This window comes from Macaca mulatta, chromosome 10, assembly GCF_049350105.2.
Source record: "Macaca mulatta isolate MMU2019108-1 chromosome 10, T2T-MMU8v2.0, whole genome shotgun sequence".
Classification (NCBI taxonomy): Eukaryota; Metazoa; Chordata; class Mammalia; order Primates; family Cercopithecidae; genus Macaca; species Macaca mulatta.
The window spans coordinates 88,517,273-88,577,145 of NC_133415.1; the positions used below are offsets into that span (position 1 = coordinate 88,517,273).

At 42.4% G+C, this 59,873-nt stretch overlaps 1 protein-coding gene, 1 long non-coding RNA gene, 1 other non-coding gene and 1 pseudogene across 39 annotated transcripts; 3 read left to right on the forward strand and 1 right to left on the reverse strand.

The window, feature by feature from the left end:
• Window positions 1-2,056: 2,056 nt before the first annotated feature.
• Window positions 2,057-42,821, reverse strand: RBM39 (RNA binding motif protein 39). Of its 37 annotated transcripts, none has more exons than XM_077951747.1 (18): window positions 42,484-42,821; window positions 41,475-41,538; window positions 39,658-39,707; window positions 33,935-34,006; window positions 31,396-31,590; window positions 28,962-29,027; window positions 28,812-28,862; window positions 25,328-25,445; window positions 24,233-24,385; window positions 21,441-21,578; window positions 16,654-16,719; window positions 13,042-13,246; window positions 11,565-11,642; window positions 7,860-7,910; window positions 5,820-5,901; window positions 3,683-3,788; window positions 3,124-3,202; window positions 2,057-3,036 (listed from the first exon to the last, which is right to left on the reverse strand). In XM_077951747.1, the coding sequence occupies exons 8-18, from the start codon at window positions 25,388-25,390 to the stop codon at window positions 2,936-2,938; spliced, it is 1,122 nt and encodes a 373-aa protein (XP_077807873.1). In that variant the 5' UTR covers window positions 25,391-25,445; window positions 28,812-28,862; window positions 28,962-29,027; window positions 31,396-31,590; window positions 33,935-34,006; window positions 39,658-39,707; window positions 41,475-41,538; window positions 42,484-42,821; the 3' UTR covers window positions 2,057-2,935. The 37 variants fall into 37 exon arrangements, with proteins under 37 accessions (XP_077807873.1, XP_028684210.1, XP_077807854.1 ...); XM_028828377.2 differs by having other exon boundaries at window positions 28,812-28,865; XM_077951728.1 differs by having other exon boundaries at window positions 7,860-7,892; window positions 28,812-28,865; window positions 31,396-31,587; window positions 33,931-34,006.
• On the forward strand, window positions 15,981-22,932 carry LOC144332153 (uncharacterized). Its single transcript, XR_013399927.1, has 2 exons — window positions 15,981-16,237; window positions 21,879-22,932. It is a non-coding gene; the product is annotated as an uncharacterized LOC144332153 (long non-coding RNA).
• On the forward strand, window positions 16,383-16,482 carry LOC114670710 (small nucleolar RNA U13). Its single transcript, XR_003720404.1, has one exon. It is a non-coding gene; the product is annotated as a small nucleolar RNA U13 (small nucleolar RNA).
• Window positions 42,822-53,721: 10,900 nt separating the features above from the next.
• LOC703963 (ribosome production factor 2 homolog) lies at window positions 53,722-55,384 on the forward strand (annotated as a pseudogene).
• The last annotated feature ends 4,489 nt before the right edge of the window (window positions 55,385-59,873 follow it).

Here is a 59,873-nt window from a genome sequence, read left to right on the forward strand (position 1 = left end):
GTCTCCCAGTGTTGGGATTACAGGCCTAAGGCACCATGTCCGGCTCGAGGTTGTTCTTTAGATATACTTAGTGGCTTTATCAGAAAAAGCAAAACAATTTTTCCACTGTGAAAAAAATTAGAAACACCAGCCACTTCTGTAGCTTCTCAGCTGGCTAAATTCCAGATGATTTTCTAACCAGTCATCAACCATCTCTATAGCTTGCCATCCACAAAACTTTAACTAGAGTTTGATGATAAAAAGCTTCTGTAGTGAGGCAACTGTCCATCTCACCTGCCTAGGCCACGCAGACCTTGGAGTTACTAACTTGCATTGCCCATTAAGCATTTCTTAAACAGAACTTTCAAAAATGGTAGTCATTGTTATTATAAAGATAAAACTAAATGAACACTTCGGAATACTGACAGGCAGGAGGAAATTAAGGACATTACCAGATTAGCTACAGATTTTCAAACCAGTGGGATGCTGACTCAGGAACTGACTGGACATCAAGTTTCACCCAAAATGACCTGTTTTCCATGCACAACACTATTCAAGTTACTACACTCCAACCACATTTCCTCTGAACGTTAAACACCAAATTTCATTCTGTGGTAGTGACTAAATTTTGGCACAGATGAGATTAACCACTAAAGGCCATGTTTGCTGGTCCGGTTCTCTAGAAAGCAATGACACAGCAGATTTGTTTCCTGTCAAGACTTGGTTCAAGGAAAAAATTGATAGCAGGGGATACTTTGGAAAAAGAGCACACTGACAGAATGTCTCTGCCCCAAAGAACACTGCGGTCTAGTATTGAGAAATTTTCAATGAGGCCATGCACGGTGGCTCATGCCTGTAATCCCAGCACTTTGGGAGGCCAGGACAGGTGGATCACTTGAGATCAGTTTGAGACCAGCCTGGCTAACATGGCAAAAACCGTCTCTGCTAAAAATACAAAAATTAGCTGGGCACAATGGTGCACACCTGTCCCAGCTATTCAGGCGACTGAGGCAGGAGAATTGCTTGAACCTGGGAGATGGAGCCGAGATCACATCACTGCACTCCAACCTGGGCCAAAGAGGAAGACTCCATCTCAAAAAGAAATTGAACTTTGGGAGTTTCTATTCAAATTAAATCACCAAAACAATGGAATGTCAAACAAAATGACTCGTATGAAATTCTGGGCCGGGCGCGGTGGCTCAAGCCTGTAATCCCAGCACTTTGGGAGGCCGAGGCGGGCGGATCACAAGGTCAGGAGATCGAGACCACAGTGAAACCCCGTCTCTACTAAAAATACAAAAAATTAGCCGGGCGCGGTGGCGGGCGCCTGTAGTCCCAGCTACTCAGGAGGCTGAGGCAGGAGAATGGCGGGAACCCGGGAGGCGGAGCTTGCAGTGAGCAGAGATCGCGCCACTGCACTCCAGCCTGGGCAACAGCGTGATGAAAAAAAAAAAAAAAAAAAAAAATTCTGATGCTCCCCCAAACTCAAGCTCTTTAAATAAACTTAAGTCTGTAAAACTTGTGCTTCAATGCCAACAACAAAAAAAAAAGTTGAACAAATGAGGTAAGGAAATCAGTATTTGAAGGTAAATTAGGAGCAGCATTGCCTACTCATAAGATTTACCAGGATACAAACAGTTGAAGAGAATTGAGTATAAATGGTGATGGCTTACTTTCCACCTAGTATGAAAGCTGAAAACCCCTTAATGCAGTAATATATGCAGATATTATCAATTTGGGAAACCAGTTTGAAGTTAAGCCATTTTGTTAAGTATGTATTGTAAATGGTGAAACTTTTCTTCACAAATATGCCCAATGCAGGAGACCAAGAATGCCCAGGTTTTAAGGCCCGGCTGTTGGCTTTTCTTTTTTGTAAACCCCTCAGTTTTGATACATTCTTCTAAAATACACAGGGCTAGACTATAATGGCATAAAGGAATTCATGGGGGGCAACGTGAGGGCAAGTTTCCGCAGACTTGGCACATTTTCCCAAATGGCAAGTAATGAATTGCAACTAAAAGAACCTAATACTCTATTCTCAAATTTCTGTAACTTTAAAACATTCGAAAAATGAAGATTTCTTGTGGCCTTTTTAAGAGACTTTTATTTGAGTGGTTCTTACAAAGATTGTTGCAATATGAAAGTCATTTGTTTGATAGAAATATCAAGCTGTCTTGTCAAACACACTGAAGTAACCCAAAAATATATTTCAGAGCTCACAGAGCTTAAAAAGAGCAAAGATTATATGCAACCAGACAAAACCTATTTCTGCATTTCCTATTTCTTTCTCAGACTGCTTTGCTTACCAGACTCTCACTAAACATCTTCAGGAAATGCAGGGATCATTTTGTTTGGAATTTTAAGACACACCAGAACACATAGTATTTACAAAGAAACTTTTACAGATACATTAATTGAAAAGATACCATCAAGAAATATTGTAATTTTGAAATCTCCCTTTCTTGGCAATTAATCAGAATGCAAAATGAGATGCTACCAAACAGCCCTTTAGCTGTCTTGTATTTCCATACACTAGATGTGTATTTCAGAAACCTGCTCAACCATCAGCCAAATATCAACATTAGTGAAATGTGAAATGTAACTGCTGTGTAAAAAGTTAGGCTTCTGAAACAGTAAAAACATTACATCCCTGGTCTGCCTTTTTACAGAAAGCACATTTGTTCTCCTAGAGCTATTCCTATAGTTCATTAATTTTCTACATGAACATTTTAAAAGGCAGAACAAGAGAACAGTTTTGTATACAGTGGGATTTACTATTTAGGGAGAATGAGCACACTGCATTCCTGTTAACATTTTTATTTTTTCAAGGTAACAGGAAATTGTATACAAATGACAGTAGATCCTTGCCTCTTTATTTTTATCTAAATAAAAGATAACTCAAGATGAATTCTCAAGAAAGAAAAAAAGCTATATACATAAGGGACTATATCTTCCTTCATCGTCTACTTGGAACCAGTAGTTGTGTTGCTGTCATAGAATCAGGAAACAGGTTGTGGTAAGTTGGAAGAGGTACATACGCTGCTGTTATCATTTTACCTATTGAAAGAAACAGACATGTTGGGTTTAACGTCTTCATTTTAGAGTCCTAATAACAATGAATAAAAAAAATAAATTCAAACTCACCAGCAAACCACCTGCCATGCAATGCATTGACAGCAGCAATAGCTGCAGCAATTGATGGGCACTTCACATACACATTGCCCTAAAACACAGAAAAAAATGAAAAAAAGGTAAAGATGTTGCTGTATACAAAATAGACCCAAGTTAAATTTATTCAAGTTGCCTGCAGAAACTTAGTGCTCTATAACCACAAAATGGTTTACCATAATTGTTCCACTGGCTAGTAAGTATACGCAGAATTTCATTGAAAAATGACTTATGCTCCCAAACTTGCCCTGTTTTATCTTTTCTCTATGATTTATATGCAGCCTAAGAATGAATCAAGATGCCAAGATTTCACAGCAAGCTTTGAGAGCATTACTAGAAACTCCTCTCATACCCTGATCAAACTGTTACTGATTTTCTTTTATTTTGGAGGGTTTATTTAGCCACTATATTAAAGCTACTTTCAGGTACACACATACAAAAACTATAATGGAAGACAGTGACCATAGCATGCACCACATGTGTGAAGATTAAGTAGAGACAAACAACCTAACATCATTTATAAAGATGAAAATACCTGAGCTGAATTTTTGTCAACATAAATATGAATAACTCCTCCATGTTTATTACATTCTTCAATCACATCATCCTTAATCTCTGTATCCCATCCAACTTCTTCTTCTCTGTAAGAAAGTATTAAGGACTCTTAAATACTATTGAAACAAACTGTATATATTTACAAATGTATCAAAAAAATTAAATATTCTATGAATTAAAAAAATACTTTGGAAAAAAAGCACACTGACAGAATGTCTCTTTCCCAAAGAATACTGCAGTCTGGTATTGAAAAATAAATTTTCAATGAGGCCGGGCATGGTGACTCATGCCTGTAATCCCAGCACTTTGGGAGGCCAAGGTGGGCAGATCACCAGAGGTCAGGAGTTTGAGACCAGCCTGGCCATCATGGAGAAATCCAGTCTCTACTGAAAATACAAAAATTAGCCAGGAGTGGTAGCAGGTGCCTGTAATCCCTGCTATTCTGGAGGCTGAGGCAGGATAATCACTTGAGCCCAGGAGGCAGAGGTTGCAGTGAGCCAATATCAAATCCCTGCACTCCAGCCTAGGTGACTCCGTCTCAAAAAACAAAAAAAGTTAAAAGGTATAGGGCTCTGGGGAAAATCAAAGCCAAATAAGATAGAAAACATTGATCACAACCTAATTTTATGACTCCGCATAACCTGCAAGTGACTTTTAAATAGTTAAATGGGCCAGGCACAGCAGCTCATGCCTGTAATTCCAGCACTTTGGGAGGCTGAGGCTGGCACATCACTTGAGGTCAGGAGTTCAAGACCAGCCTGGCCAACATGGCAAAACCCTATCTCTACTATAAAGATATAAAAATCAGCCAGGCATCATGACACATGCCTGTAATCCCAGCACTTTCGGAGGCTGAAGCGAGCAGATCACTTAAGGTCAGGAGTTCGAGACCAGCCTGGCCGACATGGGAAAACCCTGTCTCTACTGAAAACACAAAAGTAGTTGGGCGTGGTGGTGTGCACCTGTAATCCCAGCTACTTGGAAGGCATGAGAATTGCTTGAACCTGGGAGATGGAGGTTGCATTGAGCTGAGATAAAGCCAGTGGCGCCACTGCACTCCAACCTGGAGTGAGACTATGGCTCCAACAAAAAAAGTTACTACTTCAATGCTATCAAACGATACTTACTACAAAAGTTTATCACCATTTTACAGATAAATTTGGTACTGGGAAAACAAAAGAATTCAAGACTCTTTGAATGAAACAGTCATACAACTGTCATTATATGAAATGTAACTTATCTGTGTTTTTTTTTTTTTTTTGAGACGGAGTCTCGCTCTGTCACCCAGGCTGGAGTGCAGTGGCCGGATCTCAGCTCACTGCAAGCTCCGCCTCCCGGGTTCACGCCATTCTCCGGCCTCAGCCTCCCGAGTAGCTGGGACTACAGGCGCCCGCCACCTCGCCCGGCTAGTTTTTTTTGTATTTCTTAATAGAGACGGGGTTTCACCGTGTTAGCCAGGATGGTCTCGATCTCCTGACCTCGTGATCCGCCCGTCTCGGCCTCCCAAAGTGCTGGGATTACAGGCTTGAGCCACCGGAAATGTAACTTATCGAAATCGAAACAAATCTACATTTTGATTGGATGTACTATAATATAAATACGATATTTAAAACCAATGAGAAGAGTTATATCCTAATCACTAGCTAGGCATAGTTTCCACGCCTGTCTGAAAAATTATTTTAAAAGGATCAAAACTATGCAGTTTCAAATGAAATATGGAAATACCAGGCCGGGCGCAGTGACTCCCGCCTGTAATCCCAGCACTTTGGGAGACAGAGGTGGGCGGATCACATCAGGTTGGGAGTTTGAGACTGGTCTGACCAACATGGTGAAACCCCGTCTCTACTAAAACTACAAAATTAGCCGGGTGTCGTGGCGCATGCCTGTAATCCCAGCCACTCGGGAGGCTGAGGCAGGAGAACTGCTTGAACCCGGGAGGCGGAGGTTGCAGTAAGCCAAGATCGTGCCATTGCACTCCTGCCTGGGCAACAAGAGCGAAACTACATCTTAAAAAAAAAAAAAAAAAGAGAGAGAGAGAAATATATGGAAAATATCTTTTCAAAACAACTCTATTAACACTTTGATAGGAAATATCAAGAATAAAGTCCATTACTTACGTTTGAGGGTTAAACATGTTAGAGAGTTGAAAACATTGTGTTGCAAGTGGCTGAACAGAGGCAGCTGCAGCTAAAGCTGAAGCTAAAAAAAGAGAGAGAAAAATTAGTTTCATGGAAAATGCATGAAAGTATCCCTCATAAATACTTAAAGGAAACCAAAAACCCACCCCAAGCATGTAACTAGGATGTCACTGGAGTATTTTACTTTATTTAATACTGCTACTAAAGTATGTATCAGTAGCTTTTAGGTGCCAGAAAACTGAGGTAACCTAATACTTGAAACAGACATTCAGAATCCTATTTTTAACAGGGAAATTAAACTTTACGTGTTATCAAAATCAATTCGATTAGACAAAATCTCAATACCCGAATAAGAAGGGATAAAACAAAATCCTTGTGAAATGCCAAATAAATCTATATCCTTTCCTATCTCTCAGCTTTCTGCCCATGAAGTTTTTTAAATCTACAAACTGTAATTATAAAAGAATTAAAAGACATATAAAAATCATCCAAGTGTTTAAAGACAATGTCCTAGAAAAATAAATCCTATTATAACAATCCTATTAAGAAAAATAAATCTTATTAATGTTTTAAAAATGATGCTTTAGCACAATAAAAGAACACTGAAAAGAGCAGCATATATGTGTAATATCCACTACTACCAAAACATACTGGGGTTTGAAGTTTAAAGAGCATTTTCCAAGACAGTTGCTCCAATGCTTTCATGTGATTTACAAAAATATTACCAGTAGCTGTTACAGAACTCACCGTAATCATATTATCTGACCAAATTTCATTCCAAAACATAATAACAACAAAGCTAAGGATAAAACAGTGCATTAGAAATTACGGTAATTAAAATAAACGATCACTTAAAGTATCAGAACTATTACACCGAGAAATTAGGGCTGTGCATAAAATATATCATAAAATGATGACTTTCTGGTAGCATTACAAGTACTTTAGCTTCTCTGTAACATACAAGTATTTTTTTCTTTTATAAAGTTTTATTTTAAACAAAATTTTAATGTAACATCAAATTCTACTGGAAAAGTTAGATTCGAGAGTGTATTATAACTATGCAAAAATGAAAATCACTGAATAGCTTACAGAATATATGGAAGTATCCTTGAAAAAACTAGAAAGTCTAAACACAACTGAGGAAGGCTTGATTCTTCCAGTTTCTCAAGTTTAGTATGATTATATACCATGAATACTAAAAAATATTAAGAAAATGTACTATACAAATATTCACGTTCAACCTAGATCAATGCAGAACACAGTAAATCTGGGAAAATCTTTTTAAAATCTCTTAACAAAACAGCACTGAGTAGAAGCATCTTGTTTGTGAAAAAATTTAATTATTGTCTATGATGGAACATGACATATCTTTCTCATAATCATTTCCCTAAACATTAAGCATACTCCTACAAAAGATACAGAACTTACATTAACAGCAAAATGCTCATGTCAAGCAACAGAGATTTAGTGATAACTAAAAAAAAGAAATCATAGCCTACTTAATGAATGGTTTCTCTGAAATATGCTTGCAATTTAAGTTTGGATAAACCTCTTATTGCTTGGTACTGGCTTAAATAAATCACTGAGTACTATGTCTTAAGCAAAAAAAGGTGAGTTTTACAGCATGATTCGTAATTTTATACTGAGACAACTTCCAGATTCCACGTTCTAAAATACTTGCCTACTCGTTAACAAGAAAATACTTTATTTCCTGACTTCTATATGCAACTTATCAACACTCAGAACACAGGCATAAAACAAAAACAAAGCTGAAAATTTTAAGCAAACTAAAGCAAAAAAAAAAAAAATGTTATTTTGATTTTTTTTTAAGTCCATTAATTTGGGTTAGGTCTTCTGAAATATAGACAGATTACTATGAATATACCACTATGTGCCATTGTGTCAAAATTCAGTCCAAATTACTGGTATAAAAATATGACAATAAATACAGAAAACTGTCTTACTACATTTAATTCTATTTCAAAGACAAAAATAAAAAATAGAAACACTTCAACTCACCTTCAGTCTGCTGGGAAAGTCTTGTTTGCAAATCTATAACAAAAGAGAATTCTACAGCTCAGTGCAGGAACAATGAAGAGCCTCAACTAACAGGGTAAATGTCAGGAAAGCATTAATAAAAGAGGACTACAACAGCAGGGTTTATTGAAATGTACTTAGTAAAACCTGGCAGCAAAACCTCCTTCCCCATTCCTCATTGACAAGGCTTTGGGGCCTTTTTTTTCCCCCTATTATCCTGGGAAACTTACTTTTCCCTCTCTCTTCCTAGACTAAACTACTCTTCCATATCTCAAGTGAATTCCACTACACTACTATACAGCTGGGAATAATGGGAAATGGGGAAAGGGAAGCACACCGGTCAGAAAATGACTGAAAAACCCTGATCTTGAGAATTCAATTCCAAGTACTTGGGAAATACAAGTATTTATATTTTTAGAGGCCATAGTACTTAACACTTTAAAAGGATATTGTAAAATTGTAAATAGTGCACATAAAAAAGCTGTAACAGTTTCAATTATTTCCCAATTTAGGAAGAACATCACCATTGGGAAACATACCATTCCAAAAGTATGTATATATTATTTTTTAAGGACTTTTCAAAGATTTAACTTGTCAAATCTAGCCCATAATGGGTCAACTTTATTAACGATTTCCTGGCCTAGTGTAAAAATTTAGCAAGGCAGGCATAAAAATTTCTGGAGTTTTCTTACAAGCTATGAAGTTTAGGAAAATCAATCAGTATTAAAAATAAGAGGGATGTGACCAATATATTTTCTCATATAATCGTTAAGATTGTTAAGATTTCTACAGTGGATGCCATCTTAAAGCTGCTACAGAGTGCAACAGTGGCAAGTCTGAAGATTAAGTCTGCCACGGTGCTATAATGCTCTCCTGAAGTTCTTTTGATAGAAATATGTAACATCAAAATTCTGATTCAGTAACCTAATTTTCAATAAAATCTGATTCAATTTCAACACTTTATTACCACATATACGGGTTTCTTGCTGGGGAGAGAAAACGATCATAAAACATGGGCAAAAAAGTACCGGGATGTGCAGCCCAAGTTGTATCAGGATAAAATACCTGGGTCCCAGGTGCTCAAAATTGGCATCTCAGGGAGCTGAAGAAATGTAACTGGTGTATACTGAAGGAACTTGAAGACATGACCATGTGAACAGTGTCAGTAAACTTTAAATAATAACACAATTTGTCTTTTTTTTCCTAAAATGGGAAAAAATGTATAGATATCAGAAATCCATGCTATTTTGTCTATCAACCCAATCTTAATTTCAAAAATGATTTGTCATATCATTTGGACAAAGTAAAAAATAAAGCATGGGTTTCATAAAGATAAAGACTCTAACCTATCTTAGAAAGGGCCTATCAAACTGGCAGAATAAAATAATGTGGATATAGTGATGATCCACCCCTGGTTTCACCCAATAGCTTTAAAAGACTTAGGGGACAAGGGCCTCAAACACAGTGAACACTCAACAATTTTATTTCAACAGGTTATATGTAGTATTTTAATGACCACCATCTGGAGAAAAACATCCAGTTACACAGATATTCACCTAAAACATGAGTGTTATTTAATGCAGAAGAAATTTATAGTAAGTCTAAAAAAACAGAATGATCTTTAAAATCATCTCTACCACCAGCACTAAAAAAGAGAATATAACAAGATACATAGACAAAGGGTAGGGACTATTATCAGGAATCCATATGGAGTTTTAGGATTTTAGCTGCCTACATTCAAACAATCTTAATATAAACTACATGGTAAGAAAGAACCCGAGAGGCACAGTCATACATAATAAAAGAAATAATGGCTGACGATAGAACTGGTATTTAACAGAGGATAATCTTCAGTTAATTGAAGATATTCAGAGCAAATGAAGGTATCTGATACAGCATCCAGGGTGTAACAGTAATTGTCTATAAATGACCCCTTTTTTGTCACTGTATCAATTCCCTGAAGGCTGGAACAAATCTTTCACCACCCTTTAGTGGAATACCTAGAACAGGAACTAAAAATTTTCTGAATTGTCAAAGAACAATATGAACAACGGGAAGCAAAATAGGTAAACAGTTTTCTGGTTTAAAAAAAAAAAAACAAACTTTTAAACTGCAATAATAGGGTATAATTCTCTAAGTAATGAATTTAGTATCAATTAGAGCAAGTAGCAATCGACAATTATTCACTATAAAGGATCAAATAGCTAACACTATAAACTCAAAATATGTATTAATCCAATGGAATAACTTAAGGAGGGATCAAATGACTGCTAAATACACAAATGCCTTACTGGTTGATTCTTCTTATAAGTATAAACTGGCATCGTTGTCAGAAATTCTAGGGAGTAACTGCTTGTCAACTTTCAAGATAAGTCATACAATTTGATAGAAAGGAAATGAAACCAAAGGCAGGTTTTCTAAAGGTACTCACACACTTAAGAACATCCACTAAGAAGGCAAAGCAGTGAAAAAATAAATGTAAAACCAGAAATGATCTTCTACTTTAATTGAATATTGAGCCTTCAATTTTGAAGAAAGTCATGAAGCAACCACAGGACCTCTCCATACATTCAGATGCAGTACTACCAGGGTCTAAAATATATCTTCTGAGTTACAGTCTCACTTCGTATATAAGGTCAAAGGACCAGCCAGGTAAGGCTGCTCATGCCTGTAGCCCAGGATTTTGGAGGCTGAGGCAGGCGGGTCTCTACACTACAAGGTTCCTCTTATAATGTTCTAAAGGCATGTCTTTGACATTTCAAAATTAAATCCTATCCTATCTCCTAGATTTGGGTCATTGTAGAAGTTACAGGTAATTAAGGCATGAGGGCCCAACGCAGTGGCTCACATCTGTAATCCCAGCACTTTGGGAGGCCAAGGCGGGCAGATCACTTGAGGTAAGGCGTTCAAGACCAGCCTGGCCAACATGGTGAAACCCCATCTCTACTAAAAATATCCCTGCTACTCGGGAGGCTGAGGCACAAGAATTGCTTGAACCCAAGAGGTGGAGGTTGCAGTGAGCCGAGACTGCACCACTGCACTCCAGCCTGGGCAACAGAGCAAGTCAACTGTCATAAAAAAAATAATAAAAAATAAATTTAAAAAGGTGGGGAGAGGCGCGCGGGGGAATGAGTGTTTTATAAACTAAATCCCTTTTTACACAATTATAAAAATGTCAATTCACCCTTCTTTTCCTGTTGTGTCCAAAATCTCCATCTCCCAATTCATGATCTTAAATTTGTATGTACTATTAAAAAAAATAACTGTCTTTACACTCTTACTACTACAATAGTTTTAAGTAAAGCTTTTTTAAATGCCTCTGGTATTTTCTGAATTCGAATATTACAACAAATATTTTTTCGATCAAACAATATAGACCTTGTAGTATTCAACAAAAGTGATATATTTTAAAATATATCACTTAATTTAATTTAAAATATATTATGTCAATGAGTTTCAACTAAAAACTGGGGTGCAGGGTTTAAAATTGTCCTGACAGCTCATTTTGATGCATGGTTAATTCTAGCCTACATCTCCACTTCCTTAAATAGAAGACTAGAAACTAACAGGTTATAAGTACTTGATGAATTGAATTCTCAGTAAGTCCTTTTGAATGTAAAAATTTGGAAAATTTTCGAATTAGATGAAAAAACAATGATTTAAAATTAGAAAAGATTCAATTCCTACCTGCCACAGCACCAAATGCCAAAGAGCCACTCATCTGTAGAGCTTGCTGTGCTGCTGGTGGAATCTGCAAACCTGTACCTGTAAAAGAATAGTCTTAAAGTTCTTACTATGTTGAGAGCAGAGAAACGAAGTTTCCTGGGTGGTTAATATCATGATCACTTCACTAAAACAAACTGCAAGGAGGGCCGAGTGTGGTGGTTTATGCCTGTTATCTTAGCTAGCACTCAGGGAGGTGGTTCACTTAAACAGAGATAGGGATCAACCTGGGCAACAACTGTGAAACTCCATCTCTCTCTCTCTATATATACATATATATTTTTTGAGATGGACTATCACTCTTGCTGCACAGGCTGGAGTGCAATGGCGCAGTCCCAGCTCACTGCAACCTCCCCCTCCCAGGTTCAAGTGATTCTCCTGCCTCAGGCTCCTGAGTAGCTGAGATTACAGGCATGTGCCACCATGCCCACTTAATTTTGTATTTTTAGTGGAGACAGGGTTTCTCCATGCTGGTCAGGCTGGTCTCAAACTCCTGACCTCAGGCAATCCACCTGCCACGGCCTCCCAAAGTGCTGGGATTACAGTTGTGAGCCACTGCACCAGGCAGTAACCCCATGTCTTAAAAATAACCAACGAGGCCAGGCGTGGTAGCTCACGCCTGTAATCCCAGCACTTTGGGAGGCCGAGGCGGGCGGATCACAAGGTCAGGAGATCGAGACCACGGTGAAACCCCGTCTCTACTAAAAATACAAAAAATTAGCCGGGCGCGGTGGCGGGTGCCCGTAGTCCCAGCTACTCAGGAGGCTGAGGCAGGAGAATGGCATGAATCCGGGAGGCGGAGCTTGCAGTGAGCCGAGATAGCACCACTGCACTCTAGCCTGGGTGACACAGTGAGACTCTGTCTCAAAAAAAAAAAACCAAAAAAACCAAAAAAACAACCAACAACAACAAACAGAAATTAGCTACAACAACAACAACAACAACAAAAAAAACAGAAATTAGCCACAACAACAACAACAACAACAAAAAAACAGAAATTAGCCAGGCACGGTGGTGGTGGTTTACTACTGTTAGTCCCAGCTAATTAGAGGTTAGGGTGGGAGGACTTCAGCCAAAGAGGCAGAGGTTGCAGTGAGCCAGAATCGCACAACTGCACTCCAAATTGGGCAACAGAGCTAGACCTCGCATCAAAAAATAAGAAATTACAAAAAGAAAAACTTGTAATATCCTAAGTATGACATGTAAACACTACATAAAGGAAGTCTTGCAAATTATGCTGTGGCGTTCAAAACACGTTAATATAGATTTCCACACATTAATACAAGGCACATCATCTATAAAATAACATGCAGTGTGCCCAAGGATAACGCCAACTACAAAATAAGATAAAATCTTTTTCCACTTCTTAGTTTGCATGGCTACCTTTCTTTTCCATTACAATACCTACAGTAAATCATTCGTAGTAGCAAGGAACACTTACCCTCTGCAAGTCTTGCCATTAACTGAAGACGACCAGTTGTTCCCAAATCAATTCCAGTCCTTTCCAGTTCATCACTGTCCAAAAATGAACTAGCACTCGAAGCATCAGTACGTTCAGTAACATGACCAACTTTCATTGGCCTTCCTGCTAGTTCAAATCCATTAAGTTGTTCCAAAGCCTTTTTGGCACATTCTGAATCAGAAAACTATACGATGGGCAAGGCGGGGACAGGAGACAGTGTTTTAGTTTTTAAAATATAAACTATACTTTAAAATACAAATTTATTTTTAGTATATTCAATAATTACTCCTGAATACTAAGGTAGAATTTTCAACTGGTAAGTAGCAAACATAACACACATGAAGACGACACAAGCAAATTAAATTAGGCTTGTTGATGCGGTAGTTTACATAGAAGATATTACCAGTAATGACAGCTTTATATTTGAGAACATGGGATCGTGGTTAGAAAATGTGAGAACTGGCTGGGTGCAATGGCTCCCACCTGTAATCTCAGCACTTTGGGAGGCCGAGGCAGGCAGAACATCTGAGGTAGAATTTAGTACTTTTCTAATAAAAATGTGCCCACTGACGAAAGTCAATATAATCCTCACATATAAAACACTACTTTTATATAAGCAATTAAATGCTTAACTTGATGTAAATTACATATATATAAAATTCTGATTTACACATATACCCACAATGGCTTATTTGGAGGAAAAAAGGTGGAAAATATCCACACTAAAGTTACTAGAATAAAAAAATAAAATTGGTGAGCTATGTTTCATAATTTTCTCCTTTCACCAATTCACTGAGGTAGGTAACAGCCCAATGACAAATTAAACAGATTCGCTATCAACATAGGAACAGGCTTACATTTTATTGAAATGTAGATATAAGTCAACACTTTTAATTTCCTGACAGAGATATATAATGTACTTTAAAAAATACTGTTTCCAGGCCGGATGCGGTGGCTCACGCCTGTAATACCAGCACTTCGGGAGGCCAAGGCAGGCGGATCACGAGGTCAGGAGATCGAGACCATCCTGGCTAACATGGTGAAACCCCGTCTCTACTAAAAATGCAAAAAATTAGCCAGGCAAGGCGGCGGGCGCCTGTAGTCCCAGCTCCTTGGGAGGCTGAGGCAGGAGAATGGCATGAACCCAGGAGGCGGAGCTTGCAGTGAGCCGAGATCACGCCACTGCACTCCAGCCTGGGCGACTGAGCTATACTCCGTCTCAAAAAAAAAAAAAAAAAAAAAAAAAAAAAACACTGTTTCCAGGACCTTAAAAGATTACAGAGCTCACACATCTGAAAAAAGTACCATCATGTATGAGTTTCAAAATGAGATGTTAATACACAAAAACACTTTGCTTTTAAAAGTAAAAGGCATATCTTCTTAAATCTTCTTGCCATTACTTCAACTGTCACCTCATAACCCTACTAAGACAGGGCAGCCATGGCTAGCCAAAAACACTTTTTTAAAAAAATTTTTTGAGACAAGATTCTTGCTCTGTCACCCAGGCTGGAGGGCAGTGGCGCCATCTCAGCACACTGCAACCTCTGCCTCCCGGATTTAGGCAATTCTTCCTCACCCTCCCTAGTTGCTAGGATTACAGGCACCCACCACCATGCCCCGCTAATTTTTTGTATTTTTAGTAGAGACTGGGTTGCACCATGTTGGCCAGCATGGTCTCAATCTCCTGACCTCAGGTGATCCACCCCCTTGGCCTCCCAAAGTGCTGGGATTACAGGCATGAGCCACCACACACAGCCCAAAATCATTTTTGATAAGACAATTCTAGTCTTGGTTGTGAGGTATGTACATTAAAAAAAGGATCTTAAGTAAAAAAGAATTGTTAACAGACCTTCGTTTATTTAACTGTTAACAATGTCTCAAAAGGTTATCAAAGATGAAAGTATAAAACATTCAACTACATGACTATCTGGCTGACCATGTATATACATCCTATATATATGTATATATAGGATATAGTAAAGGATAATAGGAACACAGTAATATAGTTTGGATCCTTGTCCCCTCTAAATCTCATGTTGAAATGGGATCCCCACTGTGGAAGGTGTGACTTGACAAAAAGTATGAAAAGGCAGATCCCTCATGAATGGCTTGGTGCACTCCCCCTGCTAATGGGCAAGGGTTCTTGCTCTGTTACTTCACAGGACGTCTTCCTCTCTCCTTCTCCCTTTCTCCAAGTGACACACCTGCTCCTCCAAGCTATAACCACAAGTAAAGGCTTTGTGAAGCACGATTAACAGCTTCCTGAGGCCACCACAGAATCTGAGCAGCTCTTAGTGTCATGTTTATATGGCCTGCAGGACGTAATAAACCTATTTTCTTAAATTACTTTATATCTATTTATTTTTAGTTTTACTTTCTCTCGAGGCATAGTCTTACTCTGTTGCCCAGGCTGGAGCACTGGAGCACAATAGCACAATCTTGGCTCACTGCAATCTCTACATCCTGAGTTTAAGCAATCCTCCTGCCTTGCCTCACGAGTAGCTGGGATTACAGTCAAGCACCACCATGCCCAGCTAATTTTTGTATTTTTAGTAGAGATGGGGTTTTGCCATGTTGGCCAGGCTGGTCTCAACTGCACTACAGCCTGGGCAACAAAGCGAGACTCTAGCTCATGAAAAAACAAGTTAATTAATTAAAAATTAAAGCCAGAAGCAGAGCTTCATGCATATAATCCCAGCACTTTGAAAGGCTAAAGTGGGAGAACACTTAAGCCCAGGAGTTTTGACACCAACCTAACCAACATAGTGAGACCCGTCTTTATAATTTTTCTTTATAAATTATCCAGTCTTGAGTATTACTTTATAGGAACACACAATGGACTAACACATCGTTTAAAAAACTTTCATTATATAATAAATGGTAACCGCTGCTTACTAAAAAGTAGCAACTGTGCGAAAATTTCTTTTGAGACAGAGTCTCACTCTTGTCCTCCAGGCTGGAGTGCAGTGGGTGCCATCTCGGCTCACTGCAACCTCCGCCTCCCAGATTCAAGTGACTCTCCTGCCTCAGCCTCCTAAGTAGCTGGGATTACAGGCACCCATCACCATGTCTGGCTACTTTTTGTACTTTTTAGTAGAGATAGGGTTTTGCCATGCTGGCCATGCTGGTCTCGAACTTCTAACCTCAGGTGATCCACCCGCCTCGGCCTCCCAAAGTGCTGGGATTACAGGCGTGAGCCACCGCGCCCAGCCACAACAACTAATTTAAATCACTTGAAAATATTAAACATGCTGCCTTCCCCACCATTATTAACTATTATTGTACTTTTATTGTACTTTTACTATGCAACTTAGATCAAAAAATTTTAGGAGTTCCTAAGTGTGATAATTTGGTTTTCACATTCATGTGTGAGCTGTGCCTGCCTTTTGTTACAAGGGCATATTAAACTTTGCTGTGAAAAAAAATTTTTTTGATCAGACACAGAGGCTCAGTCCTGTAAATCCCAGCAATTTGGAAGGCTAAGGTAGGACATCACTTAAGGCCAAGAACTAGAGACTGATCTGAGCAACACAGCAAATACAGTTAAAAGAAAAAAAAAACCTAAGTAATGTAATTATGGTAAATACTTACTGTAATAAATCCATATCCCTTGGATCGACCAGTTTCACTGTCCATCATCAGCTGGATACTTTCAATCTATAATTGAAAAGCATAATTACTATTTAACTCAAAAGCAGAGTACAAAACTACTTTATTCCCTGAGACATGGTTTTAAAAATCTACCAGTCTCCTCATCCTCATCACAAAACCTCATCACCAAGAAGTCTTTTTGAAGTCTAGAAACTATAATTTTATATTTATAAAATGAAAAAAATTAGGCTGGGCGTGGTGGCTGGCACCTGTAATCCCAGCATTTTGGGAGGCTGAAGGAGGCGAATCACCTGAGGTCAGGAGTTTGGGACCAGGTGAAACATGTCTCCACCAACATGGCGAAATCAGGTCTCCAACAAAAATACAAAAATTGTCTGGGCTTAGTGGCGCATGCCTGTACGCCCAGCTACTCAGAATGCTGAAGCAGGAGAATCGCTTGAAGCCGAGAGGCAGAGGCTGCAACAAGCCCAGAGCATGCCACTGTACTCCAGATTGGGCAACAGAGTGAGACTTGGTCTCAAAAAAAAACTCTAGAAACTTCCCAAGCAAGAAATTATGCATTGGGGAGCAGAGGGAGTAGGAAAAAAAAACCATGATTTTATTTTATTTTATTTTATTTATTTATTTTTTTGAGACGGAGTCTCGCTTTGTGGCCCAGGCTGGAGTGCAGTGGCCGGATCTCAGCTCAATGCAAGCTCTGCCTCCTGGGTTTATGCCATTCTCCTGCCTCAGCCTCCCGAGTAGCTGGGACTATAGGCGCCCGCCACCTCGCCCGGCTAGTTTTTTGTATTTTTTAGTAGAGACGGGGTTTCACCGTGTTAGCCAGGATGGTCTCGATCTCCTGACCTCGTGATCCGCCCGTCTCGGCCTCCCAAAGTGCTGGGATTACAGGCTTGAGCCACCGCGCCCGGCATGATTTTAAACTAAGATTATCTTTTACATCAATACTAAACCATGAAAACCAGAAATCCATCGTAAATTACCATTAGAAGGCAGAAACAAAATCGATGTTTCCTTCCCACTATGCTAATAACACCAAGTAGTAATTTCCAATTATATCAGGCAGAATTGTAAAAATGGAGTAACTAAAAGTTATTCCAATGAATTTGGCGATATACAATGAATTGGGCGTTAACTGCACAATTCTGTGAACGGTACTAACTAAAAACCATTAAGTTTACTTTCAATCAGTGAATTGCAACACAATCTCCCGATTAAGCTGTCCATTAAAAAAAAAAGGAGTGAAGCCGGGCGCGGTGGCTCAAGCCTGTAATCCCAGCACTTTGGGAGGCTGAGACGGGCGGATCACAAGGTCGGGAGATCGAGACCATCCTGGCTAACACAGTGAAACCCCGTCTCTACTAAAAAATACAAAAAACTAGCCGGGTGAGGTGGCGGGCGCCTGTGGTCCCAGCTACTCCAGAGGCTGAGGCAGGAGAATGGCGTAAACCCAGGAGGCGGAGCTTGCAGTGAGCTGAGATCCGGCCACTGCACTCCAGCCTGGGCGACAGAGCCAGACTCAGTCTCAAAAAAAAAAAAAAAAAAAGCCGGGCGCGGTGGCTCACGCCTGTAATCCCAGCTCTTTGGGAGGCCAAGGCGGGCGGATCACAAGGTCAGGAGATCGAGACCACGGTGAAACCCCGTCTCTACTAAAAATACAAAAAATTAGCCGGGCGCGGTTGTGGGCGCCTGTAGTCCCAGCTACTCGGGAGGCTGAGGCAGGAGAATGGCGTGAACCCGGGAGGCGGAGCTTGCAGTGAGCCGAGATCGCGCCACTGCACTCCAGCCTAGGCGACAGAGCGAGACTCCGTCTCAAAAAAAAAAAAAAAAAAAAAAGGAGTGAAAAATTAAAACAGAGCATCCAGCCAGGTGGGTTGGCTCAGGTCTATAATCCCAGCACTTTGGGAGACAGGAGGATCGCATGTTGAGGAGGTGGACGCTACACAGTGAGCTTGCATTATGCTGTTGCACTCCAGTCAGAGTCACAGACGGAGACTCTGTCTCAAATAAGGAAGGACCTTTTAATGTTAAGTATATTTTACCAAAATTATAAAAAAAAAAGAAGCAAAGTTTATTTGCTAGTATTTGCTAAGCCACAGAATGTCTATGGAAGGATGTTTAAAAAAAAAACAGATAAGGGTTGCCTCTAGAAAAGGGGTAGTCGTGTATGAAGTGGGGCTATGATACAGATAAGATATTCTAGGAGCATTAGTCAGCAAAAAATAAACAATATAAACATTTAGACTGGGCTTGGTGGCTCACACCTGTAATCCCAGCACTTTGGGAGGCTGATATAGGCAGACTGCCTGAGCTCAGGAGTTCGAGACCAGCCTGGGCACCACAGTGAAACCCCGTCTCTACTAAAACACAAAAACTAAGGTCGGGCTCGGTGGCTCACGCCTGTAATCCCACCATTTCAGGAGGCTGAGGAGGGCGAATCACCAGAGGCCAGGAGTTCGAGACCAGCCTGACCAACATGGAGAAACTCTGTCTCTATTAAAAATACAAAATGAGCAGGGCGTGGAGGCGAATGTCTGTAATCCCAGCTACTTGGGAGGCTGAGGCAGGAGAATCGCTTGAACCCGGGAGACGGGAGTTGCGGAGAGCTGAGGTCACGCCATTGCACTCCAGCCTGGGAAACAAAAGTGATACTCCGTCTCAAAAAAAAAAGCCAGGTGTGGCAGCATGCACCTATAATCCCAGCTGCTAGGGAAGCTGTAGAAGAATCACTAGAACCTGGGAGGCAGAGGCTGCAGTGAACCAAGAGTGTGCTACTGCACTCCAGCCTGGGCGACAGCGGAAGACTCAGACTCCAAAAAATTAAACCTTTAAAAAGGGCTTCTTATTAAAGTTTCTACATAATGTTTAATGTTTAATGGAGTTGGGCACTTAATACAGACTAATTGTTCTAGGGCAAAGGTAAGCAAACTACATATACCCTATGGACCAACTCCAGCTTGTTTTATAAACGTTTCTCCTGTCTGAGCCTCCAGAGTAGTAACATGGAACTACAGGCATATGCCACCAAGCCCGGCTAATTTTTGCATTTTTAGCAGAGACCAGGTTTCACCATGTTGCCCAGGCTGGTCTCGAATTCCTGACCTCAAGTGATCCACCCAACTCAGCCCCCCAAAGTGCTGGGATCACAGGCATGAGTCACTGTGCCCTGCCCATACTCATTTTCTTTTTTTTTTTTTTTTTTTTGAGACGGAGTCTGGCTCTGTCGCCCAAGCTGGAGTGCAGTGGCCGGATCTCAGCTCACTGCAAGCCCCGCCCCCCGGGTTCATGCCATTCTCCTGCCTCAGCCTCCCGAGTAGCTGGGAGTACAGGCGCCCGCCACCTCGCCCGGCTAATTTTTTTTTTTTGTATTTTAGTAGAGACGGGGTTTCACCGTGTTAGCCAGGATGGTCTCGACTCGATCTCCTGACCTCGTGATCCGCCCGTCTCGGCCTCCCAAAGTGCTGGGATTACAGGCTTGAGCCACCGCGCCTGGCCCATACTCATTTTCTTAACAGCTTACAGCTGTTTGGAGAAGAGTTGCGTACTTGCAACAAGTCCATATGGCACTGACAACCTAAAATGGGTCTGGGCGCAGCGGCTCACGCCTGTAATCACAACACTTCAGGAGACCGAGGCGGGTAGATCACCTAAGGTCAGCAGTTCGAGACCAACCTGACCAACATGGAAAAACCCAGTCTCTACTAAAAATACCAAAAATTAGCTGGGTGTGGTGGTCAGAGCCTGTAATCCCAGCTACTCAGGAGGCTGAGGCAGGAGAATCAATTGATCCCGGGAGGCAGAGGTTGCAGTGAGCCGAGATTGCGCCGTTGCACTCCAGTCTAGGGGAAAGGAGTGAAACTCCCATCTCAAAATTTAAGCAACAGTTTGACAAATCATACTCTAAAGTAACTAATTTAAGTATCAACTGTTCCCTGATGTTATTTTTTTTTTTTTTTGAGATGGAGTCTCGCTCTGTCACCCAGGTTGGAGTGCAGTGGCGCGATCTCGGCTCACTGCAACCTCTGCCTCCCAGGCTCACGCCATTCTCCTGCCTCAGCCTCCCGAGCAGCTGGTACTACAGGCGCCCACCACCACGTCTGGCTAATTTTTTTGTATTTTTTTTAGTAGAGATGGGGTTTCACTGTGTTCGCCAGGATGGTCTCGATCTCCTGGCCTCTTGATCCACCCGCCTCGGTCTCCCAAAGTGCTAGGATTACAGACGTGAGCCACCGCGCCAGGCCCTGATGTTAATTTTTATATGGTACGTAGATTTCTCAAATATCTATGATTATTCTTTTTCTTTTCTTTCTTTTTGTATTTTTAGTATAGACAAGGTTTCACCACACTGGCCAAGCTGGTCTCAAACTCCTGACCTCAAGCAATCCACCTGCCTCGGCCTCCCAAATAGATGGGATTACAAGTGTAAGCCACTGCACCTGGCCGGTGAATCCATTTTTAAAAGTTAAATTTTATTTGTTCTATCCAGCTCCTTTTAAATTTATGCCTTTTGCTAAAATTACTGAGTGGAAAAGGTTCATTGCTCACAGTGACAGGACAGTCTTGGAAACTGTGTCTCCTTAACACAAAAGTAGTTAGACACTCTTGGTTTAGGTATATAGCACAGACAAGTCCTCCAGAACAAAATCCAAGCTGCTCTGAACTGAGCTCAAGACCACAATGCCAGACACAAGAAGGACATACAGAAATTATGTAGTTATACTCAGATCAACAACCTACTGAAGATTCATTGAAGACTGTGGACTTACCCTTCCAAAAGGCTCAAAGATCCCACGAAGCATATCTTCAGTTATGTTGAAGTGTAATGAGCCCACATAAAGCCTCATAGGTCCAGCACTTCCCTTTTGTAAATTGTTTGCCATTGCTGCAGCTCTGTTTTTCTCTGCCTAGAAGACAAAAATGCATGTCACAGAGCTAATACACAGCAGTTTAAAGACACACGCCTTCCATCTGCATAACTAATGTCAAAGTTTAGAGTGATAAAAATACCACCCTACACAAGGATCAACTTAATAGGAGGCATCTAGGATACGCAAAATTCATAGAGAGGAAGTAGATTACATTTTACCAAGGGCCTGCAGGAAATTAGGGGGTTACACCTTCAAGAGTACAGTTTCTGGCTGGGCGCAGTGGCTCATGCCTGTAATCCCAGCACTTTGGGAGGTCGAGGTGGGCAGATCACAAAGTTAGGAGATTGAGACCATCCTGGCTAACATGGTGAAACCCCGCCACTAAACATACAAAAAATTAGCCAGGCATGGTAGCGGACGCCTATAGTCCCAGCTACTTGGTAGGCTGAGACAGGAGAATGGCATGAACCCAGGAGGCAGAGCTTGCAGTGAGCCGAGACTGCGCCACTGCACTCCAGCCTGGGCAACTGAGCGAGAGTCCATCTCAGAGTACAGTTTCTTTTTTTTTAATTATTATTATACTTTAAGTTCTAGGGTACATGTGCACAACGTGCAGGTTTGTTACATATGTATTCTTGTGCCATGTTGGCGTGCTGCACCCATCAACTCGTCAGCACCCATCAACTTGTCATTTACATCAGGTATAACTCCCAATGCAATCCCTCCCCCCAGAGTACAGTTTCTGTATGAGACAATGAATACTTCTGGAAATGATTAGTGGGGATGATTACTCCATCATTATAAATGTAATTAATAGCACTGAACTGTACACTTTAAAAATGGTTAAAAAAATGGTTGAAACGCCAAATGTGTGTGTATAAAACCACAATGAAAATAATTTTATTTAGAGTTTTTTTTTTTTTTGAGACAAGAGTCTCACACTATGTTTCCCAGGCTGGTCTTGAACTCCTAAACTTAAGTGATCATCCTTCCTTCTCAGCCACTAGAGACTGCCAGGGACTACAGTACACCCCATCACACCCTGCTTATTTTAGAATGTTTTCAGGGCATATGCCAGTTCATGATTCATTTAACACCTAAAATGAATCATGAACCTACATTCTGACAACAATCTTAAGATGCATTCTGATAACACACATACCAAATACAGAGAAGAATGCTTCATGGAATTGTTAGACACAATCAATATTCGTTAAAATACTCTTGAGATTGGTATAACCAAGCGTACAGTTGTTTGTGATAAAATAAGGGGCATATGCCATAACGTAAACTGTATCACCAAGCCAACATTTTGAGTCAGCTGTCATCCCTCCATAACCAAGATCTCAAAAAAAAAAAAAAAAGTTGTCCATTTGCATTCTAACACAGGCTTCTCTTGTAACAAACTAGAGTACATTGGGTAGTACTGCTCTACAACAGGTAACAACCTGTTATAGAGCGTATTAAAAACTTCATTTAATATGCTACTTCTCAGCGCTGGGTCCGGCCAATCCACACCCAGCTACTAAGTTTGTCTTCCAACATAGGAAGTAATCTGAGTAATTTTTTTTTCTTTTTTCTGAGACAGAGTCTTGTTCTTGTCGCCCAGGCTGCGGTGCAATGGCGTGATCTCGGCTCACTGCAACCTCTGCCTCCTAGGTTCAAGCAATTCTCCTGCCTCAGCCTTCCAAGAAGCTGGGATTATAGGCGCCTGCCACCATGCCCAGCTAATTTTTTTATTTTAGTAGAGACAAGGTTTCACCATGTCGGCCAGGCTGGTCTCAAACTCCTGACCTCAGGTGATCTGCTGACCTCAACCTCCCAAAGTGCTGGGATTACAAGCGTGAGCCATCGTGCCCGGCCAAAAAAGTAAAATATGAAATGCTGTCAAAGTGCAGTGTGGTTCAAATGATCCAAACACTTCAGGAGGCCCAGGCCAGAGGATCACTTGAGCCCAAAAGTTTGAAACCAGCCTGAGCAACATGGCAAGACCCTGTTTCTTCAAAAAATTTAAAAATTAGCTGGGAGCGGTGGCATGCACCTGTAGTCCTAGCTACTCAGGAAACTGGGGAGAAAAGACTGCTTGAGCACAGCAGGTCAAGGCTACAGTGAGCTGTGATTATCTCACTGCACTCCAGCCCTGGCAACAGAGTGAGACCTTATCTCAAAAACAAGGCCGGGTGTGGTGGCTCACGACTGTAATCTCAGCACTTTGGAAGGCTGAGGTAGGAGGATCACCTGAGGTCAGGAGTTCAAGACTACCCTGGCCGACATGATGAAACCCCATCTCTACCAAAAATATAAAAAGTAGCTGAGTGTGGTGGCAGGCTCCTGTAATCCCAGCTACTCAGGAGGCTGAGGCAGGAGAATCACTTGAACCTGAGAGGTGGAGGCTGCAGTGAGCCGAGATCATGCCATTGCACTCCAGCCTGGTGATAGAGACTCCCATCTCAAAAACAAAACAAAACAAAAGGCAAAATCATCAAATTTCAAGCACAAGGAGAAAAGATAGGATGACAGTCTTGAGAAAACTATATCAATGTTAATGAAGGCAAAGTTAAAAAAAAGGTCCTGAGAACATCTGACTCAACGTAATGAGTAGCAGTCACAGAACACAACAGCAGTATGCCATGCAACAAGAGGCTTTAAACACCATCAATAATCAAACTTTTAACCAAGAAAAAAATTACCTGTGATGCCTGTACTATGATTGGCACTCCTAAAACTCGTTGGCCAGTTAATCCTATTGCTAGAGGCACTGAGCTAACATCAACGAACTCCACATAAGCAATTCCTTTGGAACGTCTTGAATTTCTGTCAGATATCATTCTCACATCTCGAACCTACGAAGAAAACACAGTTCTGTTTGTGCAACCATCCACTGTAAGCCATGTAGATATATTTCAAGGAGACATTAATGTTGAAGGATGAAGGCATTTTTAAAAATTTAATTGAGGCCAGGCGCGGTGGCTCACGCCTGTAATCCCAGCAGTTTGGGAGGCCGAGGCGGGCGGATCACGAGGTCAGGAGATTGAGACCATCCTGGCTAACATAGTGAAACCCCGTCTCTACTAAAAATACAAAAAATTAGCTGAGCGTGGTGGTGCGTGCCTGTAGTCCCAGCTACTCAGAGGCTGAGGCAGGAGAATGGTGTGAACCCAGGAGGCGGAGCTTGCAGTGAGCCAAGATGGTGCCACTGCACTCCAGCTTGGGCGACAAAGCAAGACTCCGTCTCAAAAAAAAAAAAAAAAAAAATTTAATTGAAAAAGTAAATAGGCCGGGTGCGGTGGCTCACGCCTGTAATCCCAGCACTTTGGAAGGCCGAGGCGGGCGGATCACAAGGTCAGGAGATCGAGACCATGGTGAAACCCCGTCTCTACTAAAAATAGAAAAAAAAAAAAATTAGCCGGGCGCAGTGGCGGGCGCCTGTAGTCCCAGCTACTCGGGAGGCTGAGGCCGGAGAATGGCGTGAACCCGGGAGGCGGAGCTTGCAGTGAGCCGAGATTGCGCCACTGCACTCCAGCCTGGGTGACAGAGCGAGACTCCGTCTCAAAAAAAAAAAAAAAGAAAAAGTAAATCTGTGGGACAATTCCTATATCCTATCTATATCTTTGAACCAATTTGTAGTAACATTTATCAACTCCAATACTATAAGATGCAAAATTTGTTTGTGGAAACATTACCACAAACAAATACTGGTACTAAATCAAATGAAATATTTGATGTTTAGATGTTTTCTCTTGCAATTTCTACCTACTTGACCTCCCTAAACAGGTTAAGATTACCTTTCCTACTGTAGAGAAAAACTCTTCCAAATCCCTTGGTCGAATTCTTGCCGCCAGCTGCATACAGAAGACTGTCCTTGCATCTCTTTCCTCAGGAGTTAAATTATCAATAGGTTCCCTAATAGAAGTAAAAAATATAAAATTAACTTCGTAACAGATTTTAAAATAATTTTTGTCTTTTTTATTTCTTCATATAGTTCAACAGTTTTTCAGGTGGTTTTTGGTTACATAGATGAGTTCTTTAGTGGTAAATTCTGAGTGTACCTGTCACCTGAGCAGTATACACTCAGCTCCTTTCCCAACTCCACACCAATATTTTCATCTTTAGAAATCAGGTCTTGCTATGTTGCACAGGTTGATCTTGAACTACTGAGCTCAAGCAATCCTTTTGTCCTAAACACCCCCATAGAGACAGGGTTTCACCACATTAGCTAGGCTGATCTCGAACTCCTGACCTCAGATTATCCACCTGCCTTGGCCTCCCAAAGTGGTGGGATAACAGGTGTGAGCCACCACGCCTGGCCTAAAATAATTCTCAAACATGTTCAGCAAACAGAATAAGCTGGCCGGGCGCAGCGGCTCAAGCCTGTAATCCCAGCACTTTGGGAGGCCGAGATGGGCGGATCACGAGGTCAGGAGATCGAGATCATCCTGGCCAACACGGTGAAACCCCGTCTCTACTAAAAAAATACAAAAAACTAGCCGGGTGAGGTGGCGGGCGCCTGGAGTCCCAGCTACTCGGGAGGCTGAGGCAGGAGAATGGCGTAAACCCGGGAGGCGGAGCTTGCAGTGAGCTGAGATCCGGCCACTGCACTCCAGCCCGGGCGACAGAGCCAGACTCCGTCTCAAAAAAAAAAAAAAGAATAAGGTTTACTGTTTCTTGTAATCACATCTTACGTGGAATTAGTACAGAAGTCTACTGGCCTTACAATCTCACAAAGGGTAAAATTTTTCTTTTCTTTTTTTCTTTTTGAAATGGAGTCTCACTGTCGCCCAGGCTGAGTGCAGTGGCGCAATCTCGGCTAACTGCAACCTCTACCTCCAGGGTTCGAGCAATTCTCCTGCCTCAGACTCCCAAGTAGCTGGCACTACAGGCATGTGCCACCAAGCCTGGCTAATCTTCTGTATTTTTAGTAGAGATAGGATTTCAATGTGTTAGCTAGGATGGTCTCGATCTCCTGACCTTGATGACCACCCACCTCAGCCTCCCAAAGTACTGGGATTGCAGGCTGCAGCCACCACGCCTGGCCCAAAAGGGGTAATTTTTCTAAAGCAAGGGTCAACCAGAAGCCTGACAGTTTAACCACAGTCATAAAACATATCACCAGACCAATCACAAATGCCAGACTGATCCAAAATCAGTGTAATGGATGATTATTTACAACAAAACCATGTAATTGTAAAGTGAAATTAAGTTTGACAATCACAAATGGCAAACGAAGTGAAACCCTCAATGATTGTAAGAATTCTACTTTACAAATTCAGATACAGTGTCTATTAACATCATCTCTGTTGCAAAATATCAATTAATATTTTAAGTCAATCCTTTAAGATGTAAGCCTCAACATGCTCTTTTCCATTTTTTGGACACTCTCAGGATGTATGGAGGATGAGGGGTGGTCACTTCACCTGTAAGATTTGTCACAAAAGCTTTTTGAGACGCAGTCTCACTCTGTCACCCAGGCTGGAGTGTAGTGATCTTGGCTCATTGCAACCTCCAGCTCCTGGATTCAAGCAATTATCCTGCCTCTCCTCCCGAGTAACTGGGATTACAGGCACGCACCACCACATCTGGCTAATTTTTGTACTTTTAGTAGAGATGGGGTTTCACCATGTTCGTCAGGCTGGTTTCGATATCCTGATCTTATTGCTACAGGTGTGAGTCACCACGCCAGGCACAAAGCTTTTAAGGCCGGGAGTAGTGTGCAGATTGCTTGGCCCTGGATTTCAGACCAAACTGAACAACATGGCAAAACTTTGTCTCTTCAAAAAAAAAAAAAAAAAACAGGAAAATTAGCAGGGCATGGTGGCTGCACCTGTATAGTCCCAGCTACTCGGAGGGCTAAGTTGGGTGGGAAAGCTTATGACCGGCCGTTAGAAACTGCAGCGAGCCATGATTTCGTCACTGCACTCTAGCCTGGGTGACAAAGTGAAATCCCGCCTCAAAAAAAGAAAAGCAAAAGCTTTTTGGCCGGGCATCTCAAAAAAGAACAAACAAATAACCACAATGCTACCACCTGACAAAATATTCCTTGAACCAAAATGGTAGACTGAACAAATCCAAGTCTCGCTCTGTCACCAGGCTAGAGTGCAGTGGCGCGATCTCAGTTCACTGCACCTTCGCCTCCCAGGTTCAAGTGATTCTCTCGCTTCAGCATCCCAAGTAGCTGGGACTACAGGTGTGCACCACCATGCCCAGCTAAATTTTGTATTTTTAGTAGAGACAGGATTTCACCATGTTGGCCAGACTGGTCTCGATCTCCTGACCCCGTGTGATCCACCCACCTCAGCCTCCCAAAGGGCTGGGATTACAGGCGTGAGCCACCACGCTCAGCCTACAATTTTTATTTTTAAAGAGTAAAATAATCCATGTAAACATTTAAGAACCTAGGAGTAACAATTCAAATCACTAAGACTTTTGAGATGAAACAGTTTTCCTCAGGACAGCCAAACAGTAAAACTTAGTGTTACAACTACTTCTCCACATGAGGTATTTCAAATAACTTATTATTTATTAATACCAAAGATAAATAAGTGTAAAGTTTCTGTAACTGCTACGTTGTCAACACAAGGAAATGTATGACACGAATATGCTAATTACCCAGATTTGATCATTACACTGCATACATGTATCAAAACATAACTGTATCCCATAAATATACACAATCATATGTCCATTAAAAATAAGAAATGCAAAAAAAGCTTATTTTAATTAAAATAGGAAAATAAGATCACATTAAAATAACTTTAGGTTGGACATGGTGGCTCCTACTTGTAATCCCAGCACTTTGGGAGGCTGAGGCAGGCAGATCATGAGGTCAGGCGTTCAACACTAGCCTGACCAACATGGTGAAACCCTGTCTCTACTAAAAACACAAAAATTTGCGGGGCATGGTGGCACATGCCTATATAATCCCAGGTACACTTGGTAGGCTGAGGCAGGAGAATCACTTGAACCCAGGAGGCAGAGGTTGCCGTAAGCCAAGATTGCACTACTGCACTCCAGTCTGGGTGACTGAGACTCTTGTCTCAAAATAAATAAATAAATAAATAAATAACTTTTGCTTTTTTTAAATTATATGAAATTAAAGTGAAAACTACTGAAAACTCAGTAGAAATTCACTTGACTTTAAAGTACTAGAACTGTAAAAGGAAGCAAAAGCAAGACTTAATATGGTCCAAATTACTAAATATCATCAAAGTTAACAGTACCATAAGCTGCAAAAGCTTTTTAAGAGCTAAAGGCTTTAAAGAAGAAAACTACCTCACAGGGCTCTTGTCTTTTCTGAATGGACTTTTGCTTCGGGAACGTCGTCTACTGCAAAGTTAAAAAGTTTCAGAAGTTATCCAAACAAGTACAGCACGTTAGTTCCTTGAAAAACAATTTAAACAATTCAGAAGTATGTTTAAAAACCTTAATTTGATGCTATGAGGCAACCCAATCTTTCCTCGGATGGCACTGTTAAATTTTGGTCCGGAGCTAAAAAGGAAACACAAAATTACACTAGTTACAGGTTTAGGGTCTTGCTAAGATCGCATTCATGCGCTCTCCAGCAAGACTAACATTGTTTAGGCTGCTGCTTTTCCACCTCAGTTATGAAGAGGAAACAAAAATACTTAGATGTCTCTTAACTTTATCCCAGGCAAGCTGCCCTTGTATTTATCCATCCTGGACCACTGAGAGGTGCCAAGACCAAAGGTTACAGCCTCAAAATTTTTAGATTCTGAAAATGAACACACCCATTTTCAGACTATAGATATCTTTGTAAGCTATATATATATATACAGTCTTGAGAATTTAATAAAAACAAAAAAAACACACACATATAAAAAATAAATCCCTCTGAACTTTCCTCACACCAGCAGTAACTATGGTTAACAATTTGGTGTGTATCCTCTCCTGGGAATGTATGTGTGTACATGTATATACACAATTTTCATACAAGTCTTTTTGAAAGGCTTTTAAAAACTAAAGTGAATTCTTTAGTCATGCAACTTAGGTATTCTCCCATTCACCAGTAACTCTTAGACAGCATGACACCATTTAACACACTATACTTCAGTTGCTTGTTGCAAAATATTCCATCGTGAAGATCTGAAGGTAATTTACGAATTCTATTGAAAAATTTTGAGGACTTGTCATCACTAACAGAGCGTTTTCAAAAAGATCACAAAGGTAATTATTCTGTAATAACAGTTTTTGTGAATCTTTAAAGACCAGGCTAACTTAAAGGGACTAGCCAGTTGTCCCTTAGTGCTCATCCTGCTATCTTATTCCAGAAGAACAGCGAAATAAATAAATATGTAGTGGCCTGTGATCCACACATTTGAATTAGTTTTCATGAACACTATGCCTACCTACAACATGCAAGTATTTCCAAATAAAACACTTTATATTAAATTGGTCCTTTGCAATTCAGACTAATGGTGATGACTGAGAATCATTTACTGGATGTATTAAAGTTCTCAAGTAATTAGTTATAAGCTATTTTCTTTCCCCTTTAATTATAAAATATTCTCAGTTACAGCCTCAAACCCAACGTAAGAACTAAGTAATTTTCTATTAAAGTTAGGCCAGGATCCCAGCAAACAGAAAGTATTCATCACTCAAAAGGAATTAAGCTAATTCCTTTTCCCTCATTTAGTTCATCCAGGTAAAAAGATTTAACATAATCCCATTTTAAGAATGCTCAGAATCTTGATAAACGGGACAAAAGCAGAGAATTTCCTAATGCTGCATAGCATTCAGAATTAAAATAGCATTGTGGTCCCATTTTCGGCTATTAAAAAGTTAATGAAATAAGCAGCTTAGAGGAATCCAGCATCATGCAGTTTAATTCTTTTTATTTTAAAGATAAAAGAGCCAGAATCAGAATTCATGTAATGCCAAAACATTTCATGAATCCATTAAGTCCTCTGAGCACTTTCATTTTCTTCTCATTCATTACTCATTAATAGCTTATCTGAAACTTGTTATCTCCTTAAAACGTTAGAAAACAAATGCTTAGCTTAGGGGGTTAAGTACCTTGCCCAAGTGATTCAAGTCCGTCTTTGAATTCCATCCTTAACCATTCAAATCTTAAAGTTAGAAGGGTTATTTTTAATATATCCCAGAGTTTACAGCAGTGTGTTTATTAAGATGAATTAACCTCACAAAGCATTAAAGATTGCTATTCAATCCTTAGAATTGTAGGTGATTAATATATTTAATAACCGTAATAAATTTATTTCCAACTTTAAATATCCACATCCAAATTTCTAGTGACCTAATCTTCAAAACACTTTTAATTTAGAATACCTTTTACTATTAACAAACCTTAAATACAGATGAGCCCAAAAAAGAATCTTTATCAAGGAGCATACACAACAAATTCACAACTGGCCTGATATTTCAGCTAAAAACAGCCACAGTGACAAGATTTTTTACTTACTGTTAACTATACATGTGTAACTTTGTATTCATCAGAACTCTATAATTTTAAGTAAATATGTATTTAGCAAATACTGTAACAGCCCAGACACTGTTAAGCTTTCTCAAGTATTTGGGCACTACAATGTCATCCTTTTCAAGCACTCTAGTGCTTTTATCCAGTTTGCGCTGATTGGCATACAATTTAGAAACTTTGATAGTTTAACAGAAAATAATTGGTATGACTAGTAAAAGCAAATTTTTACTTGTCTATGCACTGTATTTTTCACTTTACTAGCATTCAATGCCAATATCCTTAATTCAATACTTTTTAACCAATCATTTAAAAAAATTTCACAATTCAAATCACTGAAGTTAATTGCTATATGAATACCCAGAGAATAACCCTCAAACCAAAATCGTAACTATAGTTACATACTAAGGACTTCTGTAGCGGCCTCTAAATCTTCGATCTCGACTTCTTGAGCGGCTCCGTCGCCTCTCTTTGCTTCTACTTCGCTTTCTTTCACGGCTTTTACTCTTTTTCCTTTCTCTATCTCTACTTCGCTTCCGTTCCTTACTTTTGCTTCTCTTTCGTTCATGACTACGACTTCTGCTCTTGCTTTTTTTCCTCCTGAGAAGTAACAAATTCGCCATTATCATGCTTGCTTAAGAATCCACCATAATATACTACCTTTTATGGTCAGAATCATATTTTTATCCTTTCATAAATTTTTTTGGCTAGTTTTACTATGATACAATGCTACATAATTACACTAAAAAAAAAAAAAAAAAAAAATCTGTAATCCCAGCACCCTGGTAGGCCAAGGCAGGTGGATCACAAGGTCAGGAGCTGAAGACCAGCCTGGCCAATGTGGTAAAACTCTGTCCCTAACAAAAATATAAAAATTAGTTGGCCGGGCGCGGTGGCTCAAGCCTGTAATCCCAGCACTTTGGGAGGCCGAGACGGGCGGATCACGAGGTCGGGAGATCGAGACCATCCTGGCTAACACGGTGAAACCCCGTCTCTACTAAAAAAATACAAAAAACTAGCCGGGCGAGGTGGCGGGCGCCTGTAGTCCCAGCTACTCGGGAGGCTGAGGCAGGAGAACGGCGTGAACCCGGGAGGCGGAGCTTGCAGTGAGCTGAGATCCGGCCACTGCACTCCAGCCTGGGCGACAGAGCGAGACTCTGTCTCAAAAAAAAAAAAAAAAATTAGCCGGGCATGATACCGTGCGCCTGAGTCCCAGCTACTTGGGAGGCTAAGGCAGGAGAACTGCTTGAACCCGGGAGGCGGAGGTTGCAATGAGCCAAGATTCTGCCACTGCACTCCAGCCTGGGCGACAGAGTAAGACTCTGTCCAAAAAAAAAAAAATTGCTACGTATGGTAAACAATATCCCTTTTGCCTTATATTAACATTACTGAAAATCAGCAGACAAGACATTACTTGAAAGACACCATCCTCTACGACTAGGAACTGCAATGATCTCCTGAGTTAGCTACAGCTTTAACAAAGAAAAGGGCTTGTTGGCAATACAAATCAAAATGTGAACCTTTAAATATAGTTTGTCATATAAAAGGCCAACAAAAGCATTACTGTAATCCGCAAAATACATTAATAAAACAAACTTACAATACAATATGTTCACATTTAAGTACTACTACTGGTTCATTTATAAAAATTTTCATCAAATATAGTAATTTACCATTAAGTCCATTTTGCCCCCATTTACATATGGAAATATTTAATACGTTCAAAGGGTCACATAGACAGCAACATTTTGGTTTTCATGGGCAAAACCGTAATGACAAAGGACAGTAAGAATTAATGCAGGCCGGTGCAGTGGCTCACGCTTGTAATCCCAACCCTTTGGGAGGCCAAGGCAGACAGATCACTTGAGGTCAGGAGTTTGAGACCAGCCCAGCCAACATGGTGAAATCCCCTCTCAACCAAAAATATAAAAATTAGCCGGGCCTGGTGGTACATGCTGGTAATCGCAGCTACTTGGGAGGCTGAGGCAGGAGAATCGCTTGAACCCAGGAGATGGAAGTTGCAGTGAGCTGAGACCACGCCATTGCACTCCAGCCTGGGCAAAAAAGAGCAAAACTCCATTTGAAAAAACAAAAAAACAAAAAAACCCAAGTGCAGTGGCTCACACCTGTAATCTCAGCACTTTGGGAGGTTGAGGTAGAGATCACCTGAGGTCAGGAGTTCAAGACCAGCCTGGTCAACATGGTGAAACCCCATCTCTACTAAAAAAATGCAAAAAGTAGCGGGTCGTGGTGGCATAGGCCTGTAGTCCCAGCTACTGCGTAGGCTGAGGCAGGAGAATTGCTTGAACCTGGGAGGCAGAGGTTGGAGCGAACCGGTATCACACCACTGTACTCCAGCCTGGGCAACAGAGCAAAACTGTCTCCAAAAACAAAAAGAACTAATGCATTAAAATACATTTTGACATTCCTAGACTTGAATATGACCATTTCAATACTTCCTGAAGTTACAATGAATATACCAGAAAATGGAGTATGCCATTTTTAAGCCAGTTTATAGAAGCCTGTGGGATGCAATCAAAACCAATGATCAACTTGACCTTCACAGATCTTTTTAAAATCTCAAACTAAAAACCAAAACAACCAGTCATATCTTTCTGTTCACTTCTGTAGTCTTCACAGTATACTACCCATTCATAATTAAATCTTTTAATCTATACCTGTGTCATCACCCAAATTTTAGAGGTGCCTTCAGATATTTCAATATAAACTGAAAAACATTTCAAAATCAATTTATTTCACTAAAATGTCAATTTGTAGTGGCTTAATGATTAAACATTTTGACAATTCTGTATTTGGATATGTAATTGTTTACTCCTTTTCAAAGCAAAGTTACGTATCATAAGAGCAACTGAGATCTGCCTCAGAGAACCTGTAAGCAGGTCATCTTTAGAGTGCATTGAAAATAGAAAATGAAGACACCCACCTTCTGGAATCTTGAAACCCACACTCCAATCACAAGGAGATGTAGAGCTTTCCAAGGAGGCAGAAAGTTTGTCTAAAATTTCAAGATAATCCACCTGACTGTCAGAAATGTATATGCTAGGTAGCACATGACAGAAAATTAGGCTACACTCGTTATTTATATAGAACTCATCAAAGCCACGCCCAGATGGGCAACAGGTAACACTCCAATTTTGTTGCCTGAAAAACCTAACACTATCTCTGTGACACTATTCTAACTACAGAATTGTGTGAGATTTCTAAAACCTGAAGTCCTAAATATAATCCATTAGGGAACAAGGTAAAAAGTAACTCCATCCCCCTCAAAATCAAAGTTTTTGTTCTGCTCATAGATGGGCTATAGCAAGAGAGGCAACCAACCTATTTACCTCTCATAGGACCCAAAACTTATTCTGCCAAAAGAAAATACTTGAAAATTGGAGAGCTAATTTTAACTTAAAGTCTCCTAGGACTTTTTGTATAAACAAGTCCTCAACCACATCTGAAGGCAACCCCAGGCAGGTAAAAAGACAGCAACATATTAAGACATTCAGAAAATACAATCTTTTGCATAAAAGCCCAGAGAAAGCTATATGGGTGCAAGAAACCAGTATACTTCCAGTTTCAAAGGGCATTTATTACATGAACTAAAGAAGGGTTATCGAAATCCACACTAATAGTCAAATCCTGTTACAACTTAAAAGGGACTTTCCAAAGTCTTTAATGGCAGTGAAATTTTGTACTGAACATCATTGAAGTAAATGGTCCACTGGGCTGGGCCTTTGGACTTTTTGGTTATATGGCCTCTGCAGTAAAGGTGTTTTGCTATAACTGGATTTGACCTCTTCCATGTAAGAAGATCTAAATTTTAAATGCAAAGTATTCTGGAAAAAAAAAAAAAAATAGAAGTCATTTATTCCAAAATTTATAGATAATCCACACCACAGTAGCCAATATATTTCAACTGTGTTCACTTCAATGTTAAATTTTATTGAGTAATTCTCTAAAGAGCTTAACGGAATGGACACTGATTTAGAGTTTGCAAAACTGGTTACTCTAACAAATAATATTCCCATGAGAGCAAGCTCAAGCACTTAAGATGCATACCTTGACGTATGCAAAAACTCAGGTTTATAGCTCTTCAAAAAATAGATTGACAACCAGTTTGTGTCACAATAAACTTTGTTCCTATTCTAGGATACAATAAAGTGTATGTTGAGAATCAAAATTACACAATTAAAAAAAAATTTATACTCAGTCAACTGTTTCTCAGTACACACCATTTTTCTACTACCTAACAAACTATACCTCAATGTGGCTTAAGACAATGAAGTTTTAGAATGAAAAATGCAACGTGGCACTTTCCTTTGGTTAAGAAATTTAATTTAGTTAAAGGTTAAAGCAAAGACAGAATGTTTTATATCTATATCTAAATACAAAAATTTTCTTCCAGGTAACTTTAAAATTAATTTGAAACATAAAGTTCCTTCAGAAATTAAGAGTCCTGATTGAACAAAGGAGCCATTTACTTATCAACTATAACTGACGAGAAGTCTGACTGGAAAGTATTTTAAGATAACCAAAGTGTTTTGAAAGGATCTCCCCTTAGACAATCTCATGGTTAAAGAAATTGTCCATTCTTCTATTTAGTCCTGTGGGACTCCACATTAGATAAAGGCCACCGAATATCACACATGGAGAACCTGATGCTCAGCTTCCTTATAAAAGCTTGTAGCCTTAATCAACTTATATACAGAATAAAAACAAGTAGAAACCAGAGATGACCTTAGTGGCAAAGGGTGACACGAGACAATGGTACAATAACGAAGGTCTGTACGCAAAAGTCTATGTTTTTATCCTTCTGGCATTTGAAGTGAAATCTTCAGCCACTAGGCCTGACACCTAGATCGGATAATTTATGTCAATTTATATGGATACATCTTCCTGGGTTTTCTTTTGATTAGAGAATTGCAAAATAGAAACATTAGGAAACCATTACTGTGGCAGAAGGTCTAAAACCAGACGACATAAACCATGCCTCTGGTTGGTTGCCTCAGACCACATCAAGACTAAACCCAATCTGATCCCCACAATTTCTTGTGTTTGGTGAAGAACTATAAATGACTCCCATCCAAGCTTACACCAGAAAAGAGGAGGACATCTTCTACAAATTACATCATTTTTAACCTATTACCACATTATTTTAGAGGAACTACAAAAAAACATATTGGCTTAGCAAGCACTGAATAAACTTATACAAAATTTTCTCATCTATTTTATGAAATTTTATCAACCTACCTAACACAATGTAGTGAGAACGAATGAGGCATTTACTATGAAGCATTTAGGGATTTTAGGAGGAAAAGAGCCAAAAAGAAATCAAGTGGCTATTTTTCTCTCATTTTTCATTTATGTAAGGTCATAAGTATGGCAGATTTTTATGTTTGAGACGGAGTCTCGTTCTGTCTCCAGGCTGGAGTGCAATGGCACGATCTCGGCTCACTGCAACCTCCGCCTCCCAGGTTCAAGTGACTCTCCTGCCTCAGCCTCCCAAGTAGCTGGGACTACAGGTGTGCACCACGATGCTCAGCTAATTTTTGTATTTTTAGTAAGACAGGGTTTCACCATTTTGGTCAGGCTGGTCTCGAATTCCTGACCTCAGGTGATCTTGCCTCAGCATTCCAAAGTGCTGGGTCTAGCTTCTTCTACATGGAGGACAGCAAAGTACGATCCCACAGGCAGTCTCTTTTAGTAAAGACGGGGTTTTGCCATGTTGGCCAGGATGGTCTCGATCTCTTGACGTTGTGATCCGCCCGCCTCGGCCTCCCAAAGTGCTGGGATTACATGTGTGAGCCATTGCGCCCAGCCAGATTTTTTTTTTTAAGACGGAGTCTCAGCTGGATCCATGGCTCATGACTGTAATTCCAGCACTTTGGGAGGCCGAGGCGGGTAGATCAACTGAAGTCAGGAGTTCAAGACCAGCCTAGCCAACATGGTGAAACCCTGTCTCTACTAAAAATACAAAACTTGGCTGGGCATGGTGGCTCATGTCTGTGATCCCAGCACTTTGGCAGGCCGAGGAGGGTGGATCACGAGGTCAGGAGTTGAAGACCAGCCTGGCCAGGATGGTGAAACCCCATCTCTACTAAAACTATAAAAATTAGCCAGGTACGGTGGCAGGCACCTGTAATCCCAGCGGCTCGGGAGGCTGAGGCGGGCGGATCACGAGGTCAGGAGATCAAGACCATTCTGGCTAACACGGTGAAATCCCGTCTCTACTAAAAAAATACAAAAAAAATTAGCCGGGCATGGTAGCAGGCCCCCGTAGTCCCAGTTACTGGGGAGGCTGAGGCAGGAGAATGGCGTGAACCCGGGAGGCGGAGCTTGCAGTGAGCTGACACTGCGCCACTGCACTCCAGCCTGGGAGACAGAGCAAGACTCTGTCTCAAAAAAAAAAAAAAAAACAGAGTCTCACTCTGTGGCCTAGGCTGGAGTGCAGTGGTGCAACCCTGGCTCATTGCAACCTCTGCCTCTTGGGTTCAAGCAATTATCCTGCCACAGCCTCCTGGGGAGCCAGGACTACAGGCACGAGCCTCCACAATTTAGCTACTTTTTGTATTTTCAGTAGAGACAGGGTCTCACCACGTTGGCCAGGCTGGTCTCAAACTCCTGGCCTCAAGTGATCTGCCTGCCTCGGCATCCCAACACGCTGGGATTACAGCCATGAGCCACCACAGCTTGGCGGATAAAATGTTTTAAAATGGCACCATAGACTAATGAAACAATTTAATGTTTGCGACATGACCACATATTTAGAATCACTAACCTCAGAGCTAAAAGGAAACTTCAAAAACTGATAAAACCCAACCTTATAAAGTGGATCTCTTGGCCGGGCACGGGTGGCTCACACCTGTAACCCCAACACGCTGGGAAGCCGAGGCAGGCAGGTAACCAAGTCAGGAGTTCAAGACCAGCCTGGGCAATATGGTGAAACCCCGTTCTTACTGAAAATACAAAAACTAGCCAGGCATGGTGGCGCGTGCCTGTATTCCCAGCTACTTGGGAGGCTGAGGCAGAAGAATCCCTTGCATCAGGTTCGATGGCTCACCCCTGTAATCCCAGCACTTTGGGAGGTCGAAGCAGGCGGATCATGAGGTCAAGAGTTCGACACCAGCCTGGCCAACAGAGTGAAACCCCGTCTCTACTAAAAATACAAAACTCAGCCAGGCATGGTGGCACACGCCTATAGTCCCAGCTACTTGGGAAGCTGAGGCAGAAGAACCTTTTAAACCCAGGTGGGGGCGGAGATTGTGATGAGTCGATCTGCACACCAGCCCGGGCAATAGAGCGAGATTATGTCTTTTTTTTAAAAAAAAAAAAGGCTCACGTCTATAATTCCAGCACTTTGGGAGGCCAAAGTGGGCGGATCAAGAGATCAGGAGATCGAGACCATCCTGGCTAACATAGTGAAACTCGGTCTCTACTAAAAATACAAAAAAATTAGCCAGGTGTGGTGGTGGGCGCCTGTAGTCCCAGCTACTCGGGAGGCTGAAGTAGGAGAATGGCATGAACCCGGGAGGCAAAGCTTGCAGTGAGCTGAGATCGCGGAAAAAAAAAAAAAAAGGCCGAGCGCAGTGGCTCACGCGTGTAATCCCAACACTTTGGGAGGCTACAGAGGGAGGATCATGAGGTCAGGAGATCGAGACCACCCTGGCTAACATGGTGAAACCCCAGCTCTACTAAAAATACAAAAAAAATTAGCCGGGCGTGATGGCGTGCACCTGTAGTCCCAGCTAATGAGAGGCTGAGGCAGGAGAATCGCTTGAATCCGGGGGGTGGGGGGGCAGTGGCTGCAGTGAGCAGAGATCACACCACTGCACTCCAGCATGGGTGACACTGAGAGACTCCATCTCAAAAGAAAAAAAAAAAATTCAAAGAATCACTTGAACCCAAGAAGTGGAGGTTGCAGTGAGCCCAAATTGTGCCACTGTACTCCAGCCTGGGCTACAGAGCAAGACTCCGTCTCAAAAGAAAAAAAAAAAAAGTGGATCTCGTCATATCTGTTACTTAAGACTTTTCGTACAGTTTTCTGTACTATAGTAAGTTCTACAGTCACTCATCTTATCCAAATAAAGTATACAGATATATTCATAATTTCCAAAAACCCCACCCTGTTAAGTCTGGAGTTTGAAAGGCCTAAGATAATGAAAGCCACCTTAAGAAGTACTTAAGTATTCTGTTGCATCACTTCCAAAAGGGCCTTTGAGCAGCAAGGTGCAGAAATAATTCACAGCTTTGACTCCTTTGGCAATTTAGGGCAAACAATACTTTCCATGGCCTAGTTATCACCTAATTTAACTCTCCCTTTTAAGATCAATGGATATAATAGTTTTATCAGTAAGATAACCAAATATTAAACCAAAGTTAACAAATTTAAAACAAGACAACCTCTACTACAGAACTTGTCACCAGATTGTCATGATGGACTTGGAGGGGAAGGTATCTGAAACTATATTCTGAAATCTAAGCAAAAATCCACAGTTCCTCCAAGAGTTTATCCCAAAAGACAAAGAACCAATTCTCTAAAAGCAGGAAAAAAAAGTTTCAGAAGAGAACTTTGCATACTTCAGCCACAGGAACACAACTTAAGGTCTAAAACCACAAAAAAGTTCACCACCCTCCCCCAGGCCCCTTCTTAAAACTTACTTTTTGCTACGTTCTTCATGGCCGTTGGCACTGCTCAACTTGTTCTCATCCTAAGCAGGGTTGATAGAAGAACATCATGAGGACGAAGTGGTAACATTTCAAGTTGTCAAAGGGTAAAGGGAACAGGAATAAGAAAATACAAAACAATTTTAAAACTAATTATTTATTTAAAGTTTAACATGGAAGGCTATAAAAAAATTTAGATGGGTATGTGTTTAACCACTTTGTTGCTTACATTTAAGTCATCAAGATACAAAAATAAAAAAATCTTTCCATATTAACATGTTAAAATTTACTTTCTTATATAGTTTAGATATTAAGTTATCCAGATTTACAATGTTGAAGTGGTTAAATATAATTTCCATAAAACATGAAGTCCTGTTTTGAGTTTTATTCCATGTGCTATGGTCCCTTTGGTCAGTACCATGGCTCTATTTCTGCCTAAGCCCCAAGTGGCCATGCTAGCAGCCAGCCACTATCGATTTCCTGTGACCGATGCCATTCCTGAGATCTTCGCCCATTTCCGTTGGAGGGTTGGGACTGTAAGAGCTTGATGCCACCTCTGTCACACATCTCGCCCTGAAGCAAACAGGGATTCACACTGCTTTAGTAATGTTGACTCCCAAGAACCCAAGAAAGTCAATTAATAATCCACCAAGTCCAGCCTAAACATTTCCTACTTCCATACCTGTTTACATGGAATTACATCCATGTTAAAAAACTAAGACACAAGAATCTTAACATTAAAACAGAAAGTAGCTCTTCAAGAGTCTAAGCATTACAAAATTACATACACTATTTAAATCTATCAAGAATTCATCCAAATTGGTACCACATGGTCGTGCTATACAATCCAAAACAAATGTATTATTTTTAAAAGGTTTAGCAAAATGTTTATTTTAAAGTTTGATTACATCAGCTATAGGAGTAAAGTGCTAACTTACAAAGCTTACAGTTTGTGACACCAGTGATAATGCATGCATACTGCTATTTTCACCACCAACTGGTGAAACAATGAAAAGACAGTTTACTTTTACTGCGATACCGAAATGAGTCAGACTATATTAGCCAAAATAATTCCTTTGTTTTTAGTGTGAAATACTATATGGCAGGGCCTAATTAAAAATAAAACAATATGGAGAACAGTAAAACAGTTATCAAGTGACTCTAAGCTGTGATACTGCCTCTTGTATTTTTTTTTTTTTTAATTTCTATTCAGGGATCCAAGAATTTTAGTAATTATTAACTGAGTAGCAGATTGCCACTGGACTGTTTAAGATTTACTATCACCAGTCTTACATAGATATATAAATTTTAAAATCTCACCCATTTCTTCTTATAAGACTATTAGAAGATTTAACTTGCCACAGACTGGTTACGCTTTCTTATTCTTGGACCCCTGCTTTTTCCCAAACCACTACATTCACCTTTTTGCTATACCAAACTGGAGCTGGTAATTCTTAGTTGAGTCATTTTACCTAGGGGACCACGGTACAGCGATAAGTCACTCAATTACTACCTTATGATTGACAGTTCACACTGGAATCAAAGGTGAATTCATGGGAGTAGAGGTGAGATATCGTTAGGCAAGTCTACAAAGAGAGATAGATGGGCATTTATTCATCACGCTGAAGTGAAACTACTGCACAATATTATTACATCAATAGCATATATTTACTTTTGTAAGTTACACGTAATGCATCTCTGATAAGATAAATCAAGAGGGCTCCGGGGAGGTTAGTTTACATTTCAGCAGTAGTTTCGTGAATAATGCTAAATTAAGAAATTATAAACCTCACCGACATGTTTTTTCTCACCTTCTTGTAAGGAGCCTCAAGCATTGCTTCAATATCAATATCGTCTGCCATTTTCTCTAAACGCCTAGGAAAAGAACAAGACGATTCGGTGAGTAAACATTTTTATTTGTCTTTCTTTTTTTTGATACGGAGTTTCGCTCTAGTTGCCCAGGCTGAAGTGCAGTGGCGCGATCTCGGCTCACTGCAAGCTCCGCCTCCCGGGTTCAAGCGATCCTCCTACCTCACCTCCCGAATAGCTGGGATCACAGGCGCCTGCCACCACACCCGGCTAATTTTTGTATTTTTAATAGAGACGGGGTTTCACCATGTTGATGAGGTTGGTCTCGAACTCCTGACCTCAAGTGATCCGCCTGCCTCTACCTCCCAAAGTGCTGCGATTACAGGCGTGAGCCACCGCGGCCGGCCTGGTAAACGCTTTTCAAATCGACTGAATTTTCTCAGCCGACACACTGGAAAACTTAAGAAAAACCTCCAAAAGCCCTACAATGAATGACTAAACTGACACGCACTTTAACCAGGTTTGGCTTATGTAAGTAAATCCAAAACGCCTCTTACACCAAAGACACGAAAATGAAGACTTCAATGTCCAATATTTAACACCCTGCGATCAACTCCAAAAACAGAAACTGGGAGACCCGAACGAGAGCGCCTCTTTCCGCGCAAAAACCCGCGCTGCCATTTTAGGGGCAAAGGGAAACTCCCTCCATTGGGAGGGGTTATGAGCCAAGGCAGCGTTCAACTGGCGCCATGTTGGGAGGTCGCGGCCGGCCCAGGCCTCGAAGGAGACAGGTCACCAATCTACAGAGGCCTCTCAGAGGTCCCTGCCACCCCAAGAATCCAGACTCTACCCGACCGGAAAATAAGGGCGCGGTCACTGAAACAGGGCCGATTTCTCGAAAACCACCCCTCACCCCGGTCGCTAAAGACCGCCAAGAGCGCCCCTCAGCCCAAAAGGGAGCCAAACCTCGAGAAAGCTGGGATAATACGCGGGTCCGCAACGCCCCTGTACCTGCTCCGGCTTTCGGACGCCTGTGGTGCTCGTCTTCGGGAAGAGACTTCTGCTGCTGCTGCTGCTGCTGCTGCCGCCGCCGCCGCCGCCGCCGCTGCCGCTTCTGTTGCTACTGTTAAGCCCCTAGGCCCAGGCCGCGGAACCGCCCAGCCCGAATATCGGGCTCCGAGGACGGCTAGGCCCGAGCGAATCTAAAAAAAACAATGGAATTAGAGAAGCCCACGCGGGAGAGCAGGACGGCGGCTTCGGCAGCTCAGGATCCACCCCTGCGACAGTGACGGCAAGCTCCCCGAAATGGCGGCCGCAGCTTCCCTGTACTCACATTCACCAGCACACATACACACACACAAACACACGGGGCCTCACAGAGCCCTCAGCACGGGCTCTCGCGAGAAGCTGCCCCAAGCAGCAAATCGGAGAGGCCGAAGTATCGCGAGATCTAAGTATAGCTCCAGCGACTGTAGCCCAATCTCGCGCAATGATTGCGCCATAGACAGTCCCATCCCCCATTCAGAGAGGCGCCTTTCACTCCCACTTCGCGTAAGCACCTAAATCTCGCGAGACAGAGTGGGTCTCTAGGGTAAAGACAGTTGGTAGGCTACCTGTCAATCTTTCAGAGAACTCCTCGCTGAGTGGAGCTCCGCGGTCGCCTCCCCCTCGTGGCGCCTCTTCACGGCCATCTGAAGATTCCCCCAGCACAGCCGACCGCCCCCTCCGGCCTCCCGGATGGCTGTCAAGGTCGCCATAAGGCAACCTAGTCGTTATGGCGATAGGATAAAACGGCGATCTTCAGATTATCCGCTAAGGGTGGAGACGAAGTGGAAAAGTATCAGAAGGCCAGAAGAGACCTTTAGGGGTAGGGGAGAGGGGAAGATAATAAAAATAGATTTCTTAGTCATTTGGAGCCAATGGCGCGGTCTGCACTGTCGATCTTTGAAACAACCTTGGAAATAGTGGAGGAAAGCAAAGAAAAGGTGGAGAAGATAAACTCTGCTTCCCTTGGCATGGGACCAGCTTTGTGCCCCGAATTTAATCACCTCTTGTGTCAGGGTTGCTACCGTTCCTTCAAAAAAGTTCCCCTTCCTGAATATTACTGAAGAATTTGGGGGAAAAAAAACACACCCCACTAAAAAAAGTCCCCCTTCCCCCAGGGACCTGGCTCCTCTCCCCTGAAGTCTTCCAGATGCCTGGTAATTAGAGCATGAATTAGTCACTGTTCTTTGGTCAGTACTGTGAGAGGTTTTCTCCTAGATGGTGGAAAAAAATTGGAAAGAACTCTTCAAAGCAAAAAATCTTACCGTCTAATCTTAACAGTCTAATGATTAAGAGCAGAAAAGATTCGAAATGAGACGCCTTGATTAGTGTAGCTAGCTGCTTCAACACTGTGTGACCTTGAACAAGCAAATTAACCTCTCAGAGCAGATTTTTCATTTCCTGATTTAAAAGAGGACATACTTAGTAGCTAGTCTAAGCGGCTTGAGCCTGAGGAAGGCAGATAATGCTCACTACTGAATTTTTAGAGGTTAGCAGGGCATGTCTGCCCAAGTGGACCCTAAGTAAATTGATGAATGAAGGCTCAGTAGGGCTATAGTGAAGATTAAACGATATAACGTCTGTAAAACGCCTGGCAAATATTTAATCTTCAAAAGAGCTAACTTCTTGCTAAACAAAATTATTTAGAGAAAATATAGATGTTAAGTGGTTTTGACTCTCAGGTTAACTTTACAGACGGGTTAGGGTTTATCTTAGAGGATTATTAATAACAGTTATTTCATAGTTAGAATACTCTCTTAGTCCTTTTCCTGAAAATTCAGATCCTCTTTTTATTTTATTTTATTTCTGAGACGGAGTCTCACTCTGGAGGCCGGGCGGAGTGGCTTATGCCTCTAATCCCAGCACTTTGGGAGGCCGGCGGGAGTGGACTGCCTGAGGTCAGGAGTTCAAGACCAGCCTAACCAACATGGCGAAACCCTGTCTCTACTAAAAATTAAAAAACTAGCCAGGCATGGTGGCAGGCGCCTGCAATCCCAGCTACTTGGGAGGCTGGGGCAGGAGAATCGCTTGAACCCGGGAGGCGGAGATTGTAGTGAGCTGAGATCATGCCATTGCACTCTAGCCTGGGTGACAGATCAAGACTCCATCTCAAAAAAAGAAAAAATCATCACAGAAAATTTAAGCATAATATGTCAGAAAAAAAGCAAGCTAACCTCTGCTGTCTCTTCCTGCCCCCCGGTAATTCCAGTATTATGACTTCTTGTTGTGCAAAATGAAAGCATGAAAGTGACACTTGGTTTTTCTCGTTTGTTTAGGAACATGACATGACAGAATTTGACCTTAACCTCTAGACTTCTTGTTTGGAAAGAGAAAGGATTTAAGCTCTAAGTCACTTGATGATTTAAGATCCTTCAAATAGTTTTCTGCTCAAGGACCATCAGAGGCAATATGGCAACTTAGCAGATCATCAAAAAACACCGTTTGGAGAAATCAAGTTCCTGAAATGAGTATTTTTTATGTTTAAAAGGAAATATCCCCATGCATGGTGGCTCATGACCTCTAATCCCAGCACTTTGGGAGGCCAAGGCAGGAGGATTGCTTGAGTCCAGGAGTTTGAGACCAGCCTGGGCAATATAGCAAGACCCTGTCTCTAAAAAAAATTTAAAAATTAGCCAGACGTGGTGATGCATGTCTGTAGTTCCAACTACTCAGGAGGCTGAGATGAGAGGATAGCTTGAGCCCAGGAGTTCAAGACTGCAGTCAGCTAGAATCATGTGCCACTTCACCCAAGCCTGGGCAACAGAGCAAGACCCTATCTCTTAACACAAAAGAAAATATCACGGCCGGGCGCGGTGGCTCACACCTGTAATCCCAGCACTTTGGGAGGCCGAGACGGGCGGATCACGAGGTCAGGAGATCGAGACCATCCTGGCTAACACAATGAAACCCCGTCTCCACTAAAAATACAAAAAAATTAGCCGGGCGTGGTGGCGGCGCCTGTAGTCCCAGCTACTCGGGAGGCTGAGGCAGGAGAATGGCGGGAACCCGGGAGGCGGAGCTTGCAGTGAGCCGAGATCGCGCCACTGCACTCCAGCCTGGGCGACAGAGCGAGACTCCGCCTCAAAAAAAAAAAAAAAAGAAAAGAAAATATCACGAACATAATATGCTTTTCATTCACTTTACAAAACTTCACTAACTCTGGTTCATGAACTTTCTATGTAAATGAATTCCCCTTTCATCATTTTGTTCTCAAAGGATAGAGGAATAGAGCCTGAAATAGAGCCAAAAAGGTAATGAATATACTTAGAAAATTAAACTGAAAACTGAATGCATTTTACCAATGTGGATTTTTAATTATTAAGGATATATTTTAAATGTCTATGTTTATCAGATACATGTGGTTTGGTTTTGTTTTTTGTCCCCAAAAATCTACAGCAAGTAGAATTGTTTGGTTTTTTAATTGAGACAGGCTCTCATGCTGTCCCACAGGCTGAAGTGCAGTGGCATCATCATAGCTTACTGTAACCTTGCAGTCCTGGGCTCAAGCAATCTTCCCAGCTCAGCCTCCCAAGTAGCTAGAAATACAGGTGCACATCACCATGCCCAGCTAAATTTAAAAAAAAAAATTGGGGGCTGGGTGTGGTGACTCACACCTATAATCCCAGCACTTTGGGAGGCCAAGATGGACGGATCACCTGAGATTGGGAGTTCGTGACCAGCCTGACCAACATAGAGAAACCCCGTCTCTACTAAAAATACAAAATTAGCTAGGCGTGGTGGCGCATGCCTGTAATCCCATCTATTTGGGAGGCTGAGGCAGGAAAATCGCTTGAACCCAGGAGGCGGAGGTTGTGGTGAGCCGAGATCGCGCCATTGCACTCCAACAAGAGCAAAACTCCATCTCAAAAAAAAAAAACTTTTTTTTTTTTGTAGAGATTGGGGCTTCAAATGTGATGTTTTGATAAAGGCATGTTATGTGTAATAATCAAATCAGAGTAATTGGGGTAATCCAGCACCTCAAGCATTTATCATTTCCATTTTTTTTTTGTTTGTTTGAGACAGAGTTTCACTCTTGTTGCCCAGGCTGGAGTACAATGGCGCGTTCTCGGCACTCTCTCTCTATCTATATATGTATGTATATATGTGTGTGTGCATGTGTGTGTGTGTGTATATATATATATATATATTTTTTTTTTTGAGATGGAGTCTCGCTCTGTCGCCCAAGTTGGAGTGCAATGGCACAATCAGGCTCGCTGCAACCTCTGCCTCCCAGGTTCAAGCAATTCTTCTGCCTCAGCCTCCCGAGTAGCTGGGATTACAGGAGCACACCACCACACCCAGCTAATTTTTTATATTTTTGGTAGAGATAGGATTTCACCATGTTGCCCAGGCTGGTCTTGAACTCCTGACCGCAAGTGAATTGCCTGCCTCAGCTTCCCAAAGTGCTGGGATTACAGGCATGAGCCACCTTGCCCGGGCTTTTTCTTTCTTGAAACAGAAACAGTCTCACTTTGTCACCCATGCTAGAGTGCAGTGGCACAATCACAGCTCACTGCAGCCTTGACCTTCTGAGCTCAAGAGATCCTCCCATCTCAGCCTCCTGAGTAGCTAGGACTACAGGCACGTGCCACCAGGCCCAGCTAATTTTAGTATTTTTTGTAGAGTTGGGTTTTTGCCATGTTGTCCAGGCTGGTCCCCAACTCCTGACTCAAGGGATCCTCTCCTGTATGCCTCCCTAAGTGCTGGGATTACAGGCGTGAGCCAGCATGCCTGGCCCTTTTTTTTCCCCCCATATCACTAGGACAATGGGAAACTTAAGCCCGTTTCATACAGATGTAATTAATTTTTTTTTTTTGAGGCGGAGTCTCACACTGTCGCCCAGGCTGGAGTGCAGTGGCGCGATCTTGGCTCACTGCAAGCTCCACCTCGCCTCCCGGGTTCACGCCATTCTCCTGGCTCAGCCTCCCGAATAGCTGGGGCTACAGGTGCCCACCACCGTGCCCGGCTAGTTTTTTGTATTTTTAGTAGAGACGGGGTTTCACTGTGTTGGCCAGGATGGTCTCGATCTCCTGACCTCATGATCCGCCCGCCTTGGCCTCCCAAAGTGCAGGGATTACAGGCGTGAGCCACCTCGCCCGGCCCAGATGTAATTAATTTTAACACTCATGTGACCTTTGCCTGATTTAGGCAGATGAAATTGTATCTCTCCACCCAGGTTCCTTCTGCACTTGATTATCTAATCAATCTCCTGACTAAATGAATTATTTTAAATACATGCTTGTCTATTGGCCACAATGTCAAGGGTATTCTAGTGACATAGCCAAGGTTTTAACCTAAATTTGTGGATCATGTTTTTTGAAACGGTCTTGCACTGTCTCCCAGGCTGCTTGGAGTGCAGAGACTTAGTTATGGTTTACATGGTTTACTGCAGGCTCAAACTCTTGGGCTTAGCTTCCCAAAGTGAATTATTAGGGTCTTTTTTTGTTTGTTTTGTTTTTTTTGAGACAGAGTCTTACTCTGTTGCCCAGAGTAAGTGCCTGTAGTGCAACCGTGGCTCACTGCAACCTCCACCTCCTGGGTTCAAGCGAGTCTCCTGCCTCAGCCTCCTAAAAAGCTGGGATTATGGGCACCTGCCACCATGCCCGGCTGATTTTTTTGTAGAGATGGGGTTTCACCATGTTGGCCAGGCTGGTTTCGAACTCCTGACCTCAGGTGATCCGCCCGCCTTGGCCTCCCAAAGTGCTGGGATTATGGGCATGAGCCACCATGCCCAGCCTGTCGTTTGTTTTTTTTTTAGATGGAGTCACCCAAGCTGGAGTGCAGTGGCTTGATCTCAGCTCATTTCAATCTCCTCCTCCCAGGTCAAGTGATTCTCCTGCCTCAGCCTCCCAAAGCAGCTGGGACCATAGGTATGCACCACCATGCCTGGCTAATATTGGTATTTTTAGTAGAGACAGGATTTCACCATGTTGACCAGGCTGATCTTGAACTCCTGACCGCAGGTGATCGGCCCATGTTGGCCTCCCAAAGTGCTGGGATTACAGGCGTGAGCCACTACACCCAGCCTGGGTTTTTGTTTGTGTCTTTGAGACAGTCTCACTCTGTCGCCCAGGCTGCAGTGCATTGGCAAGATCTCAGCTCACTGCAACCTCCACCTCCTGGGTTCAAGCAATTCTCATGTCTCAGCCTCCTGAGTAGCTTTCAACCAAGTGGATTTCAACCAAGTGGGCCCAGCTAATTTTTGTATTGTTAGTACATACGGGGGTTTCGTCATGTCGACCCAGCTGGTCTCAAACTCCTGGCCTCAAGTGATCGGCCCTCCTTGGCCTCCTAAAGTGCTGGGATTACAGGTGTGAGTCGCCGTGCCTCACAGAGTGATTAGTTTTGAAGAAGAAATATAGGCTGGGCGCGGTGGCTCAAGCCTGCAATCCCAGCACTTTGGGAAGCCGAGGTGGGCAGATCACCTGAGGTAGGGAGTTTGAGACCAGCCTAACCAACATAGTGAAATCCTGTCTCTACCAAAAATACAAAAAATTAGCCAGGTGTGGTGGCAGGCAACTGTAATCCCAGCTACTCGGGAGGCTGAGGCAGGAGAATCGCTTGAACCTGGGAGGCAGAGGCTGCAGTGAGCCGAGATCACGCCATTGCACTCCAGCTTGGGCGACAGTGGGAGACAGAGTCTCACTCTGTCGTCCAGGCTGGAGTGCACCGGATCTCAGCTCACTGCAAGCTCTGCTTCCCGGGTTCACGCCATTCTCCTGCCTCAGCCTCCCGAGTAGCTGGGACTACAGGCACCCGCCACCTCGCCCGGCTAATTTTTTGTATGTTTTAGTAGAGACGGGGTTTCACCATGTTAGCCAGGATGGTCTCGATCTCCTGACTTCATGATCCGCCTGTCTCGGCCTCCCAAAGTGCTGGGATTACAGGCTTGAGCCCCCGCGCCCAGCCAAGAAGAAATCTTTCAAGGGTACATCCCTGGCTACTTCCTTGAGGGTGATACCACATTAACTTTGCTTGGGATCACTGTCAAAGAATCCTGTCCTCAAACTCAAGATAATTTCGTTAGCTCCTATGTGAACCAGATAGGGAAATAACTGATGCTTTCTGTCAGAGTTTCATCTTTGGTCAAAAAAGTAAAATGTTTTGAACTCACCATAGTTATGGCAATGAAGAAAGTTAAGGGGCGCTTATAATAGCCGATGTATCCATTCCATGGCCAAAAGGATTGCCCAAAACGCTACTTTAGATTGAAAATAAAAGCAAAAAGATTCAATACATGGTAACATAAAATGTAATTTACAACACTCATTTAGAGCGTATCAATGAAATATACTGTTTACTGATTCATTCAATAAGTGTTTAGTACATTTGGTAGGCGAAATACTCATTAAGACAATTTGCAGCTGGGCGCAGTGGCTCATGCCTGTAATCCCAGCACTCTGGGAGACCGAGGCAGGTGGATCACGAGGTCAGGCGTTCAAGACCAGCCTGGCCAACATAGTGAAAACCCATTTCTACTAAACATACAAAAAATTAGCTTGGCATGGTGGCAGGCACCTGTAATCCCAGCTGCTTAGGAGGCTGAATCGCTTGAACCTCGGAGGCAGAGGTTGCAGTGAGCTAACATTGCATCACTGCACTCCAGCCCAGGCGACGGTGTGAGACTCCAACTCAAAAAAAAAAAAAAGACAATTTGTGAGCACAAAACTAATCAAAAGGATAATCCTTTTTCCTTCAAGAGTTTCCAGTTTATTGAGAGCACCTGAAGGAACATAAAACCATAGTCAAGATATACTGTTTTGCATTGTACTAATAAGATTTTGCATAAGCTCAATGCTTTAAACATCAAAAGTCAGGATCTCAGCCAGTCATGGTGGCTCACACCTATAATGCCACCACTTTGGGAGGCCAAGGCAGAGGATCACTCGAACCCAGGAGTTTGAGACCACCGTGGTCATCATAGCAAGACTCTGTCTGAGAAAAAAGATGGAGTCTGGCAGTGTCTCCCAGCAGGCATTGTTTAGTGGCATGATCATAGCTCATTGCAACCTCAAACACCTGGGCTCAAGAGATTATCCCGCCTTAACCTACCAAGTAGCTAGGACTACAGGCATATGCCACTACACCTGGCTATTTTTTTTTTCTTTTTTTTGTCATAGAGACAGGATCTCTCTGTGTTGCCCAGTCTGGTTTTGAATTCCTGGTCTGAAGCAATCCTCCCACCTCAGTCTCCTAAAATGCCAGGATTATAGGTGTGAGCCACCTAACCTGGCTAATAGTATTAATAATAAAATATTTACATAGCACTTCACACATTATAAAGTTTTTTCTATATAAAATCCCATTTATTCCTCTAAATCAGTTTATTTCCTTTTTTTTTTTTTTTTTGAGCCAGAGTTTCGCTCTTCCCCCGAGGCTGGAGTACAGTGGTACAATCTCCACTCACTGCAACCTCCTGGGTTCAAACAATTCTTCTGCCTCAGCCTCCCAAATAGTTGGGATTACAGGCACATGCCATCACGCCTGGCTAATTTATGTATTTTTAGTAGAGACTGGGTTTCACCATGTTGGTCAGGCTGGTCTCAAACTCCTGGTCTCAGGTGATCCGCCTGTCTCGGCCTCTCAAAGTGCTGGGATTACAGGCATGAGCCACTGCTCCCAGTCTTGTTTATTTCCTTGAATGAAATACATTGAAATGATCAGACTATAATGGAAGTGATCACGGAATCTGCTTCCGAAAATAGCTGATTTATGTATTTTATTAGAGCAGTTAGGGAGATTTTTTTTCCAACATTTTATTATGAATATTCTCAAACAGAGGTTGAGAAAATAGTACAGATGCCCACCATCTATTTTACATTTAACATTTTTCAATGTCTGCTATATCACATATTCATCTATCCCTTTGTCCATCCATTCATCCAACTTAATTTTTGTATGCTTTTCAAATAAAATTGCAAACATCAGTATATTTTATTTCTAAACACTTCAGCATTGCATAATCTTAACTACAGTTTAATAGTGTTCACAATGTTTTCAAATGGCATAATATTTACATATGGCAAAATGCACAAATCTTAAATGTACCAATAGATTAGTTCTGACAAATGCTTACAAATCGGGTAATGTTCTGTTAACTTTATTAAGTAAAGAAATGTCAGACACAGGCACAGAGGGTCAGAGAAAGCAGCATATTTTGTCCCAAAATATTCTGATTTGACAACCTGAGAAATGGATAAACCATTGCAAATTAGGAGGCAGAGTATTGTTTAAAAACATCTGCTAACAGAAGCAAAAATAATGCAATCGGGCACAGCATTGCCAAAGATTTAGGAATTAAGCAAATCTAGCAATAGAGAGGAAGATTCTGCTGACAAGGCATCACAGGATGGAGATATACCTTGAAAATGAAGGATGGCAAACAAAAGAAGCATCAACTCAACAGCGGTTTTGAATGAAAGGCATGTGATTTCATGATATGAGTGAATGACCTTGTACAATAAATAGCCCAGAAAGACACAGCATCTCTGAAAGGATGTAGCTAATAGACTCATTCTTTTGGGGTCTGAAAAAATTAGTTTCTTAACAGTCATTTTCTGTGAGAGGTCTACAGACATACATCTTGCCCAAACATCTCTAAATAACCAGCTCCCTAGCCTATCTAGGTGGCAGTAAAACCTGTAATCTCAGCTACTCAGGAGGCTAAGGGGGGAGGACTTCTTGAGCCCCGGAATTCATGTACAGCCTGGGAAACACAGTGAGACTCCATCTCTAAAATAAGTGAAATAAATAACCAGTTCTCGTCTCAATATATAAATGAAACATCAGAGTTGGAATATATGCATCATAGACATTAATTATATGCTATTGTTGTAAAAGAAGCAAGGGATGCCAGGCTTTGGGAGGCTGAGGTGGGTGGATCATGAGGTCAGGAGTTCGAGACCAGCCTGACCAACATGGTGAAACCCTGTCTCTACCAAAAATACAAAAATTAGCCAGGCAAGGTGTTGCGCACCCGTAATCCCAGCTACTCGGGAAGCTGAGGCAGGAGAACTGCTTGAACCCAAGAGGTGGAGGTTGCAGTGGGTGGAGATTGCGCCACTCCACTCTAGACTAAACAAACACCAAAAACCAACTTGGGATTTTGGTAAGAATGTGGAGAAATTGGAACCCTTATAGTTTAGTGGTATCGATGGATGATGTAGCTGCTATAGAGAACAGTTTTGGCAGTTACTCAAAAAGTTAAACATAGAGTTACCCTATTACCCAGCAAATACACTCCTAGGCATAACAAAATAATTTAAAACAGACATTCGGCTGGGTGCAGTGGTTCACACCTGTAATCCCAGCACTTTGGGAGGCTGAGGCGGGCAGATCACTTGAGAGGAGTTCGAGACCAGCCTGATCAACATGGTGAAACTCTGTCTCTACCAAAAATACAAACATTAGCCAGGCATGGTGTCACCTATAATCCTAGCTACTTCGGAGGCTGAGGTGGGAGGATCACTTGAACCTAGGAGGTGGAGGTTGCAGTGAGCCAAGATGCACTCCAGCCTGGGAGACAGAGCAAGACTCCATCTCAAAACAAAAAAACAGACAGTCAAATAATTACTCATACACAAGTGTTCATAGCCGCATTGCTCACCATAGCCAAAAAATGAAAACAACCCAAATGCCTATCAACTGATGAATGGATAAACAAAATGTAGTATATTCAGACAATGGAATATTATTCTGCCATAAAAACGAAATACTGATACATGCTATAATGTAGATGAACCTTGAAAACGCTGTACTAAGTGAAAGAAGCCAGACACAAAAGGTCACATACCGTATGAAACCATTTATACGAAACATCCAGAATAGATAAATCCATAGAGAAAGAAATCAGATTGGTGGGCCGAGTGCAGTGGCTCATGCCTGTAATCCCGGCACTCTGGGGGGCTGAGGCGGGCAGATCACGAGGTCAGGAGATCGAGACCATCCTGGTTAACACGGTGAAATCCCATCCCTTCTAAAATTACAAAAAATTAGTCGGGCGTGGTGGCAGGTGTGTGTAATCCCAGCTACTCAGGAGGCTGAGGCAGGAGAATCGCTTGAACCCAGGAGGGGGAGGTTACAGTGAGCCAACGTAGCGCAACTGCACTCCAGTCTGGGTGACAGAGGGAGACTCCGTCTCAAAGAAAGAAAGAAAGAAAGAAAGGAACCAGTTTGGTATTTGCCAGGAGCTGGGAGGAAGGAGGAATGTGGGGTGACTACTTAATGGCTATAAGGTTTCCTGTTGGGATAACAAGAATTTACCAGAACTAGATCCACCTAGTTAAGAGTTGCAGGTAGTGGTAGCGATGGACGCTCTGGATCGAGTTGTAAAGCCCAAAATGAAAACAGCCAAGAGATTCCTTGAGAAAAGAGAACCAAAACTCAATGAAAATATTAAAAATGCCTTGCTGATTAAAGAGGGAAATGCAAATGTAACAGTGACACAAGTACTTAAAGATGTGTGTGCACTGAAAAAAACATACAGTGTACTGTATAAAAAGAAAAATATTACAAGACCTTTTGGCCGGGCGCGGTGGCTCAAGCGGCCGGGCGCGGTGGCTCAAGCCTGTAATCCCAGCACTTTGGGAGGCCGAGATGGGCGGATCACGAGGTCAGGAGATCGAGACCATCCTGGCTAACACGGTGAAACCCCGTCTCTACTAAGAAATACAAAAAATAGCCGGGCGAGGTGGCAGCGCCTGTAGTCCCAGCTACTCGGGAGGCTGAGGCCGGAGAATGGCGTGAACCCGGGAGGCGGAGCTTGCAGTGAGCTGAGATCCGGCCACTGCACTCCAGCCTGGGCTACAGAGCGAGACTCTGTCTCAAAAAAAAATAAAGACCTTTTGAGGATCAGACATCACTGGAATTCTTTTCAAATAAGTCAGATTGTTCTTTTTTCATGTTTGGCTCCTGTAATAAGAAGCAGCCAGGCCGGACGTGGTGGCTCATGCCTGTAATCCCAGCACTTTGGGAGGCTAAGGCAGGCGGATCACGAGGTCAGGAGATAGAGACCCTCCTGGCTAACATGGTGAAACCCGATCTCTACTAAAAATACAAAAAAATTAGTCGGGTGTGATGGCAGGTGCCTGTAGTCCCAGTTACTCAGGAGGCTGAGGCAGGATAATGGCATGAACCTGGGAGGCAGAGCTGGCAGTGAGCTCAGATAGCACCACTGCACTCCAGCCGGGGTGACAGAGCGAGACTCTGTCTCAAAAAAAAAGAGAAGCAGCCATATAATCTAGTAATAGGTCGTATGTATGACTACCAGGTGCTGGATGTGATTGAATTAGGTATTGAGAATTTTGTCTCTCTAAAATACATTAAGAACGGTAAATGTCCTGAGGGAACAAAACCCATGCTAATATTTACTGGTGATGATTTCAATGTAACAGAAGATTATAGAAGACTAAAAAGTCTTCTTGTTGATTTGAGGCCCCACGGTATCAAATATCTGCCTGGCTGGATTAGAGTATGTTCTGCACTTCACTGCACTGAATGGGAAGATTACTTTCGAAGCTATAAGTTGCTGTTGAAGAAATCTGGTTGCAGAACACCACAGATTGAATTGGAAGAAATGGGACCCTCATTAGATCTGGCTCTGAGGAGGACACACCTGGCATCAGATGACTTTTATAAATTATCTATGAAAATGCCAAAACCTCCCAAACCAAAGAAGAAGAAAACTATCTCCAATGATACTTTTGGTACAACTTGTGGAAGGATTCATACGTAGAAGCAAGACCTAAGCAAACTACAAACCAGGAAAATGAAGGGGTTGAAGAAGCGACCTGCAGAAAGGATAACAGAAGACCAGGAGAAAAAGTCAAAAAGAATTTAAAAGAAATGATGGGGGAAAAAAAAAGAATTTACCAGAACTAAACATTGGAGAAGGTTGCACAACACTGTGGAAGTAAATGCCAAGAATTGAACACTTTAATATGATTAATGGTTAATTTTATTTTACGTGAATCTTATCTCAATAAAAAGAGAATAAACTGGGTGCAGTAGTTCATGCCTGTAATCCCGGTACTTTGGGAGGCCAAGGCGGGAAGATTGCTTGAGATTAGGAGTTCTCAAGACCAGCCTGAGCAACAGAGAGGAACCCTATCTTCTTTCCGTTGTTGTTGTTGTTGTTTTCTTGTTCTGTCACCCAGGCTAGAGTGTAGTGGCGTGGTGTGATTGATCTCACTATAACTCTGCCTCCTGGGTACAAGTGATCCTCCCAGGAGTGGCTGGGACGACAGGTGTATGCCACCATGCCCAGCTAATCTTCATATCTTTTTTGGTAGAGATAGGGTTTTTCTGTGTTGCCAAGGCTGGTCTCAAACTCCTGGGCTCAAACAGCCTGCCTACCTTGGCCTCCTGAAGTGCTAGGATTACAGGAGTAAGCCACCTCACCTGGCCTTGACCCTATCTTAAAAAAAAAAAAGAAGGCCGGGCGCGGTGGCTCACGCCTGTAATCCCAGCACTTTGGGAGGCCGAGATGGGTGGATCACAAAGTCAGGAGATCGAGACCATCCTGGCTAACACGGTGAAACCCCGTCTCTACTAAAAAATACAAAAAAAAAAAAAAAAACTAGCCGGGTGAGGCGGCGCGTGCCTGTAGTCCCAGCTACTTGGGAAGCTGAGGCAGGAGAATGGTGTAAACCCAGGAGGCGGAGCTTGCAGTGAGCTGAGATCCGGCCACTGCACTCCAGCCTAGGTGACAGAGTGAGACTCCATCTCAAAAAAAAAAAAAAAAAAAAAACTAGCAGGGCATGGTGGGCATGCACCTGTAGTCCCAGCTACATAGGAGGGTGAAGTGGGAGGATTGCTTGAACCCAAAAGTTTGAGGTATCAGTGAGCTATGATGGCACTGCTGCACTCCATCCTGGGCAGCAGATTAAGACCCTGTCTCTTAATGAAAAAAAGAAAGAGATTTTAGAAAAAGGAAAAAAAACAAGGGACCTTCTCAGAACCTCTAGAATCAAGAGCGAGATGCTGCATGATCAATGAAATGAAAACTCTCGGCCAGGCGCGGAAGCTCACACCTGTCATCCAAACACTTGGGGAGGCAGAGGTGGGCAGATCATGAGGTCAGGAGTTTGAGACCAGCCTGGCCGGTATGGTGAAACCCCATCTTTACTAAAAATAAAAATTAGCCCGGCGTGGTGGCTCGTACTTGTAGTCCCAGCTACTTGGGAGGCTGAGACAAGAAATCCCTTGAACCCTAGAGGCAGAGGTCACAGGGAGCCGAGATCATGCCACTGCACTCCAGCCTAGGTGACAGAGCAAGACTCCATCTCAAACACTCAAATCTTTGCTTTCTTCCTTTTTTTTTTTTGTTGAGATGGAGTCTTGCTTTGTCACCCAAGCTGGAGTGCAGTGGAGCGATCTCGGCTCACTGCAACCCCCGCATTCTGGGCTCAAGCTGTTCTTCTGCCTTAGCATCCAGAGTGGCTGGGATTATAGGCACGTGTCACCACGCCCAGCTAATTGCTTTCTATTTTTATTTATTTATTTATTTTTTGAGACAGAGTCTTGCTGTGTCGCCCAGGCTGGAGTGCAGTGGTGCGATCTCCGCTCACTGCAAGCTCCGCCTCCCAGGTTCACGCCATTGTCCCGCCTCAGCCTCCTGAGTAGCTGGGATTACAGGCGCCCGCCACCTCGCCCAGCTAATTTTTTGTATTTTTAGTAGAGACGGGGTTTCACCGTGTTAGCCAGGATGGTCTTGATTTCCTGACCTCGTGATCCGCCCGCCTTGGCCTCCCAAAGTGCTGGGATTACAGGCGTGAGCCACAGCGCCTGGCCTGTTTTCTATTTTTAGTAGAGACAGGTTTCACCATGTTGGCCAGGCTGGTCTCGAACTCCTGACCTCAAGTGATCCACCCACCTCGGCCTCCCAAAGTGCTGGGATTACAGGCATGAGCCACTGTGCCCGGCCAAATCTCTGCTTTCAAATACCCACCTCTTCTCATGTCAAGGCTACATTCTGCACTTGCAGACTATTGAAGTAATTCCATATATATATATATGTATATACATAAAATGAATATATGTATATTTACTACATATATATTGTGTGTGTGTGTGTGTGTGTGTATATATATATATATATATATTTTTTTTTGAGACGGAGTCTCGCTCTGTCGCCCAGGCTGGAGTACAGTGGCCGGATCTCAGCTCACTGCAAGCTCCGCCTCCCGGGTTTGCGCCATTCTCCTGCCTCAGCCTCCCGAGTAGCTGGCACTACAGGCGCCTGCCACCTCGCCCGGCTAGTTTTTTGTATTTTTTAGTGGAGACAGTGTTTCACCGTGTTAGCCAGGATGGTCTCGATCTCCTGACCTCGTGATCTGCCTGTCTCGGCCTCCCAAAGTGCTGGGATTACAGGCTTGAGCCACCACGCCCAGCCTTATTTTTTTAATTTTTTTAATTGAGACAGAGTCTCAATCTGTCGCCCAGGCTGAAGTGCAGTGGCGCGATCTCAGCTCACTGCAGCCTCCACCTCCTGGGTTCAAGCAATTCTCTGCCTCAGTCTCCTGAGTAGCGGAGATTACAAACCACCGCCACCACGCCCAGCTGATTTTTTTGTATTTTTGGTAGAAACAGGGTTTCACCATCTTGGCCAGCCTGATCTTCAATGCCTGACCCGTGATCCACCCGCCTCCGCCTCCCAAAGTGCTGGGATCACAGGCATGAGCCACCGTGCCCAGCCATGTATTCTATATTTATATATGTGGCAGTCTACTATGTGGCAGTCACTAAACTAGGCACTGGTAAAACAAACAATGGAGTGCAAAAAACAGTCACGGCCCCTGCCCTCCTGGAGCTTACAAACCTTGTTGGAAGAGGCAGACGTTGATCAAAAGACTATATAAATAGGGCCAAGCGCAGTGGCTCAGGCCTATAATCCCAACACTTTGGAAGGATGAGCTGGGTGGATCACCTGAGGTCAGGAGTTCAAGACCAGCCTGGCCAACATGGCAAAAACCTGTCTCCACTAAAAATACAAAAAAATTAGCTGAGCATGGTGCCACATGCCTATATTCCCAGCTACTCAGGAAGCTGAGGAAGGAGAATCCCTTGAATCCACATGGTGGAGGTTGCAGTGAGCCGAGATCACACCACTGCACTCCAGCCTTGTAGACAGAGCGATACTAAAAAAAAAAAAAATAAACAAATAAAGGCCATATAAATAAATGAAGATGCACAACTGTGACAATTGCTATAAGAAAGATTTATGGTGCTATAAGAGCAAATAAGAGGAAGATTTGGGCCAAGCTGGGTGGCTCACACCGGTAATCCCAGCACTTCGGGAGGCTTAGATGGGCTGATCTCAAAAAACAAACAAACAAACAAACAAACAAACAAAAAAGAGTAAGATTTGAGGAGCAGTGTATAACAGGTAAAGAATATTCCTGACAAATAATAGACTGTGCAATGGCCTTGTAGCAGAATGAAGCATGGTGTCTTTAAGGACTGCAGGAAGACCACGTGGCTATAGCAAAGATGTTTAGGAACAGCCCAACCATGTAATATCTTCTAAGCCAGGGAAGATGAGTCTGGTTTGTTGTTGTTTTTAGACGGAGTCTCACTCTGTCGCCCTGGTTGGAGTGCAGTGGTTAGATCTCAGCTCACTGCAACATTTGCCCCCTGGGTTCAAGTGATTCTCCTGCCTCAGCCCCCCAAGTAGCTGGGATTTCAGGCATACCACCACACCGAGCTAATTTTTGTATTTTTAGTAGAAACGGGGTTTTCCTATATTGGTCAGGCTGGTCTTGAACTCCTGACCTCACGATCCCCCCGCCTCAGCCTCCCATAGTGTTGGGATTACAGGCATGAGCCACCGCGCCTGGCCTAATTTTTATTTTTATAGAGCTGGGGCCTCACTTTGTTGCCCAGCCTGGTCTTGGACTCCTGGGCTCAAGCTATCCTCCCACCTTGGCCTCCCAAAGTGCTGAGATTACAGATATAAACCTCCATGCCCAGCAGTTTTTTCAACACTTACAGAACTAGTCTCATGGCCTCTTCTTCAGAGATACCAGCACCTGGCTGCCCAATGCCCCATACTCACAAGTATGGTTTCTACCCCTTGGGGTTCTTCCTCTGAGTTCAGAGACACGAGCACCTGTCAATGGAGGTCTGGGTGTGTGCTGTGTTTGACCCTTCCCCTTCTAAATTTCTATGTTTTAATAACTCCAACCTCTTCCTTTTGTTCCCTCAGCCCCAAGGATGGTAGCTGTTCCTACAGTTACTACCACCATGGTACTTTAGATTTCACCTTTTACTTCTTCAGTTACTCAGTTAACAACCCACTATGTTACACTGTCTCTGTCCAAATGCCATGTGATTTCTACCTCCTTACAGGACCTTGACTA

Excerpts from the sequence above, each read along its gene's own strand:
- RBM39 (XM_077951719.1), bottom strand. The coding sequence starts at position 41,525 with ATGGCAGACGATATTGATATTGAAGCAATGCTTGAGGCTCCTTACAAG. Across the intron at positions 24,386-25,327 it reads TTTTCTCTACAGTAGGAAAG|GTTCGAGATGTGAGAATGAT; the intron begins GTAATCTTAACC and ends TTTTCTTCGTAG. Across the intron at positions 5,902-7,859 it reads ACTTTCCCAGCAGACTGAAG|CTTCAGCTTTAGCTGCAGCT; the intron begins GTGAGTTGAAGT and ends CTCTTTTTTTAG.